This window comes from Carassius carassius, chromosome 19, assembly GCF_963082965.1.
Source record: "Carassius carassius chromosome 19, fCarCar2.1, whole genome shotgun sequence".
Classification (NCBI taxonomy): Eukaryota; Metazoa; Chordata; class Actinopteri; order Cypriniformes; family Cyprinidae; genus Carassius; species Carassius carassius.
In genome coordinates, this window is record NC_081773.1 from 31015302 (window position 1) to 31074266 (window position 58965).

Consider the following 58965-nt stretch of genomic DNA (forward strand, 5'->3'; position numbering starts at 1 on the left):
TTATTGAATGGAACGTTGACAAAATAATTCTGATATTATATTGTTTATAAACAAATCTTTGTTTAAAAAAAATTCTAGAATTCACAGTTTGGCTTGTGAGATTGACAGATTGCACTACTAAAAATCGCAGATAAATGTATTTCAAATGCGAAAATCGTTATATAATTAGCACACGCTTACGTGGAGTAGGCTATTATTAAAGTACTACACTCATATGCTTAAGCTGGAACACACACACACACATACAATGTCGGACTGCTTTTCACTCTGAGCAAAGCGAGTTTATCATTTCACTCTCTTTCCTCGCGCTGGGTGGGATTTTGGAGCGCCCCGGGTCTGACAGCTGTAGTGCGCATGCGCCGAGGGCCCTTTCAGCACCTGCCAGCGCGCTCCTTACTTCACATGTTGCAACTCTCGGTTGAGAATCACTCGACTGAAGCTATCAGCTGCGGTTGCTTCACCATGGTGAAGAGGAAAACAACAGTTGAGCAGAGCTAAGGAGGAAGACGCTTCTTGTTCACCCCCTTCGACTTCATCTGCAATTTTTTGAGGATATACTAAAGATGCATCTGAGAACATTGCTTTCGTGAAAGTTTAAGAAGAATTACGCTTGGACTGTTTTTTTTTTTACGCGTCGGAATGAAGCAGTGAATTTAAAGCAAGCCCGGAGACTTTTACATCGCGTAGCCTACTTTCAAATCACGCGAATCTTTGCCGAAGTGACAGCTCCGTCGGTGGATTTGTAGCCACCTGAGCAGGTGAAGCGAGCGCTTGCCGTCATGTCCAAGTCTATGGATCACGTAAAGCGTCCCATGAACGCGTTCATGGTGTGGTCCCGAGCGCAGCGGAGGAAGATGGCCCAAGAAAATCCGAAAATGCACAATTCCGAGATCAGCAAGCGACTAGGAGCGGAGTGGAAACTTCTGACGGAGTCCGAGAAGAGGCCGTTCATCGACGAGGCGAAGCGACTGCGGGCGATGCACATGAAGGAACACCCTGACTACAAATACAGACCCAGGCGCAAGCCTAAGACATTAATGAAGAAAGACAAATTCGCGTTCCCCATGGCGTATAATTTGGGCGAGCACGAGGCGCTGAAAGTGGGCGGCTTACCGAGTGGAGCGCTTACCGAATCGTTAATGAGCAACCCGGACAAGGCGGCAGCGGCGGCGGCGGCAGCAGCAGCAAGAGTGTTCTTCAACCCTTCCATGTCTACAAACCCCTATTCGTTTCTTGACTTCGGCTCAAAAATGACAGAACTTTCTCCACCGTCTTTCTCATACGCCTCACCGTTGGGTTACCCAACAGCGGCCACGGCTTTCTCCGGAGCCGGCGCACACACCCACACGCATTCACATCCATCACCGGGAAACCCAGGCTACATGATCCCGTGTAACTGCGCGGGTTGGCCGTCTGCAGGGCTCCAGCCACCTCTTGCCTACATTTTATTACCTGGAATGGGCAAACCACAACTTGAACCGTACCCCGCGTACGCGGCGGCGTTATGAGACTCTGAAACAGTTTCTAAATGTGAAATCAACGCAATACACGTGGAGCATGAACATGTGATGCCACGATCTTCATATCAGATATCACATGTGTTTGTATCATGATTAACGCCTCTGGTGTTCTGTTCTGTTCGGCGTGGATGTTAATGACAGACTACAGTGTGCTGAGCGAATCCAGATGCCCTCATCAATGTGAAGAGTTCCAGCGCGTCAGACTCACCTGTTGACTCTGTGACTAGTTTACTGTGTGCCACTATTGCAGAGAAAATTGGGTGTTACTGTTCAAGTGGTTGCATTTTAGATATATTGAAAAAAACAAACAAACATTGTTTTATTATGAAAAACAACCTTGATGAATTCCCGCGCAGTTTTTTTTCTTCTTCTTCTTCAAATCAGTCATGTTGCTGTAAATGTGTACAGTTTTATTAAATCATATCTGGATAGTGCTCTAAACGGTTGGACTAGAAATCAGGTGTAGGCTATATTTTGAGTTTCTTATACTATTCCATGGATGTATGTAATATTTATTGTTCAGTCAGTGAAACTACCCTATTTGTTGATCGCGGGACACGCCGTGTCCTTTAATATTTTTTGCACAAAGGGAAATTGATATTGAGCACTTATGAGTGCCATTTATTCAAAAGAAACAACATGGCCAAGTTTCTGAAATTTCTAGGGTGCTGGTCCCTCAAAATATTCTAGATCAGACGATCGTAAGAAAGTCCGTTTTTTTTTACTAACTCGAAGTGAAATTGTATGTTATATGTTTTGCATAATTCCACTTATGTACTTAAATGCCTATCGTTCATTTATTGAACAAGGGGGATATAATAAAGTGTATGCGGAAAAAAGGAAATTGCTCTGTAGTTCTTACAAGATTTGTATCTTGAATGCCCTTACTTTTTCGGACCAGGTGAAGTGTAAAGTATCCTCTAAAGGACGCTTTTGTTCGGGCTTTGAATAGAATTACTCAGAAATCTCAAGCAGGTCTTTGTAATCAAGAGCCAAAATCCTGATTTATCACAACTCGGATCATGAATAGGAAGGAAGATAAAGCTGAGGAGTTTACTTTTAAGCAGAAAAACGAAACCGTTTAGGCCTTTCAGAAATACTTTTCTTAGTCAAATAGAGCTATTGTATTAAAAATGGGAACACTCTTGTTCATTTAATGTTTTATGTACTCACCAGTTGTCATTATTTATGCATAATACACATGCACATCATTCAAACGGGGTTGCATTATTCATAACATTCGTAGAATTTAATCCTTTCTTTCCAATATGCTCCATGCCGGGTCGATCTTAATGTAAACTGCCCTCTTAGATTACATAAAGAAGTTAATTCGTATGGCTCAGACCAATTATGCTAAACTAATTTGGACTGTCCAGGGATAATTACCTCCGCCACGGTTAATTGGATCTTTTCACTGGCCTGTATTCTCTTTTGTCACACCGCGATCGCTGCTCTCCACGGAACTTCCTGCGTCGCTTTGGAAAAGTGACCTTGTTGCACTTGTTATGAACCAGACGAATCAACAAATCACCGGGGTATAGATGCACATTATTCACAGGACAGACACCTTTTCAAGAGTGATCCTTTTTTAATTTCAGAGCAGCTTCTTGGTGACCTTTTGCACGTTATTTTTTATTTTTTTGTTTTCAACTCACTCTCTTTCCCAAGCCGATTAAGCATTTTAAATGTGCATTTCAGTGCAATATAGTTATTACAAAGTAGATATTTATTTTAAGTGTTATGCACATTATTTTCAGGACAGACACGATTTCAAAAATGATCCTTTTTTATTTCAAAACAGCTTTCTGATGACCTTTTAAACGTTTGCAAAACTACTGTAGAATTCGTCTTAGAGATTTGCATTTCAATGCAACCAAGACATTTTATATTTTAAACATGTTATTGTTTTTACTTTTATTTTTTTGGGTTGCAACTCCCACTTTTGAAAAACTTGTCTGAAAGATTTGCATTCCAATGCAACCTACGTAGATATATTAAAAGAATACTACTTCTATTAGTACTTTACACTGCAAAAAGTTGAAAAATAAAAATGTGCTGATTTATTTCTACCCTCCCTGACCTTTAGAATGGCTTTTGCATGCAACCGGGTTGTAGTCAGCGAATATCTCAAAAATCATTTAGCTGTCACCACATATGCATATTTTAAATGACCTGAAAAACATTTTTTTTTTGTTTTGTTTCTGAATTGGTCTCTATGTTACACTGAAATGCCTGAAAAGGTCGTCGCTCCACAAAAAGAGCGCACATTACCAGCCCAGTGACCATTTTCCTCTTTTTTTTATTTTCTCAGCTCTCTTTTCTCCCTCCACTTTTTTAAAAAGGGGGCACTAACTGAAAGAACTTTGCGTCCCTTCAGTAGGAGCATTTAGACGGTCGAGGAGGTTTTGTCTCCCAACAAAACCTGAGTTGGGAGGCCTTTGTGAGCCTGTTGTTTGTTGAAGTGGAGCTCAGCAAAAAGCGCCTGCTTTCCCTCATTGTGGTTAAAGCAATCAGTGGTATTTGGAAAACTGTTAGCATTGTGCACTTCTTCTGTGTCCATTGTTGAGGATTTCTTTTCACAAGGTTTTTTTTTTCTTCCCCCCTTTTTTTCAGGCAATCCAGCTGGCTGGGGTGAATAGCGCTGCAATGTGTACATGCTTTGTCCCTCCGAGTCCTTCAAGTAGCCTACATTGAATAGAGTGAGTTGACACTGGATGACAGTGAAACAACATAATAAAAAATACATGAGCACATGAATGGAGCCAGGCGCATAAATAAATAAAATGGGTGACCAAAACTGGATAAACTGAATGACAAAACGGTGAAAGGGGAACAAAAAGATATTTAACACGGCAGATTAGCATTAGAAAGGCATCTACAAAGCAGAACAATTGATGAATGCGTTTACAGGCCAAGAAAGGAATGAACTAAATGGCTTTTGAATAGATATGCTTTATCTTTTCTGGAAAGGAGACCCAATGGGAAAGGTAGAGATGCGAATATTCAAACAACCGCATGAGAAAATCTGGAAGAATGAGGAAATTAGTTCATTTACCGAACTAAAAGGTGCCTCTTTTTTGGTACAAAGTTCGCTGACAAGAGGTAAGCATTGATACGTTGAGGTATTTTGCCAAGATTTTTGACCTTATCATCCTCGAATATCATCAGGTGTCAACTATCATAATGTGCCAAGTTGGGTTTTCTTTCATTAAGGTGGAATATTTAACTAAAAGACAGTTTCCCAGTTGACTGATAACATTAAGAATTGCAAATATTGTTTTGTATAACATGCTTTCTGAAATGTTATGTGTAAATATGCAAGTGAGGCATTATCTAATTATAAAATGCATATATCTCCTGAAAATAAATCTGAGCAATGGATAATGTCATATTTAAAATCCTGTCAAAAGAAAAAACCCTTTACAATATTTTTAGGGATAAAACGTTGTATATATATATATACAAGAGAAATGGCCTTTAAGAAATATGCATTATAATAAATAATAATAATAAAATAGATAAAGTGCTCTAATAAAACTAGATGAATGATATATGCACAAATCCCTCTATAAAAACCTGCTATTGAAGTGGAGAAAAAACTCACAGCCTTTAAAGATACTTATTGAAACCTACAGATGCAAAAAGATTTAAACGGAGCAATTCCAATAGGGTGCTCGCACTGCAGTGCTCGGGCCCTTAAAATGCACCTAAATGTGTATTTTGAAAGTTTTCTTTCCACTAGTCATAAAATACATGTTATGCAAAGCCAAACAGCATGAAATCTCAGTCCAGTGCATGCAAATACAATGTTTTTGCCTGTAGTGTCTGAAATTGTGTTGAGTTGGTAAAACAGCACACAAATGGTCAAAGTTGACACTAGATCACACAGTTTATGTAAAAAGGCTCCAAATGCCACATTGCCTTAAACACAATATCCATTAAATATTCAGAAGTTCAGAAGCCTACATACTTTTACAGGCAGGGTTTTTCTCCAGCATGGGTGTATTTCTAACGGTATTTCACACTACAGTGATAGTATCAGATGACAGACAAGGAAAAAGCCACATTTATCCATGCTCAGAATCCTTTGAGGATTTGAACCAATGGACGATTGTTCAGCACACTCTGATTCACTGTCTTTAAAAAGCGTTCATTGATTTTTAGCGATTTGATCCTTTTCAGCCTCACTAAACACTCCAGCCATGATAATAGAAGTTTCCGCCTATGACCCAAATATCCTCCGTGTTGCTTCGACACACAGATTCTTTTTTTCCTCCCTCAAGTGTGTAAAAGTGCTTCCTCTCTACTGGAAATATATGAGCAATACACCGTAAAACATATCTGTGAGATATTATTTCTATAGCTATGCTGATACTTTAGAGGAAAAATAAACAATATTGAATATGTTGAGCTTAAAATTCCCCTTAAGGTCATAATGGTACAGTAAATAAAATGCATTTGCACTTCTACTATATTTTTACAGGACAGTCCTTCAGGATGATGTATGGCCAGGTAACACCATAAATAAATCATGCAAATATTGTTATGAACTGGGTTTTTTTTCCTTCTTTTGGCCACTTGTTGAAAGTAATTTATCCATTTCTGCTGTCAAACACTGGCACAAAGATATTGTGCAAGAATTAATTAAATTAAATTAATTAAAGAGGAAAAAAATATTACATATGATGATTATTTGACATTTTTATAATTTTGGATAAAATATGCATAATAATGATCATATGCATTATAAGGAACAAGATGCATTTAAAACAATAACTGTAACATTAAAAAATCTTAAAACTAGGATCTGATAAAGTTGATCTTATGTTTTTGTCATTTATGAATATAAACGCCTCCATGAATAAAACTCAAATAGATGAACCATTGACAATGTGAACTTGATGTATTAGATGCAATTCACTGCAATATACATATAAGACATCAAATAATATAATGCTGGCAGTAGAAAAAAAAAAAAATTAGATAAGATATTTATTGGTTGAGTTTAAAAATAAAACTCAAATGACAAACTTTAGCATTCAATGAAACTGCGATGATGGGAATTTGACAAATTAGACATAATACACTGCAATATAAACATAAAAGAGATTTTAAAATATACGATTTGAGTCTAATCTTTCATGCTGGTGGTAAAATATGAACATTGTACAAAATCATTAAAAAAATGGTGCTTTTTAAAATAGAATAACTATTAACAGATATAAAAAATAAAGCTCAATAAGAAAATATATAAAATTTGAGTCTAATTCTGCATGCTGGTTGTAAAATATTGTACAAATATTAAAATATATAGAATATCCTTCTTAAAATGTTAAACTATGCATGGAATAATTACTTCTTTTTGTTCGTTTAGATAGATGGAAAATATTTTTTATTGATAATTTAGATCCACTCTCAACCAATCCTAGATGCAGATGAGTATTTTGGCTCTAAACGAGGTTGCACAGGTCACATGCAGATTCGCACCGAACTCGTGATGTAATTCCATGTCATTTTTGGGGAGAGAGGCGACCGCAGAGGTAGTTTACCATTGCCTCTCTCTCGGCACAGCATCTCAATGTCCTCGCTGACTTCTCCAGTTCATTTAAGGCAAATTAAAGTGTGAAAAAGTCTCTCCTGGAGCAATCGCTCCATCATGAGGGCCTTGTGTCAAGCATGTTTATGGGGGCAATGGACTGTATTACCTGTAATCTCTGGAGAAGGACTCTGCCACATTTCCTTACTTCAGTTTGCTCCGAGGAGGGCAAAAAACCCAAAATTATCTCGCATTACCGCAACATCTTGACGTGTCAAATCGAAGCTTCAGAACTCGCCCGTGTCGCTGTGCCCAAGGTCACTAGAAGAAATGAGATAAACACTGCACGTCTTCTGAAGTCTGAACTCTGTACTTAAAAGAGGAAGTTTGTGTCAAGGTATTGTGCACAATAAGCCATGTACAGCAGCGAGGCCCTGCAGGAAGGCAGAAATCACATGATGAAAATTGGAAAGACACACTCACTCGCAGCGTGAGATGGGTGACAGTTCGACTCCAAACAAACCGAGCGGGACAGTCGCTGAAGGACGATTCTGTGTAGAGATTGACAATAGACAAATTATTTACAAACTGTAGTCCAAATCACATGATGGGAATTGTAGTTAGTACCGTAATCCATTACATTTCAGGTGATAAAAACAGATTCGTTTTTACTTATCACATTGATTTAAAAATAATCTTGCACCATATTAAAATAAAAATACAAATATTCCATTTCAACATGAAATGCATTAAACATCAACGTCAAAGATTCGGGAAGGAACTGCAGGGGGTTTGTGAATTTAATGAAAAGCTAATCTAAATTAATTCATAAAAACGTTAAATTAAATAAATCTTTCAATCAAAATAAAACACTTAATTACAAAGAATTTTATGCAATTACATGCATGTGACCATGTGAATAATATGCAATCATGTAAACTGTAATACAAAGTAACTGTAATCAGATTACAAGTATTTTAAAATGTAACGTAATCTAGTTACAAGTACTTAATTTTTGGAACCCGATTATTTAATCCAGATTACATGTAATCAGTTCCTGCCCAGCACTGTTCATAAATAATGTTGTAGTATAAGAAACAAGATGCATTCAAAGCAATCACTGTACATCAATAGGAATACAAAAAAATAAAGAAAATCTGTCATTATTTTAAATACAGCATATCAAACTATTACTGACAGTGTTTTTATTTTTTTAATTTCTACGAATGATGAAATAATCTTCTATTCCTAGGTAATTTATTTATTTCCTGTACATTGATGCTGTCCTATATTTTTCGTTTTGAATGATTCACACAATAAAGTGCTGAAATGTCACCTTTTTTTCACGTTTGCATATTAAAAGTGTCCTCTGCACCAGAGATTTGAGGATTTCTAAAATGCATGGGAAATGAAAACACGCTTTTAAATATGCATAGTCTTTGATAAATATTCTGTCAGCTGACAGGATGTTTTTGTTCGTTCTCTAGTTGACTGCTGGCACAGATTGTCTGCCATCATATTAAATTCCCTGGTTTGGAGGCTAAAATGTATGAGTGAGAAATAGAAAATAATGAATTTGAAGAACTTTTAGCCTCAGGAGTTAGTCACAAAGTATTATATCCTCCTGTGAGACACCACATGCACAAAAAAAGATAAGTACCTGGCAGTCGGTACACTCGAACCTACATATGCCTATCAATAAAGCAGATTATTTTCTCTGCTTATTACTGAGCTGATCTGGTGGGGGGCTGCAGATTACATCCTTAATGAGAACGAGTGAATCTCTCTCATTTGCTCAAAAACTCCTCTTGAGGAACGTTCTTTGCCTCCCACAGGATTTCTGCAAGCGTTCATAATAATAATAATGATTATTATTATTGTTGGTGTCAAAAAATCCTCCCTGGCTTCAATTTGTACAGCTTTATTTATTCATATTTCAACAGGATTATTTAAGCATGGCCTGCTCTGAATTCCACATTGATTATCGCTTTACATATTGCTATGTGCATGTGGATTTGCCCTCACAGTGGTTCTTAAAGCTCACACGGCAAACCACAACCAGATTATAGTATATTGTAATGTATATTTAAGCAATATGGCACTCGAGGCTGAACACAGTCAAAATAGTCTCAACTAAAAGGTTCTATTTTGCACGATTCTGTTCTATTCTATTGCATTCATTTATATTTGACTATTTTACATTCCATTCCTTTGCATCACATTTCCTTAAATTCTATTAAATTGCATTCTGTTCTATTTTATTCCATTACACTGCACTGCGTTCCATTCTATACTATCCTATGGCAGTGCTGTTCTATACTACTGCATTGCATTCCATTATATAGATTTCTGCTACATTGCATTCTATTCTATCGCAGTGCATTCTATTCCGTTCCATTCCATTTCACTACATTCCGTTATATACTACAACCCGAATTCCGGAAAAGTTGGGACGTTTTTTAAATTTTAATAAAATGGAAACTAAAAGACTTTCAAATCACATGAGCCAATATTTTATTCACAATAGAACATAGATAACATAGCAAATGTTTAAACTGAGGAAGTTTACAATTTTATGCACAAAATGAGCTCATTTCAATTTTGATTTCTGCTACAGGTCTCAAAATAGTTGGGACGGGGCATGTTTACCATGGTGTAGCATCTCCTTTTCTTTTCAAAACAGTTTGAAGACGTCTGGGCATTGAGGCTATGAGTTGCTGGAGTTTTGCTGTTGGAATTTGGTCCCATTCTTGCCTTATATAGATTTCCAGCTGCTGAAGAGTTCGTGGTCGTCTTTGACGTATTTTTCGTTTAATGATGCGCCAAATGTTCTCTATAGGTGAAAGATCTGGACTGCAGGCAGGCCAGGTTAGCACCCGGACTCTTCTACGACGAAGCCATGCTGTTGTTATAGCTGCAGTATGTGGTTTTGCATTGTCCTGCTGAAATAAACAAGGCCTTCCCTGAAATAGACGTTGTTTGGAGGGAAGCATATGTTGCTCTAAAACCTTTATATACCTTTCAGCATTCACAGAGCCTTCCAAAACATGCAAGCTGCCCATACCGTATGCACTTATGCACCCCCATACCATCAGAGATGCTGGCTTTTGAACTGAACGCTGATAACATGCTGGAAGGTCTCCCTCCTCTTTAGCCCGGAGGACACGGCGTTCGTGATTTCCAACAAGAATGTCACATTTGGACTCGTCTGACCATAAAACACTATTCCACTTTGAAATAGTCCATTTTAAATGAGCCTTGGCCCACAGGACACGACGGCGTTTCTGGACCATGTTCACATATGGCTTCCTTTTTGCATGATAGAGCTTTAGTTGGCATCTGCTGATGGCACGGCGGATTGTGTTTACCGACAGTGGTTTCTGAAAGTATTCCTGGGCCCATTTAGTAATGTCATTGACACAATCATGCCGATGAGTGATGCAGTGTCGTCTGAGAGCCCGAAGACCACGGGCATCCAATAAAGGTCTCCGGCCTTGTCCCTTACGCACAGAGATTTCTCCAGTTTCTCTGAATCTTTTGATGATGTTATGCACTGTAGATGATGAGATTTGCAAAGCCTTTGCAATTTGACGTTGAGGAACATTGTTTTTAAAGTTTTCCTCAATTTTTTTACGCAGTCTTTCACAGATTGGAGAGCCTCTGCCCATCTTTACTTCTGAGAGACTCTGCGTCTCTAAGACAAAGCTTTTATAGCTAATCATGTTACAGACCTGATATCAATTAACTTAATTAATCACTAGATGTTTTCCCCGCTGAATCTTTTCAAAACTGCCTGCTTTTTTAGCCATTTGTTGCCCCCATGCCAACTTTTTTGAGACCTGTAGTAGGCATTAAATTTTAAATGAGCTAATTAAGTGGATAAAAGTGTAAAATTTTTCAGTTTAAACATTTGCTACGTTAATTATGTTATATTGTGAATAAAATATTGGCTCATGTGATTTGAAATTCCTTTTGTTTTCATTTTATTAAAATTAAAAAGACGTCCCAACTTTTCCGGAATTCGGGTTGTATACTATTCCATTTACTCTGCTCTATTCTCAGACATCCCAAGTCTCCCGGAAGTTACGGGAGTCTCCCGCATATTGAAAGCGGCTCCCTGAGACCCGCAAATTAGTTAAAATCTCCCGGAATCTAGACCGAGCGAGCAAAAGCGCGCATGCGAAACAGATACTGTGTTTTAAACCGTGTAGCGCACGCACGGCAGAGAGGGAGAGGGAGCGAGAGACCTTGCGTGTGTGTGATAATGTGCGTGTGTGCGAAGCGCATGTAAGACAGAGAGCATCCTGATTGGACTGTTTCTGCAAATCAACCAATCAATTGTCAGTGTGGGCGGGCTTTTATCTCTTGTCCCGAAAAAAATTAATCAGTTATGTCTATCTAGAAACAGGAGCATCATTGCAGAGGGAGAGTGCCACAGAACAAAAAAAGTATAAGACACATTTTACGGCAGACTACACGAAAGTGTACTCCTGTCTTATAGGTGTCAAACATAATGACAGTCTTGCTCAAGCATTGCCCATGGAGGGTTATATGATTGCAAAAGGCATGTTGAGATGAGTTGACAAGTTTAATTTCATCTACATATTATTCAGGTTAGTTGCCAAGGCTGCATGAAAAAAACCAACTCCTTAGACCTGTTTAAAGTTGCAATGGAAAATAAATAAAAGCAGTTTACATAAATTGTATAAGCAGATTATATAAATAGTAAAAGTAATCTACATATTTAAACATAATTAACGAATAATTACATAGGCCTATAGCTTATAGAAATAATATTTTATGCTTTTATATCTGTTAGGGACCACAACATGTTAGGGAGGCTAAGCACAGGGAAGGCTGCTCCAATATATCTCCGTTCTCCCATTCAGATAGGCAAAGTCTCACTAAGAAGGTGACTACAGCTGAGAAGTATTTCCTTACTTTTGGGGGGGGGGGGGACTTTTTGCAGGTTGGGATGTCTGTATTCTACTGCATTGCATTCCAATCTTTTGCATTGCATTCATTTATATTCTATTCTAATACACTGTATTCTATTCTTATTCTGTTCTATTGTATTGCATTGTGTTTTCATTATATGCTATTATATTGCAGTGCATTCTACTCTATTGCAGTACATTCCATTCTGTTCAATTCCATTCCATTGCGTTATGTTATATACTGTTAAATTGCATTCTGTTCTGTTCTATTCCATTGCATTCCATTTTATTCAATCCTACTGTATTGCATTTCGCTCTGTTGGATTTTATTCCATTCCTTTGCATTGCATTCCATTCTATACTATCCTAATGCAGTGCATTCAACTCTGTTCTATTCCATTTTATTCCATTCCACTGCATTGCGTTATACTATTCTATTGCATTGCATTCCACTCTGTTCTATTCTACTGCATTGCATTCCATTACATTATTTTGCATTGCATTACTTTCTATACTATTCTATTGCATTGCATTCTATTTTATTCTGTTGCATTCAATTCAGTTTTATGTTGGATTATATTCCTATTCCTATTCCATTTAGGTCACAATGCTAAATACATATAATAAAATCCAACTAAAAGCACACACTTAGTTTAGATAAACAACCTTAAAAACATTAAAAGAGGCAAAAACACTTCCAATAGCTTTTGTCAAGTTTTTCTTTAGCTGTCTCAGTAATATTACTATATAGCACAGTGCTTGCAATCAAATCATACTATTTCACCCCTGAACTCTAATAACACACTTAATCTATTTTGAATGCTCTTTCTTACAGAAAGTCCATAGTGGGAATCGTAACAAACGATACACATATAATTTCATGCCAGAAAACAATGATTACAAATGCACAATTCAATGCATTGTAGAAAAATCTGCATGTTATTTATGAAGATTTGATGATCACTAATTTGAATCTTCTAGAATACAAATAAAAAGACCCCAAATCAAAAGGCTTTGCTGTGTTTTTAAAATGCACACACAATAAAAAGATTGTGTGGGTTTTATGAAATGCTTATGAATTGCAAAACTTCTTTGCAACCCCCTCGTCATTTTCTCTTCTTGTCAAATCACTCATCAATGTGTCAACAGTGCAAACTTTTCCAGAAAGTTTTCAAGTCACACACCAGAATGCCGTTGTTTGTATTCCTCTTCATGAACTCTTTTCTAACCCACGAGCGTGTTTGAAACCTCGAATAACCCTCAGACCTTTCTAGCTCTCGCTCACTGTCGATATGGCAGCGATGCATTCAAAAAGACACACATTCTTACTTAAACCGGATCATTAGGGTGAAATGCACACCAAAATATCATCTGCAGCATCGTGAAATAACGAGACGTGCATTTATGTATGTAGGACAGCGTGTAAATGCGAGTCATTAGGCCATTAATGTCAGACTCATTGCGTTCTGGTGTCACTCTGCACCTCTCAACACTTCTGCTGATATTAGTTTAACAAATGCAGTTTGATGCAAGATAAATAAATGTTCAAAAGCTCATGTTTAGGTATTGAATTTGTGCTTCTCGGTAATTTGATTTACAATCAGAGGTGACAGGCCGGTGGGCTCAGGTAGAGCTAAAGCAAATGCAAGAGGAGCGGCTGCCTGCGAGAGAGCTTTATTAACTCCACCTCAGATATGCTAAAGTGCCTAGATACAAACACTTTGTCAAAATCAGGCTATTTATACATGGTAAAAGTATGCAACTTTGTAGCTGTGCTGAAATATCTACATTTAATGAAACGATCCGATGTGTGCAATGACAGGTGAACTGATTGCTTTTTCATACCTTTGGAGATTCAGCTCTGTGAATTTGAAGTTTCAACTTTGTCTCAGATGCAAAAAAAATGAGTCAATAGTTGTCATCCAGTACGAGTATGAAGTATTATTTTATTGCACATAAACAATGTAAGCAATTCCCCATTTAGAAACATAAATAAATGTATATAATTATTATATTTATTAATGACTGATTATATAATTAAAATATTAAAACATACCTCTTTTGTAAGTCACTGGATAAAAGCATCTGGTAAATGCATCAATGTAAATGTATATTGCATAGTTATTATATATCGTGCCTCTATATATATTGCAAACTTTCTATTTTCTCTCCCTTTAATTTCACGAAGTTCCAAAGTGATACACAGAATTAAAAATCCCGAATCACAAATTAAAATGCATTTGTGTGATTCAATCTTTTAGGTCTCAAATTTGTCTGAGATGCTTCTAAAATTAGGAGAAAAAAAGAGACATTAAAGAGATCTCAGTTGCCATTTTTCTATTCTAAAGCGATGCACAGAATTACAAATCAAAATCGCAATGCACCATGCATGTGAGAGCTGATGTTTGCATGCAGAATAAAGGGAAGAGCGAAGTATCTCCTTTAAAGCAGGACCTGAAAATCTTGTTTTTGGCAAACACGCCTGACCCAAATTTTCTGCCCCCTTCCTCCTCTGTAAGATGCTTTAGCAATCCTTACGCCCCGAGGGCGACCGTGTATCCTTTAAGGAAGGAGGGGGGGGCCTGCCAATGCCTTTCCATATAGCATGCTTAATGACAGATCAACGCCGCCAATATAAGTCTTTCTTGTAGCAATAATTAGTGAGGGATCCGCACTCCAACAAGCCGGTTTGCTGAGTTAATACCAAAGACAGATTACAGGCGGTGCCAAAGAGTGCCCTGGCATGTAGCTGGCAGTGCTTCCCCCTCGAAAAAAGAAAAAAGCTTGACATCACATTAGCACACGGTCAAGGAGTTACATCCTAACACTTCCATAATCTGCTTTCCTGCACAATTAGCCTGCCATAATAAGTCACTGTCAAGACACTGGGGGAGAAAGAGAGATGGGGGCAGGGGACTTTACCCACGGTCTGACGGGCCATGCTTGTGTTCCCTGTCTGTAATGGAGACGCTGAGATTATGTGGCCCTCCAGAATTCCCAATGGGCCATTTTTTTCTGGAATTAAGGCCCAGTGTCTCACTGAGCCCCAATTATCTAACCAGAAAAATCAAGCATAAATGAGGCAAATGAGCGGCGGACCAAACGTCAGCTGGGTCCGAATCAAATCAGAATCTCTTCTTAAAATTCCAATTTGAGAGCGGAATTTTTGTATATATATATATATATATATATATATATATATATATATATATATATATATTTTTTTAATAACTATACTAAAGGTTAGCTAACAGTTACATAATTACAACAATGTTATAAGTATAATACATTTAATATATTATAATTAAATTCTTTGTATGCTTACAAACTTGGCTTAGTAAATAGATTCTGAAACTTTTATATAATGCCATCTATAAACTATACATATAACAATATATAAATGTTTTATAATTGTATTGAAATATGTCAAAATTGTATTATATAATATTATAATTATATTTAATGTATTATAAAATAATAAGTATTATAATAATGCAATAATTATATGACGTTTAAAGTCAAGTTTGGATACTTGGATACTAATAAAGAGATTGTGATTTAAATGAAAGAACTTTTATTGATCTAATTGACACCAAAAGCAATTCACATGTATAAACACCTAAGTATAATTCTTAATCGTATTGTTGTAATGATTTTCCTTCTTTTTGGGGGGGAAATCTACTTATGCATCCTGTGGGGCGTGGCCAATCCAGTCCAGTTCCGAATTCCGGATCCAGAACTCCAATTTGGAATTTTCTCTCACGACCCCATCGACCTTTTCGAGCGCTGGACTAAAAAAAGCTTCAGCCGCAAACTTGAGGAAACTCTGCGGAAGAGAACGAAGCAGCGACAAGAATGCACACACACACACACACACACATGCGCGCGCACGCTGATGACACCCGGTTCCATTCTTCCGCTCTTTCCTTTTCTCCACTCGGCGCCTGGCAGCACAGAAGGGCTAAGCTGGGAGCTGTAATGTCATTAAATTGCAAATGCTTTTTTTTCTTCCTTGCCGACACACACTGTTTACTTATCTGGCAAAAACATATGTTGGAAGGAATCCGTTAAATTCTGCCCATTGCCTTGGGTGAAAGTGCAATAGAAACGGACCCACTGAGCACCTTCAGTTGTCTCCTTTTAGCACTTCGCCTTATCTACAAGGCTGCTTAGCAGCAAACTGGCGAGTTCAATGAAAAATGAAGATACAGCGCGAGATTAGGCCCGAGAACAGTGAGAGGTAGACAGCTTGCGGAGAGGGTCATCCTGTCGCAAATGATTTTCAACTCCCCTCCTTTTCCATCTGCATAAATGACTATTTTTAAGGCATCTCCCGCGCCTGTATATTTTTCCCACTCTGTCACACATTTAATTTCACGCCCCGTGTTCTGAATATGCTTAAATGCATATCTCCGATGCACCTTTAAGCCCACGGAAAGAGGACTTTGGGGGAGGGAGAGATGGGACGTGCTGTAGAGATGCCGAGAGGATGCTGGGAAGGGGCGGCTCGGCAAAATTAAAGATAAAATGGTGTGATTTGCACTACAAGTCTATTACTTTATGGCATTTACATAAAGTTTACCTCTGCAGTTCCGCCGCTTCTCCTCCCCTCCTCCGGACCACCTTCCCGTCGATCGGCTCGCATAAATATGTATAAATCTTTGTTTGGGGGGAAAACAGAATTCGGGAATGGCACAGAAAGTTTGAAGGGTCTCACTTCGCTGGTTCTTCTCGGGATCGTCGGCTATCTACCCACAATCCTCCGGGAGAAGGCCAAGAGCATCCTGAAAGTAAAATCCCAAATCAGTTGTTTCTGTTTGAGGACCACCTGCTCCTCAGATGTTTCTCCTGAGAGAAGGACACAGAATAAAGTCAGAGATGACCTGTGTTGCTCTGTTTGGATTTCACTGATGTGGACTTTTTACACTTTCTAACGCCAGATGTATTTTGATATGGTATTTTATTTTATTTATGTTTATTTATTTTCTCTCTTGAAATAGTGTCATTCCGAATTAATGGATGGCTGTTGTCAATACATCAATAAATACAATGTTAAAAAAAAAAAAAATTATCTTCACTGTTTGTGGACATGTGCATTTCCTAAGGAGAAAAATCAGAAAAAGGTGATACTTCATAAAATTAAATTAAATGGCATTTCTTTAATTAAACTATTATATATAATTATATAATTAATGTATTATTTGTCTAAGCCAAATTTCAAGGAACTTTTTCCTTCTGTAATTACTTCAGCCTGTAAAGCAGAAAACAGAGTAAATATTAATGAATAATATACATAATAATGTACTCATATTAAAATGATCGGTTACATTATATTTTGTCCTTTTTAATTATAGATTTAAGTACGGAGTAATATTAATTAACTATGTGTACCTACTATATGGTTAGGGTTAGGATCAGGTTTATTTGCATGTAATTACGCATAATAAATACATTTTACAATAGTAAGCACATGTAACAAGGACACTGTCAAATAAAGTGCAACCAGATTATTACAATAAAATGTTTTAATATCATCATAAATCATAGTCTTCTTGTAGTTTAACTGTATTTATGTATTTTTAAATGTATGTATTTATTTACTCTCCCTTGAAATATTGTTATTCTGAATTAATGGATGTTTCACACTATATAATTCTATGTGTATTTTTTAGCAGTTTTTATTTATTGATTGATTTGTATGCATTCATTTTATTAAGCAGATTTTATTTTTATGTATTAATTAGTTTATTGATTTATTTTTGTATAATTATTCCTCTATTCTTTCTCAAACTGTTGGTATTTCAAATTAATGTGTTCCTTGTGTCAATGTGTCATTTAGTGAAAAGTGCATAAATATAGGCCTACTGTAAAAAAAAAAAGAAAGAAAAAAAAGAAGCTGGTGGAAGCATCTGAAAGCAAACTCAAGACGCACCATGCATCGTCTCTGAGCAATGTTACATAAAGCAAAGGGAGAGTTCTGCAAACTTAGGAAAACACCTACTTCTTCTGAGCTCTTCCTCTCGTTTCGGCGGGAGGTCCGTCCCTGTTTCCGGCTGAGGGACGCCAGCGGATTGGCCAGCGCAGAGATTGGGCTATTCAGAGCACGCCCGCTTCTTCTTATTGTCTGGGCCGCTCCACGTTTGAATACTCTCTCTCTCTGCGCCCAAACAGATGAGAGAGGCTTAGGAGGTGCACGGCTTTCTCTCCACTCCTTTTTTTTATTTGCAATTAAATGCATTTCAAATGGAACAACTCTACAGAAAGCAATTTCGATAAGAGAAGAAAAGGCCATTGCTTTCCCCCACCTCCATTGTTGCGACTTTTGCATTTCAGCCGCATTCTGTTATGTGAAATTGCACAATCGAAAACATATCTCGACAGTGGATGTGCCTCAAAAATTTAATAGTCCCATATTGAAAATTAAATTGCATCTTAGAAATCATTTAAGCCCTTTCCACGTTTTCTTTCTCGAATGCCTTTCATCCGGCACACTTTTTGCTTTTGGCTTTTGACTGGCGACAAAGGTCCTAATTGTATTTCACTAAAACTGAAACGTTATATTTCCTTTTTATTTCCCGACTTGCCCCGACCACATTTTTTCCCCTCAAAAGCATGCGATAAAATAAGGATATTTGAATTAGTGCCATCTGGTCACGTCGCGCTCCTCGCATATTGTGTTGCGTTTTGTGCGCGAAGCATGCACTGCTGCGAACAATCTCCTCCCCAATTGGCGCATCTTTGAAGGATTTCTGAAGCACTGTAAATAGCTCCAAACCCTCTCTTACAAGGTTTACCCCCGGAGCACTTTGTAACTTATCGCCCTTGCCTTGTGCCTCCTCTATGGCTGGCATTATGCTAAAATGTAAATCGCTAAGCTGCCAGAGATGTGGGTGTCACCATGGAGCAAGGCAAGCGAATAGTGTGTGGATTTCTTGGAGCCGTCGTAAAAGGTTCAGTTAAGCTACACAGTCAGGAATCGCCCCCTTCCATGTCCAAGAAATGTGATTTGAGTGCTGCTGATTTCGCATTTACTTTTCAGGGCGCTGTCTCCTGAAATGTGTGCGTGTGTAATTCTCTGCTGTAAAGGCCCAAACGTCTTGCTTGCTGTATGTGTGTGTGTATGTGTGTGTGTGTGTATGTGTGTGTGTGTGTGTGTGTGTGTGTGTGTGCCAGATGTATACCATGCTGTGTCCAATGTTTATAAATTGCATATAGTGTTAAAATAAATAACATGCAAGTACCCATATATCCGACTATCCTTATAGAAAAATTATCAGATTTGGGGCCACCAAGTGTCAAACCTAAATTAAATGTGCAAGAGAGTTTTGCTGCCCTCTAGAGCCTGAAATGTGTGGAGGACATACCAAATTTCTTCCTAAACGATCATTTCTTCTAGTGTGTTGAGAACAGCATAGTATCTCTTACTGTTTCTGTAGTACTCAGGTATGCACACTGCTTTCTGTTTAAATCAATGACCTACTGCTCTCTATTTACATAAAAGTGCACTGTACACAATAATGTATCCCACGATGCACATGACCTTCCATTTCCAGTGAGAAACAGACTTCCAATATTATTCTTTACACATACCTGTAATTTGATAGGTCTGCCAAATGTGCAGATTTTAAACAGAACTTATTAATGCTTTAATGTTTCACTTTAATACACTACATTATAAAAAACGTACCTGTGTGCCTTTGACCACTTTCTGCAGTTTTTACAGAGGATTTGTTGACTAATGATCTGAAAAGAATGGGATTGAACAACAGTTAAATATATAAACATATATTTAATTCAAAAGAACATATAAAATTAGACATATAATACAAAAAACAAACAATACTTAAAACAAACTACTATAAATTATTATAAATACTATAAATATATTATAAATATAAATTTAGAGAGACAGGGAGAGAGAGATAGTATATATATATAAGTGCTGTCAAACGATTCATCTCGATTAATTGTATCCAAAATAAAAGTTTTTGTTTACATAATATATACATTTATATATTAAATATATTTATATATGATATCATTTATATAAATACAAATGTATATTTAATACAAATTCATGTAAATCTTTTCAAAATATATGCTGTATGTGTGTGTCTTTAAATATGTATAATAAATATACACAATGCATACACATATATTATGTAAGGCAGGGCAAGGCAAGTTTATTTATATAGCACATTTCGTACACAATGGTAATTCAAAGTGATTTACTTAAAACAAAGTAAAATAATTATGAAGATGTGCTCTGGTTTATAGCATATTTGCAATATATTTCGGTCCTAGGTCATTTAGTGACTTAAAAGTACTTTATAATCAATCCTAAATGTAACTGGAAGCCAGTGTAAGTGCTAGGTAAATCTGGGTATCATCAGCATAGCTGTGATAGGCAATTTGGTTCTTTCTCATTATTTGACTGAGTGGGAGCATATACAGGCTAAACAAGAGCGGTGCTAGAATCGAGCCTTGTGGGACTCCGCATGTCATGGACGTCAACTTAGACTTATGCTCTCCTAGACACACATAATAGCCTCTCCCTTCTCAGTATGACCTGAACCATTTGAGTACCATCCCAGAAAGCCCTACCCAGTTTTCCAGTCTCTCTAGAAGTATGTTATGATCGACAGTGTCAAACGCAGCACTGAGATCTAGCAATAGCAGCACAACAAAAACATTTATTTGGGATACAATTAATCGAGATTAATCGTTTGACAGAACTCTGTTTTGTCATGTGTTTCAGTTCCTGTTTTGCCTTATTTGGTCTGTTTCCTGTCCTTGTTAATCTGATTATTAGTTGATTCCCTGCACCTGTCTGTTCCTCATTATCCTGCCTTTAAAAACCCTAGTCCTTTCAGCTCAGTTTTGTCGGGTCAACCAGTCAAGTATGCGTGTCTTCCTCCTGTTCTCCATGTTGGATTTACCCATGTGTTGGTTTAATCAATTCGATTCAATTCAAGTTTATTTGTATAGCACTTTTTACAATACAAATCATTACAAAGCAACTTTACAGAAAATTACATTTCTACAATATTTAGTAGTAGCTTATAAGTGACTGTCAGTTTGTGCGCATATGACAGGATTTTTTCAGAAAAATGTATACAAGACATAGTCAGCCAGACGATGAACATTGTTCAATTATTATATGATGCAGTCACACTTGCAGCAATATTTGTTAGTTCTGTGTAATAAAGACTCTTTTGATTATTCTCGTCTCCGTTCCTTCCGACAGCGTGTGAAACATAACACCTTTTTTAATCAACATGGTTTTATTAATTAGCATTGTTGAGCTCTGTTGATAGTATAAAAGCTATAGCATGTCCTTTTAAATCAGACATCACATGAATTCAAAATTACATTGTCTTAAAAAATGCAATAGCCAAATTTAAAGCCAGACTGTCCTAACAAGTCCAGCTTGTTTTAGCAGCAGTGTATCTAGCTGTCATCTTTGTGTTTTTAATTGCAAAGCCCTTCAGAGGCAGACCCGAGTGCCAAAACCCAGGTAACCCTTCAGTGACGTCTTCAGTGTTTATCACCACATGCACAACAATAATCGCTGCAGATGTGAGCGAGCCATTAGCTGAACTGTCTGAGATGCAATAGGAAATGTGTCATAATGCTAGTCAAATGGGCAGACCAATCCACGCTTCATTTGAAAACATTTTGCATTTTCTTCCACAAAGCCTCGTGCTTTTGAGATGAAACTGAAGTGCTCTCAATTACAATCTGAAAAGGCAACCTTTCTCTGAATCGACACATTAGGTTCCCTAAAACGGGTGTCGTACGGAACCTGCTCTAATAGCCATTAGCAGAACTGATGCATTTTTCCATCAACATAATAATAATAATACTCCTGTTGCTTGTTACACAGAATTAAGCATCACCTTCATCTGGGCGTCCCTTTGAAATGCTATTAATCGAGAATTTCTCATTGTTGCCACTTCAAAGGATAAACGCTGTCCTCAGCGCTAACTATTTTATTCATGCCTAAAACAATAGCGTTTTCAGCAAGGCTTCAGCGAAGTGCTCTTTACCGGGTCAGACTACATTGTAGGTGGACAAAATGATGGAAAAACCGCCAAGCGTACTCCACGCTACTGCAATTAGCCACTGAGGAATTAATACAACTTTAATGAGGCCCATTTAGGATGAGCATTAGCAGGCCATATTCTAGTCAAAACACAAATACTGTGACACAAAAAGAGAGAAATAATGGCAAAACCCATTTGTGTGTTTTACCAGGAATACTTTAAAGATAAAGATATTTAGTTTTCATTTAGACGGTGGAAGGATGCAGTTTTTATAGTGAATTGGTAATTCTATCAGTGTTTCTCTGTGCTTGTTTCATTCTTCAGTAGTGAGAAAAATATTGTTTTGATTTGGATTTTCATATGTTGGATGTGCTCTACAAAATAAAATAAAATAAAAAAACAAACATAATTATTTTTATAAAAATAAAATAAAATAAAATAATTTTGGTGCATATCTCAAATGTTGGTTGTGCTCTACCAAATAAAAAAAGGTAATAATACTAAATTAAACAAACAAACATAAAAAATAAATAAAAATAATAATACAATTAAATTATTTTGGTGCAGATCTCAAATGTTGGATGTGCTCTACCAAATAATAAATAAATAAATAATAAAAATACTTCATTTAAATTGGTGCACATTTCATATTGTATGCAATAAATAAATCAACTTATGTTCATTTACTTATGTTGTTTCAAACTTGTGTGATTTTCTTTGTTCTGCAAAAAAAAAAAAAAAATGTTTGTTTGTTTTTTTGTCCATATAATGAAAGTCAGAGAGGTCCAATGTTCTTTAAAAATGTCTTATTCTATTTGTATTTATTTATTTATTTAGCCAGGAGAATCACATTGAGATATTTCTATGTCTTCTTCCAGTGAGACCTGGTCAAGTCAGCGGCACATTAAATTTCCCAAAAAAAGAATAAGAACAATAAGACAACACCACAATTTACAACAATCAAAAGCCGAGAAAAACCAGATCAACTAAAACAATTACAAGTATCCGATAAAACATTTCGCAAAAGACGATTAAAGGTGCTTAGGGTTGGAAGTGCATCTAAATTATTGCAATTCAATCCAGGCCCAGGGGGCATAAAAGGAAAATGCACAACTTATATACAACTCAAAATATATTTTCTTATCTTACAACATGTGACAACTTGCCCCAATCTGATATTTATGTCAAATACTCATTGCACGGTCCAGTCTGCCTTCATCATGGTGACTCTCATCCTTGTGATTTTATTGCATTTATTCAACATCTACAGCAAATATGATATTGGAATTGAATTGAAAAAACCAGAGAATACAAGCATGACTGAAAAGCTGCTAGTAACTTAGATGCACAGAGATCTTGTGACAACTAGCCCCGGTTTACTCGCAATGTGTCCGTTAAACTTCCATAATAGCACTCTCTCACGTGTTTCCCTAAAATACCAGCTTACATCCATGGCTTTATTTCTCACTGAAAACTATGAGCAACATGGGAAGTGGTGCAAGAGTTTCTTAATAATTAATGAGGGAAATATCAATATTTTTCCTCTTATTCCTCCTGCTCTGCAGCACCATCATGTGTTCATAATGTGATGTTCTTCAAGGAAACTGATGATAACCTGCTGCACTACAATGAAACACAAATGAAAACAAATAGAAATGCTGCCTTAGCAACTAGTTGAAATAAAGACAGAATCACTATAATTTAACACAAATAGTTAACTTTAAACATCTCGTAAACATTTCATCAAAATATGATTTGCTGCACTTTTGTGCCTTGACAGATCAGGACAGAAAAACAACACTGTTTTGACTGTATTATTTTCTTATTATATTTTATTTCAACTTTGATTATACTTCCTTTTAGACCATTTTAAATACCTTTTTTATATTTGTATTTGAAATGATTTTAAAATTGATGTTTATGTCTCTTTTTCTTATACATTATCAGACATAAGTTTAGTTAAAGGCTATCTGTTGAGTGTTTTTGTCATTTTTATTAGCTTTGTTTTTAAATATATCTGTATAGTTTTTATTATTATTTTTATTTATTAGATTTATTTTTAGTAGTTTTGGTATCATGCATATACATATATTTTTGTCAATATTTTGAATTCATGTTATTTTTTTTTAGAATTTATGTTTTCTTTTTTTCTAAAGTTTTGCAATTTTGTATGCATTTTATGTCTCTCTATTTATTGTGTTTTTTATTAATAAATAAATAATTTCTTCAGTTTTAGTTACTTTAGTACATCGGGTCAAAAATGAGAAATGTTGAGAAAATGTTTCATCTTTTTACCAATATGTCATAATAAATGTAACAATTTGCTACATTTAAGCTTCTCTTGTGTCTAGATTCCAGCTCTGTAAATCACATGCATGCTGCTTACTTGTTTATATATCCATTTATATATATATATATATTTGTTAATTTATTGGCTCATCATGAGATGTGTGAGGTTTGCAGTGAAACGATCAGGAGACAAAGCACACTATAGCACAGGAACATATGATATGGCCTACAGGTCTTCTGTTTCCGTCATCAATGTACAAAACATGTTTTAGCCTGCAGTTAAATGCGTGATTGATCCCAGGACTAATAGTCTTTCTTCTGGTGATGGTTTTTGCATGTTTTTTGACTGGAACAAGGTGCAACACTTTCAGGGTTGCTGTAATAAAAGTTTGAAAATGAAGACTGATTATCCTTATTTGGAGTCTGAATGTTGCTGAGCTGCAAATCTTACACAGTCTCAGTCTGAGGATTCAGAGAGGCTTTGGTCAGTGACCCGGTTAGTCACAAGAATGACCCGAGGGGCGGCTGCAAAGATCCCGAGGAATTCACAGACTTCACACACGCTCAAAAGCACTACAATCATTCACTTCAAATCCTTTTGGGGGAGGGGGGGGGGAGGGGGGGGAGGGGGGGGGTTACATTTCTCTCTCTCTCTTTTTTGTTATATAAAACCAGAAAATTCTGAAATAAAAGTTCTTTTAATATAACACAGTCATACATTAAATGAGATATATAAAAAAACAAAGCTAACTGGAAATATTAAAATAAAACAAAACAAAACAAAAAATGAAACAAAACTAAATTAAATTAAATTAAATTAAATTAAATTAAATTAAATTAAATTAAATTAAATTAAATTAAATTAAAAACATAAAAAGGAAAGCTAAATCAAACATTAATAATTAGTATAATAGTACATATATAATACTAAAATAACACTGTCATACATTAATTGTGATTTTTGTGTGGAAATACTTTTTGGGGAGTTAAAATAATATAATTAATAAAAATTAATAAAAATAAAGCTAAAAAGGACTATATATATATATATATAGATGTGTATATATGTATGTTTACAACTTTAAAAAAATATTAATTTAAGCTAAATATTTAAATATAACAAGCACAGCAATTTTAACCTTCAATTTAAATTAAAATGTAAAATAATAATAAAAAAATATATTCACTTTGTCACATAACAATAACAATTTAAACATTGAGATAAACTTGAAAAATAAAATAAACCAATAAATTAAATATAAAAATTTAAGTAAATTCAAAATATTAATAAATAATATAATAGTGCATAAATAATACTAAAATAGCACACTAAATGAGCTTCTACTGTCCAAATACATTTCGGAGTCACTTAGTCTGCATCAGTTTCTTCATTCGTGATCATACGAGTTATGCATCGAGAACGAGTACCTCATATGATCCAGAATATAACGAATATAAGAATATTTCCAGGAAACTGATTTCAAAACCATGCTTTGTTATTAGTCTACAACATCAGTGCATCAGAAGGAAACCTACACAAGTTTTCTCATGTGTGATAACATCAAGTGTTTTATCTGCTCTAGATGAGTTGAATCCATTGAGAAACATTTCCTCAGGGCTTTTGAGCAGCATTAGTGCAACAAATAGTTTCTCTTTGTCAGGTGACTACCACGGGACGGCCGTAATAATCCCCCCATGTTCCTCTCGGCCAGAGCATATAAAGCACTGATGGGCTCGAGCTCTGTGAATACATGCATGTGATGTATGGACACGAGCTGTTATAGACCTTCATCCATTACCGATACGCTCAGAATTGCATGTAATCATTAAAAACACATTTACTTGTGATTAGTGACGTCCTGCGGCTTCTGAGGGAGAAACTGAGAGACTTCAGATATGAGGAGAGCGATTGTGTTGGCTGTGATTTCCAGTCTGGGATGGATTTACCTGGCCGAGGCTCAGTTCCCCCGAGTCTGCTGCACCGTGGAGGCCATCGTGTCTAAAGAGTGCTGTCCCACGCTGGGATCGGATCCGGGGAACGTGTGCGGGGTCCTGTCCGGCCGAGGAAACTGCAGCGAGGTCCATGTGGACTCCAAACCCTGGGGAGGACCGTACAGGTTAAGAAACGTGGATGACCGCGAGAGATGGCCCACTAAGTTCTTCAATCGCACCTGTCGATGCTTTGGTATGCAGAAAATACTATTACTTATGGCTTTCTGATAAATGGTTGAAATTATGGCTGTTTGCATACTTGACCAGGTTTATTCGATTATATCAACCTGAAATATATATATTATGATATACAAGTTCAGCATTCATTTTACTGGAAAAAACTGGATTCAAATTAAATATAAAATTGTCTATACTTAAAATATGAGTAATATATGATTGTTAAAATCTATATTATAATTATCTTTATTGTATAATTTATAGAAATGAATGTATAATTAGTATTAGTATATATTACAATTATTATATATTCAAACTTATAACCTTTTTCTTAAATTATATTTTATATATATATATATAAATGTGTGTGTGTGTGCATGTGTAAAAATTAAATATTCAATACATAGCACTTATTAATAATTAATATTAGCATTACACATATATTCAAATGTATATTCATCTTTATCTAGTTCTAAATATCATATTTATATATATATATATATATATATATATATATATATATATATATGTGTGTGTGTGTGTGTGTAAAAAATACATTTTTAATACATAGCACTTATATATAAAACAAAATGTAACAATATACAGAATTTAATTATAATAATAATTATATATATATATATATATATATATATATATATATATATATATATATATATATATATATATATATTACCATTTATATTCAGTTGTGTTGTATTTAATATATATTAATTGTAGTACTACTTTTTGAATACTTGTTTTCATTAATTGAAAAAAAGATTGTGTCCCAAATTTTTCATTGTAAATATCCCTTTTCTTTTTGATGTGAATATCAAAGGGAAACGTTAGCCATCTCTAAAACTAGCCTGAATGTGTATCTTGTGAACAGGGAACTTTGCAGGTTATAACTGTGGGGAGTGTAGATTCGGCTGGACGGGGCCGAGCTGTGACCAGCGCAGGGCTGCTGTTGTGAGGAAGGACATTCACTCTCTGAGCCCCGCCGAGCTGCAGGAGTTCCTGGACGTCCTGGATCGGGCCAAAACCACCGTCCACCCTGAATACGTCATCGCCACACAGCACTGGCTCGGCCTGCTAGGACCCAACGGCACCGAGCCGCAGTTCAACAACATCTCCATCTACGACTTCTTCGTCTGGCAGCACTACTACTCTGTCCGAGACACATTACTAGGTGAACACTGCTCTGCTGCATTAAAACATGGAGAATAAATCACTTCTTTCAGACCCGTGGTTTAAATCGCATGCCTTTTCAGTTCTTTGCATAACTGACAGGAAATGTTTTAAATCATTATTACACTGAAAAAGAAAAATTATTCATTTATTTTACTAAATTTGTTAAGGTAAGTGGTTGCAATTTATTTTTGCTACCTTGTGTATATATATATATATATATATATTTTTTTTTTTTTTTTAACTAAATAAACTAATATGTTTATTTAAATGTATATAAAATAAATAGATTGCAACCACTTACCTTAAAATTGTTTTTATTTTTTATTTTTTTTTTAGATTCTGGCAATGAGGAAAATGCAGACGAAATGCACAAATTTTGGATGAATAAATCAAGTAGAGATATACAGTTAATCAGATCAAAAAATGGACTAGTGTCTGGGAATATTATATTTTACATAATAAATACATAAACATTTTTACATAAATATTTTAATTATTATATTAAATACTAAATGTTTTTTAAATATTAAAATGTATTTAATTTATTAAATCCAGAAAAAAATAAAACGGAAAATGGAATTTCATATAATTCTATAAGTTTATGATTTCAAATGTTGTTGTCTTTGTTTAAAAAAAAAAATCTTTTAAATGTCAAATTGGACAATTAAGAGTAAAAAAAAAAAAAGAAAGAAACCAGGAAAACTACATTTGGAAAAATGAAATTTGTCAGGGGGAAAACAGGCCCTATTATTGTAAAAGTTGTAATAAATCATTTAATTGTTAACGTTTAATGAATTCAGTTGATTAGACATGCTTTTTGATTGTTAAGCATTAAAAGAAAATCCAAAAAAATTCAATAAAACCGAAAGCATGGAATTTGAAGGAAATAAAACAGACAGTAGGCTATGTGTTGTATTGTGTGCTTACTTCATCTACTGTGCTTCTTCACTTCACTTTTGACATCCTTGTTTCTGGCAGGTCCAGGACGTCCTTTTAAAGCCATCGACTTTTCCCACAAGGGTCCGGCGTTCATCACCTGGCACAGATACCATCTGCTCAGTCTGGAGAGAGAGCTACAGGTCACTCCTGCATTTCTTGGTCTATTCCCAACTTCTCAACACAATGTCCAAAGTAAAGAAAACTGAACATTAGGACAGACATGGGGGAAAAAAATGACCTGTGGACCAAAGTCGGCCCATGATGACCTTTGATTTGTCCCGTCTCAACTTATCTCAAGAGGGGGCTCTTCTTGTATTGAAATCTTGATAATATAAGTGATTTTAGGAATGCAAATCTGTATATAATATAATTGGATATAATTACATATAATGCATTTCTGGCCCTACAGTGACCAACAACAGCAAAAAAACAAAAACAAAAATACTGGAATAATCACCAGATTAACTCTGTTGAAAATGAACAGAACATATTTTTTCACATGCTTCAGCTAATTTCAATCAGTTAAAAGGTAATGGGGGGAAAAAATGTTTTTCTTTGCTTTAATTGAACCAAACTCAATAGTTTAACCAATTCCAACTTCAAGTTACATAAAAGACAAGATGAGTTGAAATCACTTAAAAGGTTTCATTGTATCATTGTTAAAAAAAAAAAATATATATATATATGTGTGTGTATTTACTGCACTTTTACCACTTACTAATTAACTTACTTTCTAAGTTACTTAACTAACTTACTTAACTAAGCACTTATTACCACTTACATATTTGCTTAATTACATTGTAATTACTTATGAAATTCACAAGCACTTTGAGAGTAAAAACTTTACTTCACTTAAACATTTACACAACAACTGCACCTGTTTTTAAGTTGAAGCAGTTTTTTATTTTTACAGTGTTACAGTGCCTTAATGATCAAGTCTAAATTTGTATTCTGAGAAACATCATGAGCTTCCCGTCTCCTCTGAACACTTGGCTCAGTGTGTTTGCTCATATTTTCTTCTCTTCACAGAAACTCACAGGTAATGAGAACTTCGCCGTCCCGTACTGGAACTTCGCGACGGGTCGGACGGAGTGTGACGTGTGCACAGACTCTCTTCTCGGAGGACGGGACCCCGCTGACCCGTCCCGCATCAGCCCGCGCTCCAGGTTCGCCCGCTGGGGAGTGGTGTGTGACAGGTGCGTTTGCTGGTACATGAGGCTCTTAAAGTGTGAGACAGACTTGCATATTTACTCCTCTGCTGTCTTTGACATCAAGATCAAATGTGTCAGAACCAAATTAGTGAAAGATTATATCATCATTTTCAGAGTAAAAGCAGCATGCATTTTTTAAAGTATTAGAAAATGAATTTAGAGGCTTGAAAAATGCATAAGGGGTCACCAGAACAACATCTTTGCATTTTCAGCGTTTTAGTAATTTTATGTACTTCTGTCACTTTTATTATTTATTTATTTTTATTTTATTTTATTTTTTTCAGTTTAAATTTTAATACTTTTAGTTCTACAACTTTATTTTAGCAACATCTATTGCAACACATTTTTTTTCTTTTTTCTTCAGTATTTATTTGAATAATTGTGTTATTAAATATTATTGAAAAGTATTTAGTTTTAGTTACAGTTAACAAATAACAAAACCATCAGGAAGAATTTATGTATTAGCATTATTTTAGTTAGTTGCAAATAGCAGTGTTATTTTAGTATCCATGAAATATCGTTTTTGTTTTCAAATTAGATTTTATTGCTATGTTTTCTGCTTTAATGCTTTTTATTTTTTATCTTTTACCAAGTAATTTTTGTTGTCATTTTCATAGTTTGTGTAGTGTTTACATGTCTATGATTTTATTAATTTTAAGTCAATTTTATTGCACCAAGATAAATAAATAAAAAATGACTGTTGCTTAGAAAAGTAGCTGAAATCAAATGATTATTAATTTTTTTATATTTGATTTTGGTTATTTAGTTATCCCAAATAATGAAAATTTTCTTTTTCTATGGTTTTAGTTTTAGCTTACTATAATAACCCTGCTCAAAGCACGATTTTTATTTGTATTTGTATTTTTTCATCTAATATTAATATTTAATTAGAAAATTATTTTTTAATAGTTTTAGTAATTTGCACATTAGCAAGAGCCTTGACACTGTGACATTAATGAATTGAAATAAAACCTATAATACAGAATGCCATTTAGACAATACATGGATATAATAAAAAAGGCACAAAATGCTTACTATATAAATAAAAATATAATATAATCCAACAACAATTCCTGTAGAAACTCACAAAATGTTTTCCAGTCATACAATAAAATCATTTTTCTGATTTAATCTTTATAAATTGTCACTTGTCTTTTTATGACTTGAGAGTATTTAAGGAAGTAGAGAACATTTGTTTGAATGCACCAGTGACTCACTAAGTAATGCACTTGACTTACTACTAAACTATGAAGCAGAATATGACCGTCTCGAACCGAAAACTACTACATCGCACTTCGCATCTGCAGCTCACACTGATCCAGAATCATGCCAGCATGTGACATTATGTAATGCCGTGCATCTTTTTCTTTCAGTCTGGATGAATATAACCTTCTGGTGACCCTGTGTAACGGGACCAGCGAGGGATCTCTGCGCAGAGGAATCATGGAGAGCACTAATGTGACTTTACCCACCATGAACGACGTCAGAAGCTGCCTGAGCCTCCGAGACTTCGACAGTCCACCGTACTTCACCAACTCCAGCTTCAGCTTCAGGTAAAGCAGTCCATCACAGCAACTGTCCATCTAAAAAAAACATTTAATCATGTTCTACTCACTCTCAGATCTCGTCCAACTCGTATTTTCCTTCATCCAGGCAAAACAAAATGAGGTGATTTATAGCGTCAAAGATCACACAAAAAACACCATGTCTATCCATGATTTAAATCATCATTAATCAAAATCTCAACCATAATAGAAGTAATTTTCAACCACAGTAATTAATTTCGACTGAAAGAACAAAACAGACTGTTTTATAAATCCCTCAACCCTGTTTCATAATTGATATTTCAATTCGAATGCCTCTTAATGATAAATATGATCAAAACCTTGCTATAAAGCCCATTGCACACAATCTACTCCAAGCCTTCTGTCTCTGAGTGACGATTTAGACTTTTGGGCAAGTAAATTGTGCAATTGTACAAATGTCCACCTTCATCTTGTCAACTGTTTTTTGTAATATAAGCATAAGAATATCTGTAGTAATATCTTCCTGGACTGAAGCAGCTCAGCTTTACGTGATTCTCCATCAATCGTGTTTTAGAGTCTCAAATCTTTTGAGGAGCGTCTGTTTCCAGGAGCTTTACTTTCACTGTTCCTCAGCGGAGGAATGATCTTCACAAGCCTCCAGAACATCTCACATCTTCTGAGGAGCCTTGAATTCTTCAGCTCTCCATCACTGTGTTATATGTGCGGCTCATTTACATCTCATCTCACTGACACACATCACTGGAGATATAGAGGGATGACGATGTTTAGTTAATTTATGTAAGCATTTGCTATAAAGATCGCATTGATTTAAATTACAAGCATCTTTTTGGACATATAAATATCCGTATAACACTCTGAAGGAATGTTTTTCTCCATATTCTCACTATATCACACTACTATATGAGCCATAAAAGCTTAAGGGATCAAATATGATCTTCAACAATAATAAAAAAAATAAATACACATGCAAACTTTTTTTTTTTTTTTTTTACGATTTAAAATATTTGGTTTAAAGTCTTCGATTTCGAAAAGGTTCGATTTTCCTGACTAGCATTTCATATGTCAAGGTTTACAGAGTTTACCTGATTTCTGTGAGTTAGTTTTGAAGTGTTCTTCCACTTTTCCTTGAAGGAACGCACTTGAAGGATACGACAAGCCGGACGGAGAGCTGGACAGCTCTGTGTCCAATCTGCACAACCTGGTTCACCAGTTCCTCAACGGGACCAGCGCTCTGTCCCACTCCGCCGCCAACGACCCAATCTTTCTGGTAACACATTACATGATGATAATATCACAGCGTTCAGTGTACACGAGCTCTGGATTCTGGATAAAGACATGTTCTCTCTTGTCTTCATCCAGACACCTTGTCAAAACAGCTTGGTCATGCCTAGATTTCAAAATTAGTAAAACAAAAATTTCCATATAGGTGCTTCATACATTCACCGATGCCATATTTGAGGAATGGATGAGACGCTCCCGTGAAAACGCCAGCTTCCCAGATGAGATGGCCCCTATCGGACACAACCGGCATTATAACATGGTCCCCTTTTTCCCACCTGTGACCAACGAGGAGATCTACGTCGCTTCTGAACAGCTGGGATATTCCTACGCCATTGAACTCGAAGGTAAACATGCTGTCAATGCACAAATCATAGGAATAATTCTGTCATTATTTACTTACCCGTATTCATTGAAGAACACAATAACCAGTGATCTCGCCTGTCAAGCTCCAAATAAGACTAAACACAACATTAAAAAAGCACCATAACATTGGTCAGTTTGAACTGTGATTGTATGCAAGTAATGATGCAACCCAAATTATTATTATTTTTCATTAACCAAAAACAACAATCAAGTGTATTTAATAATCAATTTGTTAACCACTTTTTAAATAATCAACTCTCAAATAAAAACTGAGTTGCATATTTAATTGCACATAAGTAAAGGTAAAACATTTATTTAATGCTACAGCGTTTTAATGCTATTTTGTTTCTACCCCTAAATCGTTGTTGAAATATAAACAATGGTGTCCCGTAATAAAATGTTTTCATGACAGATAAATGACAAATAATTAAGACAACAGGTTAAGTAAAAATATAATGAATATACAGTGCATACATTTAGCATACATTACATTCTAGCTATTATTTTTGTTATGGACAATGAATAGCTTTACATTACATTGTTTACAAGCGGTGTCACCGTTTTTCCGTGGTTCAAACACTGATTGAGCGATGCATGATATATTTGATTAAGTTGTAGGCTACTATTTCTTTTAACACCTTTTGGTTTTCATTCATGTTTATTTTGTGTTATAACTAGTAAATATAGAGATTATCGATTTCCGTGTGCTTGATGGCGATCTGTCAAGCCACATTTAAGAGTGTCAAAACCACATTTATTGTCCGAATTTCAGTATAAAACTGACATTCTCTGATTTTGTTTCATATTAAAAGTAACAAAGACCAAAGCTTATTGTGAATATCAGATGCAGGTTACTAATAATGATTCACCAGCTTAAGTTTTGTCAGGCAGTCCCAGCATCCACACAGCTGACATGTTTAAGTTATCTGTTCTTAACTTATCCAAGTTTGACACTGACATGCAACATTTGGGGAAGCGCAAAATCATTTCGGTCAATATTTTCGCAGCTTCGAATCTTTTGAGAATCGTTTGTTTTTGAAGCACTGCTCCGGAGCGCGTCTTAAACTGTTAAATTCACGTGACTTCAGTAAACAAGCCTTTGTTACATCATAGCCGTTTCGAAATGAAATAAATAATTAAATAAATAAAATTGCAAGCATCTGATTGCAATCATTTGCACCGTTTTGACCATCATGCGTTATGACCAGCGTCAGGAATTTGTGAAGACATTTGTCAAAAATTGTGTTCAAAATCATGTTTTCTGTTGCCTAAATTTCGGTGCACCACAGTATAAAAGAGGTGCATGTGAATTAATCAAGATACATTTGGGAAATGGTTCGTTTCAAAATGCATTTTCAAGCATTTTTCCAAAAGTTTCTCGTCTGGAGCAGATATAAATGATAAGATTTAATCTTTAATTTCAAGATATAGCTTAAACTCATAATTCTGAAGAAAATAGATTGTGAGATAGGCCTAAAAAGTTGCGGTTACTTTTTATATTTCATGAAAAAAAAAACTGAATAGTGATATAAATTTTGAGAAATATATGATTGAAATTTAATGAATGATTTTCTTAACAAATATATCTCTTGCAATTGTGTTTTTATCTCACAATTCTGAGTTTAAATTGCAATTGCAAGAAAAACATTGAATTGTGAGACATCTTATCTTTATATATATATATATAAAGAACTCTGAATCAACAACCTACCTGATGTGAATTCATTAGATACTTTTAAAACTTCCCTCAGGATTGCTTTTATTCGATTAGTTTTCTATTGAATTGTTGTATTTACAGTGCATTGTTCTATACAGTTCTGTTTGCCTTTGTTTAAAGCTTTTATGTATAAAGCAACGTTTAAAGGTGCTATATATAATACATGTATTATCATTCTAGTTAAATGTTCTGTAGCTGATCTTTCAGTGTGCATGTGTTTCAGAAACAGACAGCAGGCCGTCCATGTTTCTGCTGGGCAGCACGCTGGGAGGAATCTTCCTCGGTCTGCTCCTGCTGCTGTTTCTGTCAGTGCTGTATGTGCAGCAGAGGAAGAGACGCGAGTTTCAGCCTCTCCTGAACACAGAGTTCACCACCACAAAATACACAGAGGAAGCCTAATTCACATCGCACACACATCCCGAATCCTCATACCCTGATCCAGACAGTGCATGCAGAGCCAAACATGAAGATGATTGCAAAAATTCACTAAATCACAAACTCTGTTGGTGGTTAGAGAGGAGCGATGAATCAATGAGAAAGCACATATTTATATACACTACAGTTCAAACGTTTGGGATTAGTACGATTTTTATATTCAGCAAGGATGCATTAAATTGATAAAAAGTGACAGTAAAGATGTATTTGAAATAAATACTGTTCTTTACAACTTTGTTCTTATATAAAACAGTGAATTAGAATGATTTCTGAAAATCATGTGACACTGAAGACTGGAGGAATGATGCTGAAAATACAGCTGTGCATCACAGAAATAAATTATATTTAAAAGAATATTCACATAGAAAATAGCTACTATAAATTGTAATAATATTTCATAATTTTTACAGTATTTTTGATCAAATAAAAGCAGCCTTGGTGAGCACTGAAGAGAAAATCGCAGTGACCCCAAATGTTTGAACAATATCGTGTATCTTTGATTTTTAAATCTTGGCCTCATTTTTTTTTTGTCCTTTTCTTAATAAACTTACTGGAGTTTAATTGTGTACTGTATATGTCATATTTTTACATTTCAAAAACATTATTCCTTTATATGCTAGAGGTAAAATGTCTGTGCCATTAGTTTTAAAGGAACAGTTCACCCCCAAATACAAGTTTACAGAAGTTCATTTGTCATATGATGCTTTACGTAAAGAACAGATTAAAATATCTGTTATATTAAATATCTTCCTGCTGGTTTGAGCTCACAAATCTCATTCATGTGACCGATCACTGAAAACACAATCGACAATAAGAGCTGTGGCAGAGAAGATTAACAGTGTTGAATTGAGTCTGTTCTCAGACTTTACAGCTCAGACACGCTGCTTAACAGCTTTGTGTTTCATGCAACGAAGAAAACAATAGAGGTATAGTAAATGATGACATAATATTGATTTCTGGGTGAATTATTCCTGTTAATGTGAATAAACTCCTGATCTCTGTAAAGCAAACACACCACAGATTGAAAATCACATTCTCAATTTAATTAATATTTAAAAATGATAAAAACAAACATCAGTTATGTGTTTTTTTTTTAATAAGAGGATTTTAACATTAATTCTATGATGCATTTAGATTAAGACAGGAATACAAAAACTGCACTTTTTGAATTTATTCAAGATATGAATGTAAAGAAACACGATGCGATATCTGTTTTACAATGAAACAGATATGCTTTTGTAACATATCCAGGACATTGCTTCAGTATTTTTTTAAATGAGTTCTTTGAGCATTTCACAATAAAACACTGTTTGAGTCAAGATTGAATTTAAAATGACTAAAGCTTGAAAAATCTAGCCCTTTTTTAAGCGATTACTTATTTCTTTCATAGTTTTTAAAGTGTTCTGATTTGATTTAAATTTCTTTATGATTAATAGTTAAATTAATATTTCTATAACACTGCAGGAAATCAGAAATCAGAAACAAAGATTGCACATCTTAATATCATAGTGCATTAAATTACATTCTTAAAAAAATCTGGGAAAAAAGCAGTAAATTATCTCATGAAGCACTGTAAAATGTAATTAAAATCTTCTAAATATAAAAATAACACTCATAATAAAACAGCCAGCCTTAATTCTCCACTGACAAATTCAATATGGATCTTCATGAAGCTGATGTTGATGAAGCTGATTCATGACCAACAATGTGTAGTTTCTCAAAAAAACACTACCATCCAGGTCATTAAGGTAGAAAACATGATTAAAACCATACATTTAAAGCATCACAAATCTATAACTCTTTCCATGGAATGGTATTACTGTTTATAATCATCCACACATATACACAAAGATATCCCACTAACTGCATAAGCACTCGTGCAAACTAAACGTGAACTGTGCAAATGATTTCTCATACACAGGGGCACAAAATAGTAATCTCCGACTGAAATACTTTGAAGGGATGAAAACTGGAAAAAGAAAAAAACCTGAAACAACAGAATACTGCAAATCACAATTCAGTCGCATTCACTGCCGTTCAATAGTTTAGAGTCTGTCATTTCAGCTTCAGCAAGGCTGCATTTATTTGATCAAAAATACAGTAAAAATTTGAAATATTATTGCAAATTAAAACAGCTGTTTTCTACACAAATCTCTGTTAAAGTGTAATTTATTTCTGTGATGCTCCGCTGTATTTTCAGCATCATTCCTCCAGTCTTCAGTGTCACATGATCTTCAGAAATCATGAAAATATGATGATTTACTGCTCAAGAAACATTTCAATAATTGTGCTGGCCAATATTTTTGTGGAAACAGTGATGCATTTTGTTTTTCAGGTTTCGCAGATGAATAGAAAGTTTAAAAGAACAGCATTTATTTATAATAAAAATCTGTTGTAACATTATAAATGTCTTAACTGTCACTTTTGATCAATTTAAAGCATCCTTGATGAACAAAAGTACTATTTTAACCAACTATATATATATATATATATATATATATATATATATATATACTGACCCCAAACATTAAAATGGCAGTGTGTTAAATCAGATTTGATCAATTACTGTATATGAAGACTGCTAGTATTGCATAAGTGAACGCTGAACTAATGAGTTAATATTATATGCAAAAAGGACATAATATGTGCATGAGAACTAAACGCTCTGTATTTGCAGACCGATTTATTTTCCCTCATTTCTCAGATCCTGTTCAAATAATCGTTTTAATTAATCTAGATATTCTCTTCCACGTTCATGAAAGCTATACCTGCATGAAAATGTAAAAAATCTGTGTGAGAAGAACACATAAGAAGACCTTAATAATCTTCAAAATATAGAAGATAAATGTGTTGCAGTTAAAGGTATAGTTCATTATTTCCTCTCCCTGTATAAATGCTATTGGTCTCAGCGGACACACAAAATATGACATTTTAAGAACTAAAATGCATTTTTCTTTTTACACAAAAACTGTCAATCTCCAAATTAAAAAAAGCATGAAGGTGGGGGGAGAGGGGGGGGGGGGTAAATGGTTTTGGGTGAACAATCACTTTAAAGGAATCGTTCAGGTTAAAAATGAAAATTTGCTGGAAATGTCCTCACCATCAGGCCATCCTATATACAGTCTGCAGAAGAGTTAGTTTATTCATCAGTTTTGGAGAAAAGTAGCATTGCATCAGTGTCTCATCAATGGATGCTCTGCAGTGAATGGGTGCCGTCAGAATGAGAGTCTGATAAAAACATCACAATAATCCACAAGTAAACCACAACACTCCAGTCCATCAGTTAACATCTGGAGAAGACAAAAGAAACTTCAAACCAATGCTTCCGGCTAAAATACAAATCCATACTCCATTATAAAACATTTCACCCAGAGAAAAGTCTGGTCTGAATCAAGAGAAATCTGCACCGATCAAGCACTGTTTACAAGCCAAAAGATCTCTAATCAAATCTGTGACTGGATTTTGATGTGAGACACAACAGGAGATGGACGTTTTCACTGGAGGAAGAGTTATTATGCACTCACATTTTAGAAGTGGTGAAGTTAAAAACATCTTAATGCTGGATGTGTTTCAGTTATTGTCTTCTCTAGATGTTCACTGATGGACTGGAGTGCTGTGGATTATTGTGATGTTTTTATCAGACTCTCATTCTGACGGCACCCATTCACTGCAGAGCAGCCATTGATGAGACACTGATGCAATGCTACATTTCTCCAAATCTGATGAAGAAACTAACTCATCCTGATCTTGGATGGCGCTAAGTGTGAGCACATATTCAGCAAATTTATATTTTTTAGGTAAACTATTCCTTTAATCTACTATACTGGAAATGTAACCAAAAAAAAAAAACCTTGACATCTTTCATATATCAGATGTGTAATGCTTACGGCCCTTTTGAAGAACTTCCATCATGCAAAACCTGCTGAATCGGGAAGAGTGGCCTCAAAGTCTTCAGACGGCTGAGATCAGTGTCCAGTCTGATATCAAACACAACAGTCTGTGTGGAGCTCAGTGGTCACTATCTCCAGTGCTCTTTCAATGCCAGCGCGCTCAGGACCAGCAGCAGCAGCAGTAGGTTGGGTTGGATGATGGAAGCAGAAGATGTTTCATCTGTTTTCTCTGCTACCTGAACAGGAGCGTCAGTGATGAAGGAGTCTGATTCAGTGACACATGTCTCAGTGCAGCCGCAGCCGCTGCCAGAAGCACTGCTCTCATCATCTGAGGCGCAAAATAACATATGAGCTCAAATAAATAGATCTGACTTCATGCAACTACCCTGAAGCAGACTGTATGTCAAAAGTCAAAGTTTTGGCAATGCAACACTATTTATGCCTTTTGGAAGCTACAATTATGATAGCATTAAGACGATGCATGCATAAAATCTCACTAAAATATTGTTTGATCAAGTTTATCTAAACACAGATAATAATTGCATTGCACTCTTGTTTGATGTTCCAATAATAGTGTTAAACATACAATACAAATCCATGCAATAAATCACATATCTGCTATTCTATAATTAAACAGGTTTAATACTGCTGCAAAATAAGTTTAAAATACTGTTTATATTTTAAATCAAACGCCTTATGAATTAAAATTGGTTAATAAGGTACATATGGGTTGAAAATACTACTATAATATCAGTTCATATGAATTAGAGGTTTATTGATATTTAATTTGATCTGATAAAATAATCATGTGTTTACTTCACTTCACTTCACTTCACTTCACTTCACATGAACAGAGAATTGTACTGATATTGGGTGAAATCTATATTATGTGTGTTAAATAATGCTCTTAGTTTCCTTACAATGACAGGACGTCTTGGAGAAGATACAAGAGTTTATGTTTAATCAAATACCAGATACAGTTTATTATGCAACCAAAATACTAATAAACAGGAGATTTTATGGAAATACAACAGGACTCTTATTTTGAAATGTCCGTGCATTACTATACGAGGGAGATAAAATATGCACTTTAAAATAATCTACACCTTATTAGAAAATAAAAACACAGTATTAACATAATTCATCAACAGTATATCATAAGCAAGTACTCTGTCATAAATGTGCAGTATTCATTGATTGCGATCTGCTCTGAAAGTGTGAGTCTGTAGAATGTGCCTCATTTTGGTAACTTATTTCTATCAAGCAACTTTTTTTACCAGTGCAGACATCAAAAGCCTAAAACACAATAAATCTGAGCGTGCCATGATGAAATCATTATTAAAATACAACGTGACTTACTGGAGTCCTGAAAGTAGATGTCATTGCCATCGTAAGCGTTCTTGAGTTTGGTGGTCATCACCTTGAGAGCCATGATCTGCTGTCGAATCAGAGTGTCCGGTCTGGAAATGTCCACGCCCACCTCCGGGTTATTCACTTGATTGGTCAGGCCATCTTTCAGAACCTCAGGGACGTATCTGAAAAAAAAAATGTCCCAATTTCCTTCCTAAGTGCATTTTTGACTATCAATAATCCATATATAATGCAGCATAAATAATCATATAAACATGTCACGCTAACTCTGGCAAGTGCATACACCTTATACCAGTGTGTGAACAATATTATAGATTTTTTTTTATTGATATTTTAAATTAACTTTTATTTGTTCATTTTATATTTTTTTTACTTATGTGTTTTGGTCATTTTTATTTAATTGTTTTTTTTTTGTTTTTTTTTACTAAATTCCATTTAGTAATTTTAGCACTTGAACTTTTAAAAAAATATAATATAATATAATATAATATAATATTTTAATAATATTATTAAAATATTATATTAATATTATTAGTTTTGTGCATTACAATTACAGACAATAATTCGGTAAAAAAAACAAATTTTATCGTTGCCCAGCACTAATAATAATGCAGTATTTATTAAACTGTATAATAATTATATTTAATATCCACAATTTTTATCTTCACAAGAGAACGGTATCCAATAATGAAAAACTAATTTCAACTAGTTAAAGGGGTCACATAATAATTTTCTAAAATAATATTTTTTTATGATTTTTTTTTTTTTTTTTTAAATAGTCTTTTTTTTTTTCACTAGAGATGAGGTTTGGGGGAGTTCAGTATGGGTTCAGAAAGTTACAGCATGTTTCAGAGTTCAGTAAACTCTTTTAAAAACAAACAAACGAGGAGATCATTGAGAAGAGCATCTCCAGATCTTCTTCATAAGAGCTGTGCTCTGTCTGCCACATCACAAAGTAGATATGTAGACTATGTCTAGATCTATTCTGCAATGAATCCACAGCTGTGCAGATGCTGGATTCCAGATGTTTTACCTGCCCTTCTTGTGTCCGTTCCAGCAGTCGTCCTCGGTGCTTTCTGCAGCCGCCACATGCTCCTCCTGACAGAAGGCCTCAGGAAGTGAAGACCAGAACTTCCTGAACTTCTTCAGCTTCTCCTTGACATCAGTCACCTGGAGGATGGCAGAAAGACGACCGCTGAATCAACGGTAAGCCACTGAACGCTGCACACGAGGCAAATGTTTGGATGTACATCAGTTTGGACACGTCTACTCATTCTTTATTATGACTATTTTTACGATTTTAGAATAAAAGCACCATGAAAACTATGGAAACTTTAAATTAATGTCCACGAAGAATCATGTAAATCTGTCAATTATTTATTAAGACTCAAAAACCTTAAATGAAAACTTCATATTTCATAAACAAAGATTTCAAGCATTTTCAGCCTTTGGACGATATTTGAAGGCCTCTTAATATGTGCTACTTCTGTAACGTTAAAGCTTCTCTTTTTATTTACAGAAACTACGATATGTCTATACTTTACAAAATTAAATCATTAAAATAATTAAAATCCAGAAGTTTCAAGTCTTGTCATTTTAGTATGATTGAAAAAAAAGTAATAGTTTTTTATTAATAGTTTAAATTAATTTCCTGTTTCCATTTTAGTTAATTTTGTTGTTTTTATAATTTGATCATTATATATATATATATATAAATTATATTTAATTTAATTTATTCTATTTTTGTTAGTAATCAAGTTAAACTATATTAAAATGAGAAATATTGCTTTGGCAACTAGATTAAATAAAATAAGTACTTTTTTATGTACGTATTTTACTTTTATTTTAAACAAACAACAAAAACAAAAAATGTATATAAAATAATATAATATAAAAAAGAAAGTATTTTTTTAAATGTCGGTTAATTGTTGTTCATTTGCATAACTTTTCAAGGTCTAGAAAACACTTTTCAAATTCCCCTCAAACAGTAAATCCAAGTTTTCAAAGTCCATTTCTTAAAGAATTCAGTAAAGTCAGTGTCCAATATTTTGACTGATTCTGTACATAGAAAATGAACACGTCACTCATTATTCAGGACTGAAGAGATCTTAAGAATCAATCCAGAGTAATGCATGAAGATCTTCAGCACTAGAGGGCGCAGGTGATTCACTTCCTGTAGTGAGTACATCAGTCAGGTAATGATGCTAATACTGTACACACCAGAACAGCTGAGGTCTGGATTTCCACTGATCTGTGCTCACATCATATTAATAATGATATATGGTATAAGATATGGTAAATAAGTTTTTTTGGGGGGCTAAACCATTCCTTTGATATTTGTTTTTAACACAAATATTAACAAAAAAACAGTCATAGGGGTCAATTGTTTGAAATTGAGATTAATGCATCATCTGAAAGCTGAATAAATCATCTTTCATTGATGTCTGGTTTGTTAGGATAGAACAATGTTTGTCTGAGATACAACTATTTGAAAATCTGGAATCTGAGGGTGCAAAAAAATCTAAATATTGAAAGAATCATCTTTAGAGTTGTCCAAATGAAGTCCTTAGCAATGCATATTACTAATCAAAAATTAAGTTTTCATATATTTATCGTAGGGAATTTACAAAAAATCTTCATGGAACATGATCTTTACTTAATATCATAATGATTTTTGGCATAAAACAAAAATTTATAATTTTGACGAATACAGTGTATTTTTGGCTATTGCTAATATACCCTTAAAAGACTTAAAGACTGCTTCTGTGCTCCAGGGTCACATTTAACAAGTATTGACTAAAGTGACCTACATTAAAGAAACATCACACCATAGGACTAGATTTCTGATCCTGCCAGACATAAGAAAAAAAAGAAATACTGCAAAAATTAACTAAATTTATGATATGTCCAGTTGCTTTGAAATAAATAATTTGACCCAATAATGCATCATTAAACATGGCTCAAATGCTAACTTTACTAGTTCATTAGAACTAGAAAAATCTGAAAAAAGAGGGACAGACAGAAAGGATGGAGAGACAGACATGACAGAAATATCTTCAATAACAACTCTTTCTCCATAATCCAGTTTCCCTAAAATGATAAATGTACTACAAAACAGTACCATACCTTGATTAATCACAGTAAAGACAGACAACTGTTTTGTATACACATTTTTTTTTTTTTAAATGCAATTAAATATTCAAATGATGCATTATTTGGCATACATTAAATAAGATAAATCTGAAAGCCAGGTTCAAAATTCTTGTTTAATTATTAAAACTAGCTGTGTTTGTGGAGGGTTTTAACTCTCGTGCTGCTGCTTGATAAGTGACAAGGGGAAGCGCTTGACATGAGCCAGTTAATGTCGTACAGCAGGAGCGAAAGTCTTTCACAGCGAGAACTCAACAAACTCCCAAAGTCACCTGCGTGAGAACAGAGAGAGGATCATCTGCTGCTTCACACACCTGATAAAACTTTAGCTCTCTGGAGCATTGTATCTGCTTGCAAGTAAACCTTGTAAGCGCTGTATGTTTCTAAGACACCATAAACCTGCATCTCAGATTGATGCACAAGTTTTCTAGTTGCAAACAAGTGACTTTGCATTGCATTGAAAGTTGCATTGCACGACTGACCAAGTGAAATGAAATGCAGCGTAAAACTGAATAATGTCATAATGAATACTGAAAATGACAACATAACTGTACACTACTGTTCAAGAGTTTGGGCATTTTTTTAAGAAATTAATATTGTTATTCTTTAAGGATGCATTAAATTGATCAAAAGTCGTGACTTTTTTTTAATTCTATGAAAGATTATATTTCTAATAAATGCTGTTCTTTTGATCTTTCCATTCATCTGTGAATCCTGAAAATTATAATGTATCACAGTTTCCACTAAAATATTAACAGTTCTCAACATTGATAATAATCAGAAATATGTATTGAGCAGCAAATCAGCATATTAGAAGGATTTCTGAAGATCATGTGACACTGAAGACTGGAGGAATGATGCTGAAAATACAGCGGAGCATCACAGAATTAAATTACAGTTTATAATATATTCAGATAGAAAACAGCTGTTTAGATACTATTAACATTTGACTATTTTTGATGTACTTTTGATCAAATAAATGCAGCATCGGAGAATTTAAGTGTCATGTCGAACTTTTTATTAGTTACTCGTTAATTAATCGTTTTAATTTATCAACCCACCACCAGATGACAGTTTATTAATGCAACTATTTCAAGCAGAGAAGTTGTGTAAAATAAAGCTGATTAAAGTGAGGCTTCACGCTGTTTCTGGAGTAACTGCTGTGCAAGTGTCCTCTCAGAACGGCCCGTCTGCTCTTTTGAGGTGCAAAAACACCTAATCATAATGGAGACCGTGCTCCTCATTAGCTTACTGACAGATATAAAGTACAGCAGGACGTTTTCACAGCTGCCAAAACTACTATAGAAGCCACGCGGAAATACACACAGAGATGATTTCACACTCCATCAGCTGCAAAACTGTGTCTACACCAGAGACAAACAATATCACATTGTGAAAAGCAGGAATACATTACTTTTTAAAATGCATTCAAATAGAAAAGTTATTTTAAATGCACATTTTTTCTTTTATTAATGCAGCCTTGGTGAGCAGAAGAGACTGGTTACCGACCCCATACTTTTAAACACATGTAAGATTAGAAATTTGCATTGGATTTACATTGTAGTTCATGTGGCAAAAGATTGTGGGTTCAATTCCCAGGGTACACATGTTAGCTTAAAAAAAAACAAAAAAAAAAAAAATTTATATCCTGAATGCACTGTATAAATGCATCTGCTAAATGCATAAATGTAGAACAAACGGTTTGGATACAGTGAAAAATTATAAATAATATAAATTTGGACAGGCTAGAAAATAATGTAGCTAGGCATAAAGAAATATGAACATTAATATTATTAAATTCAAAAACAAAAACAAATAGAATTAAATAAATATATGAAGACTTTAAGTCTGTCTGAGATTTATTTATCTTTTAAATGGGCATTTTGTATCAGGTCCAGGACCTTCACTTCACATTTAAACAGTTATTGGTCAGTTGTTGAATGCCTTAGTTAAAAAATGCACTATATATATATATATATATATATATAGTTTTTTTTTTTTATAGGAGCCTGTAAAAAAAATAGAAAAAAAAAAGAAGAATATTTTTTAGATGGACTAGCATTTGATGTTTTTGCATTTAAAGTTTTCAAATATAAATAATATAAAAAATAAACAATAAAGTAAAATAAATAAAAACAAATAGATAAAATGGAATTAAACATATAATGACAAGTGAATAAATCATATCTAAACTTAAAAAAATTAATATACATAAATAAAATTATCCATCGTTGATGTTTTGCAAGTGTCCAGGGTTAAAAGGGTCAAATGAAATGATATATTTCCCTGTCTATAGTTTCTGACTTCACATTGTGCACAGCAGCATTCACTAGAGCTTCATCTGTACGATCAGTCATTTCACAATCGCTGTCTTTAACCTGCACCCACATGAAAATCAATGTCTGCTGTACATGCGGCTCTTCAAACGTGATCAATACGTCAATAATTGCTCCTGAATATCATCAGTCGCTGACTAAAAACAAGACATGGGTTGGTTTCTACCGATGAATGTTTGGCCAACGCTGTTTGTCAGGCTGCAATCAGCAAAGTACAAAATATGCCTTTAAATAAACACAATCTAAACAGATCCAACCTCGTCATGTTTACTTTTGTGCGGTGAGTTCGGAAAGTGATGATTATGCTCATGCGTCTCTAACGCAGATCTGCTTATTTGAGCTTGAGTAAATAAAAACACGGCCAGAAAAAAAAGAAAGAAAGAAAGAAAGATGAATGACCTGCACTGTGTGCCTGAAAAAAAATGCTATTTTAATGCACTGTAGTGTTTCAGAAAATAATGCTTTTTGTCATTGCATTCATTCCATAGCATCATAAAACTACAGGCAATTTTTTAAATATTTTAAAAAAGCATTTTTCAAAGTGTTATATTTATGCCTTTATTATATAAATCTAGACCAGAGTCGAGCAGGTCACTAGTTTTGAACATCAATGTTTGTCCCTCTGTGTTTATGGCCTGTTATTAAATCATACAAGTTTTACATAATTATGACGTTTGATTCATTATTGTGCATTTCGACATTCAATTCAATGTAGTAGCTAAATATTTAAAAATGAAAAATATTACAGCCATTTAAATAAAAACATAATACAGTATAATATAAAACTATATATATTATAAAACTGATAATGTGAATACTATATAAATGCGATATATGCATATATTAAACCATATATAATTAATCGCGATTAATCGCATGCAAAATAAAAGTTTATGTTTAAGTAAATTTATGTGCGTTTACTGTGTATATTTATATAAATACACACACATGCAGTATATATTTAAAAAATATATATATTTACATGTGTATACATTTATATATTTAGATTCTTATATTATATATAGCTATATTTAATATAGAAAACATTTCATAAAATAATACATGCTTGTGTTTGTATTTATATACCAGATCATATTTTGTACTCTATTAGAGAAAACTGCCCAGAAGTCATTTAAAACATTTTAAAGCAAAAAAAAAAGCCAATGTAGATGCAATACTGACTAAACTGATGTAAATAAGAGCAGCAGCAATATCCCAAACCTCCAGACAAGCAGCCTCTGCAACTCTATCATCTCTATTGACGAAGTGCGGCTGCCGTTTATGGAGGCCGGTGTTCAGTTTCTTGAGTTTGGCGACACGAGGCGCCGAATTAGCAGCAGAGATCTGGATTTGAGCCTCACAGATCCAATCAAGCATCATGTGCAATTCATTTCCACCTCTGTAAGAGCAGCACGAGCGCTCAGGAGCTCAGCGTAATGCACACGAGAGCATCGGGTTGCAGAAATCCAGAGACATTTCTCATGCTGCACATAAACCATCCCAGTGATTAAATCTGTGCAACTGCTCCAGTTTCCTATCGAGCAACCAACAAAACTCCTGGACTGACTGAGTTTATTAATATGACTGATGAGTGCTGATCTATATATATGTATATATATGCATGTGTGTATATTTATGTACACATAATAAACATACACAGCACACACACATATATTCTGTAAACAAAACGTTTTATTCTTGATGCTATTAATTAATCATTTTACAGGAGTAATATAATATATATATATATATATATATATATATATATATATATATATATATATATATATATATATACACACATATATATATACACACATATATATATATATATATATATATATATATATATATATATATATATATATGTATATATATATATATATATATATATATGTATGTATATATATATATATATATATATGTATGTATATATATATATATATACATATATATATATATATATACATATATATATATACACACATATATATATACACACATATATATATACACACATATATATATACACACATATATATATACACACATATATATATATATATATATATATATATATATATATATATATATATATATATATATATATGTATATATATATACACATATACATATATATATATATATATATATATATATATATATATATATATATATATATATATATATATATATAGTATTTATTTATTTTATTTAAATGTGTGTGTTAATATATTCTTATTAATATTTCTATGTCTACTATAAACTATATTGACATTTAAAAAAACTGACAAAAACACATAACAAAATTACAACAACAAAAAATAACAATAATAATAATAATTCAATATATATTTTTTCACTTAAATTAATAAAATGAGCATTTTTAACTTAAAATAATAAATATGATAAACTTAAGTTGCTTTAAAAAGCTAGTTGCAAAGGCAACATTTCTCATGTTCATTCATTTTTGTCTAAATATAAAATATACATTTTCAATTAGATTTCATATTGCAACCAAAATCATAAAATTTTTATATGTATAATGTCGATGTATAACATTATACAAAAAAATAAAAATAAAACATTAAAAAATTATAAAAAACTATACTGACATCAAAAAAGAAAAAAAATGAACTCAAAAATAAAACCTAACTCTTCAGATCCAGTCAGATGAGTGAGGGTTTTGAAGCCATTAGCAAACACACAAGAGGAATCAGACATGGTGAGGTGTAACGCTGCACCTCCTCAGAGACGCTCTGTAGATCAAGACACTGCAGCACGCTATGAGCTTCTCAACTGGACATTAATGCAACTTTGAGTGTAATATGAAAGAAAGGGATATCATGATGAATGCATAACAATATGCATGTAATTATGATGTGAAATTATGTTTCATGAGACGTGTCCCAGTGTTATTGTAAAATTTTATTATAATACTTAATGATTTTATTTCAGGTTATATATACTTTAGTGATTAGATATGTTTTAAATGATTGGATTTTTGTGAGATATATGCAGGGTCTAAACAGAGACGAGCCAGAGCTCAGATCCTCAGAAACATATCTGAGATGCATGGCACACGAGTCAAGCAGCGCTGACACACTGAGCAGAGCAATACATATCAGGCAACTCTTACACTGTGTTGCATGACTTTCCACACAATCCTCTGGCAAGCATTTGAAAAGAGGGAGAGAGAGAGAGAGATAAATGCATTATATATGCTGTCCAAAATACTGAGACTTCTGTTCTTTTGTTTTTCAACTAAATAAGAAAAACATAACTAAAATATGCATATGTGCGTGTGTTTGTGTGTGTGTTATATATGTGTTTGTATTTTTATATTGTTTAAAAAAATAAAAAGTTTAAGCATTTTTTTGCATATTTTCAGCAAGGACGCATTAAATTGATCAAAAATCTGAGTAAAGACATTTATAATGTTGCAGTAGATTTCTATTTCAAATAAATGCTGTTCTTTTGCACTTTCTATTCCTGTTAATCCTGAAAAATAAATTATATCACAGTTTTAATAAACATATTGTGCAGCACAACTGTGTTCAACACTGATAATAATCAGAAATGTTTCTTGGGCAGTAAATCATCATATTTTCATGATTTCTGAAGATCATGTGACACTGAAGACTGGAGGAATGATGCTGAAAATACAGCGGAGCATCACAGAAATAAATTATATTGTTGCATATATCCACATAGAAGACAGCGATTTTGAATGATAATAATATTTCACTATTTGTACTGGTTTTTAGAACAAATAAAAGCAGCCTTGGTGAAGCAGAAGAGACTTCTTTCAAAAACATAAAAAAAAATTACAAGTTAAAAAATATGACACATAACTGAACCAAGTTATAGAAACAGTAAGATTTACAGTATGTGCACAACCTTGACAACAACAATTGTAAATATTTTTAGGCTGTCATGCAGCAGTCGATATGCAAGCAAACACCAATCAATAGAGTCTTTACTAAACTCACGAGAAAACAAGAATTAATTTAGCCATCAACATGAACGAGAGTCTGCTATCAGCTTCAGCTTCGTCTCAAAACCTAGTGTGCTGTCTACATAGACAGTATTTCAAGACATCTTTAATGTGATTCAAAGGCAAAATGTCTGCAGTTATTTAAGATTCCCCATTTTAATACAGCATCACATCTTCTAATATTTCTGAATGTCTCTTCTGCTCAACAAGGCGTCATTTATTTGTGTCCCTGGAGCACAAAAGCAGTCTGAAGTCTCTGGGGTATATTTGAAGCAATAGCCAACTATACATAGTATGGGTCAAAATTAAAGATTTTTCTTTTATGCCAAAAACCATTAGGATATTAAGTATCATCATATCAGCATGTTCCATGGAGATATCTTGTAAATTTCCTACCGTAAATATATCAAAACTTAATTTTTGATTAGTAAAATTGTCATTTGGACAACTTTAAAGGTGATTTTCTTAGTATTTTATGAAAAGGATTGTATCTCGGCCAAATATTGTCCGATCATAACATCAATTGAAAGGTTATTTATTCAGCCTTTAGATGATGCATAAATCACAATTAAAAACAACTGACCCTTATGACTGGTTTAGTGGTCCAAGGTGACGTTTGATCAAACATTACAGTAAAAATTGTGAAATATTTTTACAATTTAAAAAAGTTGTTTTCAATGTGAATCTCTGTTAAAGTGTAATTTATTCCTGTGATGCACAGCTGTATTTTCATCATCATTCCTCCAGTCTTCAGTGTCACATGATCATTCTAATGTTCTTTCTCAACATTCTAAAAGTCTTTAATGTCACGTTGGAACACTTTAATGCACCCTTGTTGAATAAAAGCACTAAAGTCTCCTGCAGGCAGCTCAGGAGGTTTGAGACAGCCGTGTTTCCCGCAAGACGCTGGATCTGCTCTTACCAGGCGGTCGAGGCGAGTGGCGGCCGCAGCGGTCGGAAGCTCCTCGGGGCTGTAGGGACTGAAGACGCCGCGAGCCGACCTGCTCATTCCTGAAGGCTTCGGCTGTCCACAACCTTGGAAAACCTGCAATTACACGGAGAGTTCGAGGAGTGCGTCTGCATTCGCTTGAGCGGAGAAACACAAACACGCTATTCTCACTCCAACATCACATGACGGGGGAAAACAATATGGTCACGTCCATCTCAGCTGGATCTAACGTGCCTAAAATCGGTTTCATTCTCAAACACATGTTATTTCATGGCTTTAAATCAGAGCTGTACACACCATACGAGGGAGAAATGTCATGCTTTAAATCACTGGAGTCTTTCACTGACCAATTCTTACATTTATTACATTGGCTCCACTAATGTTGCATATTTGTTTATATCTTGGCTGTAAATATGAACAAAACATATGGGTCGTTGATGCCAGCGCATTAGAGTTCAGGTTAATTTTTACATCAATATATAAGAGAAATCTGCATATAAATATACAGTTAGAGAACATTTTATATTTTGGATACATTTTTTATTAAGAGAACATTTTTAGTTTCAGATGAATTTTTATATGAACATACATAAGAAAAATGTCCATTTTAGGTCACTTTTATATGAATATATGAGAGAAAAATGTTATATTTATATGTCAATTTGAATATGAATAAATAAGAGGAAATCTATGTTTTTAAGTGAATTTTTATATGAATACATAAGAAAAAATATTTTATGTGAATTGTTATATGAATATATTAAAAAGAAAAATGTATATCTTTAAGTGAAGTTTTTATTTATGAAAACACGAGAAATATATATTTTGGGGTGAACACGTATGTGCGTGCGTGTGTGTGTGTGTGTGTGTGTGTGCGTGCATGTGTGTGTGTGTGTGTCATGACCAAGGTTATTAATTATACCTTAAGCTAGAACTAAAGTTAAAACCATAAATATTTTCACTTCTTAAAATAATAAAATAAAACGAATAGAAACTAAAAACAAAATCTATTTTGAAAACTAAAAAAAGAAAAGAAATAAAAACTAAAACAAAACAGTAAAATATTAAAAATTTAGAGTAATAAAATGAACATAACAATAAAATATTACTAGCTCAAAGTATTAAGAATAACTACTATACAGCAATGATACTTATACAACACTGTCCATGACTGACTTTTCTGAATTTGAATCAACTTTTCACATTCGCTAGCTCACTTTAAATGGACTTGCCATATAAAACCAACGCTTTACTTGTAGATGTCTCTGCATATTAAGGGATAAGAGAAAGTATTTTAACAACCGAAAAATGACACACATCACCTTCAACTATTCCAAGAAGCTGAAATCCCACGAGGGGGCCGAATAACAGCATCTCCTGTGATTTAAACCACGCTCGGACATTTTTTCTCCTCCAAAAACTGCAATTAGTGGCTGCGTCAGAAATGCAGAGAGATGCGGGAGACACATTTACTGGCCCGAGCACCGAGCTACAAATTTCTGACCATCCGCAACTATGCTGTTAAAAATAAGACTGGAAGCGGGATGAGAGGCTTCGGGTTCGGAGCTGAAGCCAGCGAGAGCCACAGATCATTTAATTCTAGGCTTGCTTGCTCAAGATGTGATATCTCAACATGATGATTATGGAGGAGTGCAGCTGCTGGACGGGACATACTTGATAGGAGAGCTGCATGCTGTTCTCCTGCATGTTCATGATGGCTTCAGATATCTTCACATCGATGGGCTCCATGACGGACTCGATGTTGAAAGGTCCCTCCAGACGCTCTGTCACGAGCAGCATGGCATCTGTCACAACACACAAACCAGACGGACAGATTGTTTCTTATTTTATACTTTGACTAATGAATGCCATGCATTTGTTTAACAGCTTGAAACATTCATTATGAGCTTTCACACCAAACGGGTCACATTTCACCCCAAAATAAAAAAACTACCACAAGTGCCACGAAAAAAAAAAAGTTATTCTTAAAATAGGCTTTATTTTCTTTTGGGGGAAATAGAATTCCTAAAACTCTGCAAAAATTGGCCTCAAAATGTGGTTTAAGTATAATTTATTTAAAAAAATGTAAACGGTCCTTAAAAAAGCTTTATTTTAATTTTAAGCACAATATAACTTCCGAAAAAAAGTCCTTAAAATAATATAGTATTAAACTTTGTATATAAAAAAAAGAAACTAACAAATAACAAAGGCAACAATAATGGATCAATTGTCCTTAAAATAGCAGATAAAAGAAATAAATAGAAAAATAATTTTCTTTTTGGGCAAAACATAATAAAGGCAAAATAAAAAAAGGTCCTTAAATTGCCTTAATTTCTTTTTTGGCAAAATATAAAATATTCCTTAAAAAGGCTTTATTTCTTTAGCCATAATATAAATAAAAAATATACACATATGCACAAATGATCCTTAAAATAGGCTTATTTTGTTTTTAGGCAAAACATAATTTCTAAAAAACAAAATGCACAAAAAATTATTACAAATTGTCTTTACTTACAGACAAAATATAATTTTTCAAAAATGCAAACATTTCCTAAAATAGGCTTTTTTTTTTCTTTTAGGCAAAATATAATTTTAAAAAAAGTACGCTTTATTTTCATTGTAGGCAAAATATGATTTCTAAAAATAATTATGCAAATATGGTTCTTAGAATAACCTTTATTTTTTATTTTAGGAAAAATATCAATTCTAAAACAATGCAAAATTTTCTTTAAATAGCTAACATGTATTTTTATTTTTATTTTGAAGTTTATACTCAATTATGAAGATTCTTTTTTTTGAATCAATTAAATGTTGATTTATAACAAGAGTTGAGTGTGTTTAGAGGATGGATGGACAGAAAGCCTCTAATACGTACACAGGCCGTGCTAATGGCAGCTGACGTGGGTGTGGCAACACTTTTGTCCACAAATATGATGGAGGAGAACATTTAATTCACTTCAACATCTATTTTCCCAGGCGTGGACTGCATGTCTGAACACCCAAACGCCACAAAAACCTCCAAACATGATGTGGAGCTGGCATCAGCCGCACCAGACAACACGGCTCCACATCAGTCCTTCAGAGAAACTACAATCCAAGAGTATTTACATGTGTCAAACATAATATTAGAGGATATTCTGAAGAGGCTGTTTTTGTTCTTTCTTCTAAAAAGAACGAAAAATACACCAAAATCCCCCAAATTTGGTTTTGTCAATGAAAAGAGTCACTGGCAAACCTGCAGCGTCACATAAAATGCATACTTATAAAATGGTCCTTAAAAAGATTTATTTACTACACAGGCAAAATACGATACGTTTTTTTTTATTTTTTTATTGTCCTTAAAATAGTTTGTAAACAAAATATGATTCATTATATATATATATATATATATATATATATATATATATATATATATATATATATAAAGGAAAAATTATATTTCTTTTTATGCTAAATAAAAATTTCACAAAAAAATTTAAATACAAATATTTTCTGTTTAGGCAAAATATAATTTAAAAAAAATATGCAATGCATATTCTTATTAGGTAATATGTAATGTCTTATATTAAAAATAACACAAAATGTTCCTTAAATTGGCTTTATTTTAATTTCAGGCTAAATGAAATGAAAAAAGGTGCTAAAATGTGTTTCTATTTAGGAAAAAAGAGCTGTATTTAATTTTCAGGCTAAATATACCTTTTTTATTTAATATACCTATTTTATTAAGTGCATTTACAAATCTTTTCCTAGAGTCTGTCATTTCAATTTCATTCATTTTTTTTTTTATTTAAGCAGCAAAATAACGACTGCATTTCATTTAAGTTTACATTAAGAATGACAAATACTCATGTCCTTTCACGGCCAACTCCTTGCTCGGCTCTGCAGTGTTGTGTCAGTCTTCTTATAAAGCACTAATGTCTTATTCATGAGCATCTCTTCTCAGGGCACAGGAAATGTTTGGGTCTTGAATTTTCATGAATTGTGAAGTTGTGGCTAGATCCTGTTACCTAATGAAACAAATCGTGCGATTAAAAAGAAATGAGCAAATAAAATCAATAGGGATCCATTTACGGTTTGGTAACAAAGGACTGCAGAAAGGGCAAGACTAATTTGTGTGTTTGCCAAACACTAACAAGGGCGAAGATAAATGTGAACTACAACAAAGAACTGAACAGGGAAACATTATTTGTTTGCATTTTATAATTTTGTTGCTCTTAATACAGCTAGTAATAGCAGCCAAATAACCTAATAGCAAGCTGCTGTGATGTTCGTTAATCAAAGAACAAACGAGGAAATCAATAACTTTTGTAGCTTTAAGGATTTATCTATATTTAATTTAGAATATAGTGTTAGATAACTTTATTTAATTTCTGTATAGTTCCTACTTGCTGAAGGACACGGGTAAATATAACATTTATTATAATGGATATATGTGAAGATTGATTTAAGTTGACTTCGATTACATTTTTTTTTTTTTAAATCAGATACATGTTGAAATCGATAACTCTCAAATAATGTCGAATGGATATAGTCAATGGCTAAATATTAGAAGAAAAATAAAGATTTCCTAGTAGTACTTGAATTAGTGATACTCACCTTTGGTCATAAAAAAGATATCATTGAACAAATATAAAAAACATGTTTCAAAATTAATTTAAAGACTGAATGTGAAATTATAGATATATACAATTATTTTATTTAAAAACTGTAATGTTATGTGATTAATTAAAAAAAAAATTGCTATTTATGAATTTTTCTAATTGACTGACAGCACTTATTTCATTACATGCACTTCCACTAAAATATTTGCTGAATGTGCAGCTTGCAGCTTTTCTTAAATATTGGCATCTTGTAACACTCCGGACACATCTATTCTGCGTGTGCAGTGCAGCTCTCCACGATGAGCTGTTTGCTGAAAATAATTTGCATTTAATTTAAATTCAGCATATTGCCATGTCACTTCAGTTCTGTGAATGGAAGCTCGGCCGGACTAGAGCTCAATATCTATTTCTGTCGGCTCGGGACAATCCTGCCACAGTAACACTGGCACAACACACTGTGTTTGTGGGGCTGAGATTTCCCTAAGGACCATTAAAAAAAACACACACAAATGATTCAATAGATGCATGCAGTAAGAATACACTTGAATGTGAACAGCAGCTCACATTATTTGGTTTCAGAAGGATTCAATAGGAATAATTTAGTTCAGATGGATAATTTAATGTCTACTAGTCTTCTACAGTCAGTTTTCTCTTTTTTCTGAATAAATGTTGCTGGTTACTTAAAGCTAACATATTTATATCTAGCTAACTGGTTAAAGGAATAATATAAAATGCACTCAACCTCAGGTCATCCAAGATTAGGATGAGTTTGTTTCTTCATCAGATTTGGAGAAATGTAGCATTGCATCAGTGTTTCATCAATGGATGCTCTGCAGTGAATGGGTGCCGTCAGAATGATGATAAATACATCACAATAATCCAAAAAACAAGTTTAAATAACGCTTCCTTATTATTGAAGCGACAGTTAAAGTTAGAAATGTCTTAATGATGGGTATTTATTCTTAAGAACGTGGAGCTTTTGGTTTTTTAAGATGTTAACCGATGGACTGGAGTGCTGTGGATTATTGAGATGTTTTTATCAGACTCTCATTCTGACGGCACCCATTCACTGCAGAGCAGCTGCACTGAGACACTGATGCAATGCTACATTTCTCCAAATCTGACGAAGAAACAAACTCATCCTGATCTTGGATGGACTGAGGGTGAGTACATTTTAATTAAATTTTCAATTTCATTACTCCATTAACAACAGGTCCAAATTAAAGGCACAGATACCCGAAGGAAACTCCCATCATCCCTTTGCAAATTATTGTTTGCGATGGCAGTCAGGTTTGAGAATAATTCCCATCGATATGACTCTGGGTCCAGGGTTACACCAGTCAACCAGACGTCCCCGTCCAGCCAAGTCATTTGAACACAGACCACTCTATGGAAGCAATGTTAAAAACGTCCCACAATGCCTATCTAAGCCAAACCCAAGCACTGCCCAAGATCTGCCTGGAATAAACAGAGAGAAAACATCCTAAACTGTCTTCTTAGCATGAGCTTGAAACAACAGCTGGTCACTGAATGCTCTTATATGTTGAAGTACGTTGCTGTAAAATCAACAGAGAACAGGTCAGGTTTATTGGCACAGATTCTTGCACATTGACAGGAAATGTAAAAATGTTTAAATCTGTCATTATTTATTCAATCTCATGTTGTTTCAAACCTGAATGCTGTTATTTCTTCAGTGCAACACAAATGCACTCAAAAATGAATCAGAGCATAGTTATTGTTAAGCACTTCCATGTGTTTGATTTTATAACTAATCATGTTTCCAAAATCATTAGTTTAAATTCTTCAGAATAAGCATTAACCTGTTAATTGTGAAATCTAATTTAAGACAATACACTACAGGTGAACAGGATGAGAAAAGTTACTTATAGATTACAATACTATAGTCTTTTAATCACACTACATTAAGACAATGGTATGGCAATGCTATGCTTAAATATGCAAATGAGCATTATCTATTTAAATATGCACTAAATTACATACATTTCCGAAATCTACATCTGAACACTGAATGAAGTCAATTATGTGTCCATCTGTGGCTGGAGATGCGAAAGGAGGAACAGACAAAATGATTCAGTTGAGTGAGTCATTTACGGTAGAATCGAATCGCTCAGATTGATTCAAACTTGTCACTTCGATGAATCAGTTCAAGCGATTCACTAGCAAAACCCAGATCTAAAGAACCATTCATACTTGAATTTCGACATGGCATGTATAATGATAGGTGAAACTTCTGAGTTGGAGTGAACTGTACTAAAGTGAACTAGAGCAGGTTTCTGGCTTATGTCGCTGTGATTCGCAGGGAAGCTGTTGGAAGAGGAATAAAAGCGCTCAGGTCTTGAGCAGGTTTGTGGGTGTTCGCTGTCAGTCACACAACCAGCGGTTTGACTTACAGCATGCATGTCATTTACTGCTTCACAGCTTCTCCAGATTCATATTACAGAGAGGCAGTAAAATCAACTGTTTCGACTCTAAATAGCACAGAAAGTGTTTTAAATGCGGAGCTAAACATTACGTCACTTCTGAGTCGGGATGGGAATCGTAAGAAAGTAGGGCTGGTCGATATGGCCAAAAATATAATATTAATATCAATGGCAAAAGAAAATGCATGTTTGTTAGACCTCGAGAATGAATGTTAACTTAACTTGTTTGTTCACAATTAAACTACACCGAGTAAGATCTTTTTCATTTAGGGTCCCATGAAATCATTTTATTTCCTAAAAACTGAAAATGTGTGAAAATATCTATTTGGATTCCTGTGTTTTATGATTCAATACAAATTTATACTCTACAACGGTGTCTAACATAATGACTTCAGAAAACTTTTAACAGTTCTAGCAATCTTTTAAACTTCATCAATCAAATTAATTTACAACAAAACATTGCATTTTTGTCAAATAAGATGCTGCTCAACAGAACTGTGTCCATTAAAACATGATGGAAATCATAATTTGGTTATATGATATTCTGTTATGATTACTATTATTTTGAGATTAACATTTTAGTGTACAATAGTAATAAAAATAGTAAAGCTGGTCTGAAATAACATGTGATGGAAGCAAAATAGCCTAAAATCATGCAATTTACCAATGCATGAAAAAAGTAAACCAACCGCCTCATTCTTTCACACATGCAACGACTGGCTATGAACCAGAACCTATCATCTTTATTAACATATTTTATCACGATCTCATCATCCCAGCCCGATAAGAAAATCAACAACTCCGGTGCTGACATGTGCTTAATTGGGTATGAAGAGGCTCTTACCGATGTATTTCGTCCACTCTGGGTCCAGATCGGCCTGATTGGCCAGGCAGCCCTTCATCACATTCAGACAGTAGTTGTTGCAGGGCTTCAGTGTGAACAGACCCTGACAGTACGAGCAGAAGAGCATTTTAGTGAAGCCGCTGACGCACGCTGAGCTCATGGTGACCTGCGGACAGAAGATCACACACGCAGTTCATTTGATGCA

General features: G+C 34.1%; 3 protein-coding genes and 1 long non-coding RNA gene across 5 annotated transcripts in view; 2 read left to right on the forward strand and 2 right to left on the reverse strand.

The window, feature by feature from the left end:
* The first annotated feature begins 398 nt into the window (after nucleotides 1-398).
* On the forward strand, nucleotides 399-1657 carry LOC132095558 (transcription factor Sox-21-B). Its single transcript, XM_059500675.1, has one exon. It carries the CDS (start codon nucleotides 780-782, stop codon nucleotides 1506-1508), a length of 729 nt encoding a protein of 242 aa, XP_059356658.1. The 5' UTR covers nucleotides 399-779; the 3' UTR covers nucleotides 1509-1657.
* Nucleotides 1658-3714: 2057 nt separating this feature from the next.
* Nucleotides 3715-16821, reverse strand: LOC132094809 (uncharacterized). The gene is made up of 4 exons (XR_009422405.1): nucleotides 16576-16821; nucleotides 7540-7607; nucleotides 7226-7377; nucleotides 3715-4205 (listed from the first exon to the last, which is right to left on the reverse strand). It is a non-coding gene; the product is annotated as an uncharacterized LOC132094809 (long non-coding RNA).
* Nucleotides 16822-26073: 9252 nt separating this feature from the next.
* On the forward strand, nucleotides 26074-35277 carry dct (dopachrome tautomerase). Its single transcript, XM_059500676.1, has 8 exons — nucleotides 26074-26513; nucleotides 27387-27686; nucleotides 28667-28767; nucleotides 29657-29823; nucleotides 31212-31391; nucleotides 32517-32652; nucleotides 32812-33010; nucleotides 34970-35277. Exons 1-8 carry the CDS (start codon nucleotides 26225-26227, stop codon nucleotides 35143-35145), a joined length of 1548 nt encoding a protein of 515 aa, XP_059356659.1. The 5' UTR covers nucleotides 26074-26224; the 3' UTR covers nucleotides 35146-35277.
* Nucleotides 35278-38751: 3474 nt separating this feature from the next.
* gpc6b (glypican 6b) overlaps nucleotides 38752-58965 on the reverse strand; it is a 31042-nt gene continuing 10828 nt past the window's right edge. Inside the window, exons 4-9 of one of the 2 annotated variants that reach the window (XM_059499440.1) lie at nucleotides 58761-58926; nucleotides 52549-52679; nucleotides 50848-50970; nucleotides 41476-41612; nucleotides 40431-40606; nucleotides 38752-39399 (exon numbers count right to left, since the gene is read on the reverse strand). In XM_059499440.1, coding sequence (XP_059355423.1) covers nucleotides 39200-39399; nucleotides 40431-40606; nucleotides 41476-41612; nucleotides 50848-50970; nucleotides 52549-52679; nucleotides 58761-58926 — 933 coding nt within the window. In that variant the 3' untranslated portion in view covers nucleotides 38752-39199. The remainder of the gene's footprint in view (nucleotides 39400-40430; nucleotides 40607-41475; nucleotides 41613-50847; nucleotides 50971-52548; nucleotides 52680-58760; nucleotides 58927-58965) is intronic. The other variant, XM_059499441.1, reaches the window with a different exon arrangement.

Coding starts and splice junctions, on each gene's coding strand:
- LOC132095558 (XM_059500675.1), top strand. CDS start 780: ATGTCCAAGTCTATGGATCACGTAAAGCGTCCCATGAACGCGTTCATG.
- dct (XM_059500676.1), top strand. CDS start 26,225: ATGAGGAGAGCGATTGTGTTGGCTGTGATTTCCAGTCTGGGATGGATT. Junction 26,514..27,386: donor TCGCACCTGTCGATGCTTTG/GTATGCAGAAAA, acceptor TCTTGTGAACAG/GGAACTTTGCAGGTTATAAC. Junction 33,011..34,969: donor CTACGCCATTGAACTCGAAG/GTAAACATGCTG, acceptor CATGTGTTTCAG/AAACAGACAGCAGGCCGTCC.